General features: G+C 36.3%; 1 protein-coding gene across 1 annotated transcript; it reads right to left on the bottom strand.

Moving 5' to 3' along the window:
• Positions 1 to 44,395: 44,395 nt before the first annotated feature.
• Positions 44,396 to 57,370, bottom strand: HYAL4 (hyaluronidase 4). Its single transcript, XM_016425530.2, has 3 exons — positions 56,384 to 57,370; positions 47,936 to 48,025; positions 44,396 to 44,946 (listed from the first exon to the last, which is right to left on the bottom strand). Exons 1-3 carry the CDS (start codon positions 57,335 to 57,337, stop codon positions 44,545 to 44,547), a joined length of 1,446 nt encoding a protein of 481 aa, XP_016281016.2. The 5' UTR covers positions 57,338 to 57,370; the 3' UTR covers positions 44,396 to 44,544.
• Between the last annotated feature and the right edge of the window lie 14,719 nt (positions 57,371 to 72,089).

Below are 72,089 nucleotides of genomic sequence, written 5' to 3'. Positions count from 1 at the left end.
TACAGAGACTTGCCTATACTCCACACCCAGAACTCTATAAGGTAAGTTTTTAGTAGATAGACACAGCTGGGAAAAATAGCCTCTGGGCAAAAACCTCTCCAGAGTCCAATACGAAGATCACCCACATTCCTCACTTCTATTCCTCACCAGGAAGGGACAAGCCAATGGCCACCAACTCCCAGGGGCTAAAACACACAACCACAAAAAAAAAAGAAGAAAACTTTGACCCTTGATAATTTTTATGCAGAAAAAATACGGACTAAAGAGGAGACAGAAGAAGATGACAAACAAGTAAACACCCAAAACTTCCCCCCCCCAAAAAAAATGAAGATTAGCCACAAGTCCTTAAAGACTTCAAGTCTGAGATTACTAGGAAGGTGGAAGAGATTTGGCAAGAAAAGTGGACAATAGTTCAAAAAGAAAATAACAGTTTAAAAGACAGGATTTCCCACTTGGACACTAAAGCCCAGAAATCAAAAGAAATAGGAAGCAACTTTAAGACCAGAAATGACCTTCTGGAAGCCATGAAAAACAGGATAGATCAAACCAAAAAAGAAAATCAAAAGATATTAGCTGAAAACCAGTCATTAAAAACTAGAATTGGGCAAGTAGAAACCAATGATCTCACAAGACAGCAAGAATTAATCAAACAAAGTCAAAAGAATGACAGATTAGAGGTCAACATAAAATATCTCATTGAGAAGGTGTTGACCTGGAAAATAGATCTCAGAGAGAAAATATGAGAATCACAGGCCTACCTAAAAACCTGGAAACAAACAGAAACCTTGACATCATACTATAAGAAATTATCCAAGAAAACTGCCCTGATGTTCTTCAACAAGAGGGCAAAATAGACATTGAAAGAATTAATAGATCATCTGTTACACTGAATCCTCAAAAGGCAACCCCCAGGAACGTAATTGCCAAATTCAAGAGCTTCCAAGCTAAGGAGAAAATATTACAAGAAGCCAAAAGGAGACAATTCAGATATCAAGGAGCACCAATCAGGATTACACAGGATCTGGCAGCCTCCACACTAAAAGACCACAAGGCTTAGAATATGATATTCAGGAAGGCAAGAGAATTGGGCCTTCAACCAAGGATCATCTACTCATCAAAATTGGCTACTGTAACAGTTTGAAAAGTGGTTGCCTTAAACTAGGACCACGAAAATATGGTTTCAAATCAAAATTATAGTGGTTGCCATGGGAAAATTTCCAAATATTAAATATACCCAAGTCAGCTGGGTTTTATAGAGATTTTAATTAATACAAATAAGGAATTAATGAAAGAGAGAGAGTAAGAGGAAACAATGAGAAAGGAGATAGGCCAGCCTAAGCCAGCCTAGGCCCACCTAGGCTTAAGCCTTAAGAGAGAGAGATCAGTCATTCCTTAATCCACTCACCACAAGATTTGTCCCAAGCAAGATTCTAGTGTTCAGAGAGACCCACCAGTTCAGCTTCTCAGCTCAACTAAGTTCAACCACTGAGCCCTTCAATTCAGCTTTGGCAAACTCCACCCCTCAGAAGACTTTCTGACCTCCTTTTAAAGAGAATTTTCTCCTATGTCACCTCCCCTAAGTTTTCACATCTACCAATCACAGTAGATGTTTTCCAAAGGACTGACCATTCTTAATTCACATCTTCTTTAGTTCTCAACTTCTCTGGGTAGATGAAAACTTCTGATTAAGTTCACACCTCTTTGCCCCTTGCAAGTTTGCAAGTTGCTTGACCTTTTAGTGACTAATTTGACCTTCATAGGTACATAGCACCCTTTTGTATTAGATCAAAAAATAGACCTAGCTTAAGGGCTTTTGCCTCACTATAAGTATGGGTTAAGTACTTTTTCATTGTTCAGTAAGGAGTTTACAATGTTGTCTTCCCCTAAAGTATGCCTAAGTATGGGTGGAGTAATGTAAAGTTCTCAATACATTCCTGATCAAGCACCTCCATTGTTTAAAATGGGGAATGGTCTTAACCAAATGTTCTAAGGTAGAGTTTGAGAATTTTTAACATTCACAAGACTGAGAAGTTTTAAGATTCACACTATATACCTCCAGAGGAAAGTGCGGGCATTCAACAAAATAGAAGACTTCCAAATACTTGTAAAGAAAAGACCAGAACTAAACAAAAAATTTGATATCAAAACATAAAACCAAGAGAAACATGAAAAGGTAAATAAGAAAGAGAGGGATCTTATTTTTTTTCCTTTAATGGCCTCAATAAGGCTAACTTGTTTATATCCCCTACATAGAAAAATGTTATTTGTAAGTCTCAAAAATTGTATTCACTATCATATTAATTAGAATAATTATTCATATATAGAGATAGGGATACAAAGTGGTTTAAAATCATATGCAAAAAAAAAAAAGAAAGAAAGAAAAAGGGGTAGGAGAATAGAAGATGGCACCAAGAGAAACTTGAAGAAATAAGAAAAGTAGGATAATCTATGCTACACAAAAAGGCCCATGGAAGGGAGAGGAGAAGAATACTAGTTTAAGGAGAAGAGAGTGCTAAAAGATAATATTCAAACCATACTTTCAGAGGAATCAATTCCAAGAGGGAAGAGCATCTAGATCAATTGGAGTAATGAATTCTATATTACCATATAGGGAAGTTAAGGGGGAAAACTAAAGGGGGGGCAGGGAATTAAAAAAGGGAGGGAAAGAGAGGGGAAAGGGAATTTAATAGACTATAAAAAAATAAAAGTGGAATAAAAAGGGAGGGGTCACAAAGAGAGGGTGGGGAGAGAAGCAATACTAGGGAGGGAGAGTGTGTGTGATAGCTTAAAAAGGCCCCAAAGGAAAATAAGAAGGGAATAAGAAGGGATGGGGGAGAAAGGAAAGCAAAATAAGGGTGGAGATTAGGGCAACTGATTAAAAACAGAACATTGGTGTAGAAGGAAATAATGAAAGAAGAAATGGCAGGACAAAGATAAAATTAAAATTATGGGGAATACACAGATGGTAATCATGACATTGAATGTAAATGGGATGAACTCACCCATAAAACAGAAGAAAATAGCAGAGTGAATTAGAAACTAAAATCCTACCATATGTTGTCTATAAGAAACACACATGAGGCAGGTAGAAACACACAGGGTAATGGTCAAAGGCTAGAGCAAAATGTATTGGGCCTCAACTGAGAAAAAAAAGGCAGGATTTTCAATAATGATATCTGACAAATCCAAAGTAAAAATAGATCTAGTTAAAAGAGATAGAGACAGTAATTACATCTTGATAAAAATGAGTATAGATAATGAAGAAATATCAGTAATCAACATGTACGCACCAAATGGTATAGCATCCAAATTTCTAAAGGAGAAACTAGTGGAGCTGAAGGAGAAAATAGATAGTAAAACTATATTAGTGGGAGACCTGAACCTTCCTCTATCAGAACTAGATAAACCAAACCAAAAAATAAATAAGAAAGAAGTAAGAGAAGTGAATGAAATCTTGGAAAAATAAGAGTTAGTAGATATGTGGAGAAAAATAAATTTAGGGACAAAAAAGGAATATACCTTCCATTCAGCAGCACATGGTACATTCACAAAAATTGGCCATGTACTAGGGCATAAAAACATTGCAACAAGTGAAAAACAGCAGAAGTAATAAATGTAACCTTTTCAGATCATAATGCAATATAATTAATAATTAGTAAGAGTACATGGAGAGCCAAAAAAATTTAAATGTAAATTAAATAATATGATTCTCCAAAATGGGTTAAAGAAAAAAATAATAGAAACAATAATTTCATTGAAAAAAATGACAATGATGAGACATCCTCTCAAAATCTATGGGATGCAGCTAAAGCAGTACTCAGGGGCAAATTTATATCCTTGAGTTCATATATTAACAAATTAGGAAGGGCAGAGATCATGAATTGGGCATACAAATCAAAAAACTTGAAAGGGAACAAATTAAAAATCCCCAAATGAAAACTAAATTAGAGATCCTAAAAATTAAATGAGAAATTAATAAAATTGAAAATCAAAGAACTATTGAATTAATAAATAAGACTATAAGCTGGTATTTGGGGAAAAAAACAAATAAAATAGATTAAGTACTGGTCAATCTAATAAAAAAAAGGAAAGAAGAAAACCAAATTAACAGTATCAAAGCTGAAAAGGGAGACCTCACCTCTAATGAAGAGGAAATTAAGGAAATCATTAAAAACTACTTTACCCAATTATATGGCAATCTAGATGTATGGATAAATATTTATAAAAATATAAATTGTCTAGATTAACAGAAGAAGAAATAGAATACTTAAATAATCCCATATCAGAACAAGAAATTCAACAAACCATCAAAGAACTCCCTAAGAAAAAATCCTCAGGACCTGATGGATTGACAAGTGAATTCTATCAAACATTCAAACAATTAATCTCAATGCTATACAAACTTTTCAACATAATAAGCAAGGAAGGAGTTCTACCAAATTCCTTTTATGACTCAAATATGGGACTGATTCCAAAGCCAGGCATGTCAAAAACAGAGAAAGAAAACTATAGGACAATCTCCTTAATGAAGATAAATACAAAAATCTTAAATATAATACTAGCAAAATGACTCGAGCAAGTTATCACAAGGGTAATTCATTATAATCAGGTGGGATTTATACTAGAAATGCAAGGATGGTTCAGTATTAGGAAAACCATCCACATAATTGGCCATATCAACAAGCAAACCAACAAAAATCACATGATTATCTCAGAAGATGCAGAAAAATCCTTTATTATTTCCTCATCATTCCTCATCAACACTCATTCCTGTAGAAAACACTAGAAAGTATAGGAATAGAAGGGCCTTTCCTGACAATAATAAACAGTATATATCTAAAACCATCAGCAAGTATTATCTGCAATGGGGACAAGTTAGAAGCATTCCCAATAAGATCTGGAGTGAAACAAGGATGCTCATTATCACCTCTATTATTTAACATTGTACCAGATAACAATCAGAGAGAGGAGACCAAGCTATCACTCTTTGCAGATGATATGATGGTCTACTTAAAGAATCCTAGAGAATCTATTAAAAAAACTAGTGGAAATAATAAAAAAAACTTTAGAAAAATTGCAGGTTACAAAATAAACTCACATAAATCATCAGCATTTCTATATATTTTCAACACATCTCAGCAGCAAGAGTTATAAAGAGAAATTCCATTTAAAATCACCCTAGACAATATATAATTCTTAGGAATCTATCTGCCAAGACAAACACGGGAACTATTTGAACACAACTACAAAACACTTTCTACACAATTAAAACTAGATCTAAATAATTGGAAAAACATTAATTGCTCATAGGTAAGACGAGTTAACATAATAAAAATGAAATTCCTATCCAAACTAATTTGCTTATTTAATGCCATATCCATTAAACTACCAAAAAATTAATAATTTATTTATTTGAATTGCACCAGTAGAGGGCATGCTTACATCTTTGAGATTATGGAATCACTGAAAGATAATGGATATTAATTAGGCAATTTGAAAATTTCCCCCACAAAATACTTCTTTATTCAAATCAGTTCTTTTCTCAAATAGGTACAGTCTATCATTAAACATAGGGCATTTTTTGAGACATTTGAATAACTGTCTCATTCTGATCTCCTTTATACCTTTTTTTCCTCTTTTCAAGAACAAACTGATAGTTTCTACTCTCAATCTCGATCCTGCATATTCTTGAACAAGTTACAAAGAATTTCCCAGAAGATTCAACCCAGCAATCTCTTCTTGCAAGCCATGTGAACAGTTCTCATGGCAAAATGCCCTATTCAATTCCTTCCTCAATTTGCTTTACATCATATATATTTTTGTATTTATTAGATCTCACCAGTAGAATGTAATATTGAGAAGAGAGGAGAGAATGTTTTATTTGCTTATTCATACTATTGGCATCTAGTACAGCATATAGTAGATACATAACAGGTAGTTTATGAGTTGAATGTTATTAGGGGAGAGAAAAAATCCAACATTATCTTATTTTGTCATTTTGTATTTTTTTTTACTTTGTGCAAGATGAATTTTTTAAAGTTATCTTTTAAGGTTATAGCCTACAATATATTGACAGAGTCTGAAAGAATAGAGGGAGTAACAACACCTATTAAACCATAAGTCCTGGAAGTATTGAATTATGTAGTTATTGATTTTTAAAGTTTATAAGATGTTGAAGTTATTGAGCTGCTAAGATCAAGGAGTCTTTCTTTTATTTACTTTATATGCTGCAAAGTCTCATTAACAACTGTAGATTGGGGTGGGGGTGGGGGAAGAGACTGGTTCTAAATCCAGAATACCTGGGTAAAATTATGGTCCTACCATCAGATCCACAACTCCTTCATCTGCAAATGGATATAATAATACCTGCCTTGCTTACCCTGTAGGGTTGTTATGATCAAAAGAGATAACTTTTTGTAAGTCATTGGTAAACTTCATATATACATGTAAGTATATATGTATTATTTATATATGTAGTTTTACATAAACATCCCATTAGGTCTGTCATCCCACTATTTTTTGCTTACTCATTTTCTTTATTAAATCTCAATATGTATTCTAAAGTTATCAAAGGAATTAAGTTATGTTTTCTCAAAAATAAAAAATCAAATTTTCTCTCAATAATTTATCAATTAGCTCAGAGCCTCCACCTAATTTATTAAATAAAATGGAGAAACTCCTTTTCCAATAAACTTACTCTTTCATTTATTTTTTCAAACTCAGAGGAGTAAATAGATATCAATAACACTGGCTACAGAGGAATGAATAGATGTTGACATTATTAGCTATAGTGGCAACGAGGTGATTCAGTGGATAGAGAGCCAGATCTAGAGATGGGAGTTTCTGGATTCAAATCTGGCCTCAAATATTTCCGACTGTGTGACCATGGACAAGTCATTTTTTCAATTACCTAGCCCTAACTGGTCTTCTGCCTTGGAACTGGTACATAGAATCACTTCTAAGACAGAAGGTTTTATTTTTAACTTATTAATAGCTATAAAATTTATCAAACAGCAAGTATCATCTGCAATGGGAACAAGTTAGAAGCCTTCCCAATAAGATCAGGAGTGAAGCAAGGATATCCATTACCACCTCTATTATTTAATATTTTACTAGAAATGCTAGTGATATCAATTAGAGAATAAAAAGAAATTAAAGAGATTAAAGTAGGCAATGAGGAAACTAAACTGTCACTCTTTGTACATGATATAATGGTATACTTAAAGAATCCTAAAAAAATCAACTAAAAGGCTAATAAAAGGAAATAATCAGCAACTTTAGCAAAGTTGCAGGGTATAAGATAAACCCACACAAATCATCAGCATTTCTATATATTTCCAACAAAATTTAGCAGCAAGAGTTAGAAAGAAGAACTCCATTTAAAATCACCCTTGACAACATAAAATATTTAGGAATCTATCTACCAGGACATACATAGGAATTATATGATCGCAACTATAAAAACACTTTACACGCAGCTAAAATTAGATCTAAACAATTAGAAAAACATTAATTGCTCCTGAGTAGGACAAACTAATATAATGAAAATGACAATCCTACCCAAATTAATCTACTTATTGAGTGCCATACCTATCAAACTACCAGATTTTTTATAGAATTAGAAAAAAAATTATAACAAAGTTGATCTGGAAGAACAAAAGATCAAGAATATCAAGGAAAATAATGAAAAAAAAATGTGAAGGATGGGGCCCTAGCCATACCAGATTTTAAACTGTCCTATAAAGCAGTGGTCATCAAAACAATATGGTACTAGCTAAGAGACAGAAGGGTGGCTCAATGGAATAGACTATGGGCAAATGACCTCAGCAAGCTAGTGTTCAATAAACCCAAAGACCCCAGCTTTTGGAACAAGAACTCACTATTTGACAAAAACTGCTGGGAAAAATTGGAAAACAATATGGGAAAAATAAGGCTTAGAGCAACATGTTACACTCTATACCAAGATAAATTCAAAATGGATAAATGACTTAAGTATAAAGAGTAAAATAATAAGTAAATTAGGTGAACTTAGAATAGTATATCTGTCACATCTGTGGGAAAGGAAGGAATTTAAGACCAAGCAAGAGAGAGAGAGAACATAACAAAATGTAAAATAAATGACTTTGATTATATCAAATTAAAAAGGTTTTGAACAAAGTCAACACAACCAAAACTAGAAGTTAAGCAACAAACTGGGGGGGAAATTATAATAAAATTTATTAAAACAATACAGACATACTTAAATGTTTTGATGATGTATTGCAATGAGAAAGATCACAACTAGAACCAGCTAAAACCACTTACTACAATTATTGACTTTTCCACAAATCAAAGGCCAATAATTCCAGCTTCTTGGAGTATTGAAGTCTGTTCTCAAGGCTTCTCTTCATTTTTTCACAAAATAAGTCTTAAATTCATTTCTCTCAGGAAATGACTTTTTAGAATACTCTCACTCAGGAAAGAATTTCCTAGCCCTTTCCTTCAATACCTTATATGGTCTCTCTAATCATGATGCATCTCCAGATAACAGGTACATTACCATTCTATTATCCCCAAGTTTCCATTCTCTATTTTCTAAAACCTTACATTCCATCTTAGAAGTAATACTATGTATTGGTTCCAACAGTGGTAAGGGCTAGACAATGGAGGTTAAGTGACTTGACCAGGGCCACACAACTAGGAAACCAATCCTCTCTCAAAGATACACTAAGAGTATCTATAATATATATAGGAAGGGGCTATTAAAGTATGTATACATATATACCTAGATGCTTTGAGTGGCACTATTATAACAATCTCCCAATATACTTATTGGATTAAAATTTGCTAAACTAGAAACAGTAGAAAATCAATAATATAGCAAAGTGTATATTCTTATCCTTTCTTCTCATTAGGCATAAGATTACTAGTAATATTGATAAAATATTAAAGCTATTCGAATGTCCTTGTTTTATACATGAGGAAATGAAGGCTTCTAAAAGTGAGGTTTCTCAGCCAAGCTCCTCGAACACTTCTACACCCCAATCATCAGAAGGATGATTCAAGACACCAAAATCATCCAAGACACCAAAATTGGCATCTATACAACTATGATAACTTTTCTTAAACGTTTTTTAAAAGTTTTTATCAAGAAAGAAGTTTTCTTCATCTTCTTTTTCTTATAACATTACTTACTCTCTCTTCCCATTGGCATCTGCCAGTCTTCCACAAAAACACAATAGAAAAATAGTCAAACCATACATTTTTAAGATTCCAAGGCTTCAGAGAATAATGGTTTCCTTTGTCATAGAAGCTATAGAAATTGATATTACAACAGATTTAGCTCAGTCACTAGAATCGACATCTATAAATTAATAATTGCTGCTCATGGTAATGAATTCCACTAAATCATAGGAGTTAGAAAGACACATTAGAGAGCTCCTGTGCTGAAATATTCTCATTTTACGTTGTTATTTAGGCATTTTCAGTCATGTCTGACATTTTGTAAAGCTTTTTGGGGTTTTCTTGGCAAAGATACTGAGGTGGTTTGCTATTTCCTTCTCTAGCTCATTTTATGGATGAAAAAAATTGAGTCAACAAAGTGGCTCATTTTAAAGACTGAGAAATGCCATTCCCAATAAATTATCTTCTCTGTTGACTAAATTGCACAGTTCAGATTTTAATTCAATCATCTGACTCCAGATAAATTTTTTCCTGTTATATCACTGGAATAGTCTCAGAGGTCATGTAGTCCAGTGTCTCCATACAGAGAAAGAAACTGAGACCCAGAGAAGTGAAGGAATTTATGTAAAGTTACACAGATAATAAGTAACCAAGTTGTGATAAGAACTCAGGTCCTCTGACTCTAAGAGTAGCATTTTTCTCACTATTCCATGTCACCTCATACCTGTCTTTCAGCGTCCTAGAATGTCTTCTGAAACATCCAAGGAAGATTTAATTATGTTCAATATGATTTGTGGTGCTAAGTATATTTTATTAAAGTTTATCTAATCATTCAAAATATAAAAGTCATGCATAATACTATGGCTTCAAGAATAAATCCAAATTTCTAAACTTCCAGGTAGATTTGTCCTAGGGGAAGGTGATCCATGCAGCAATCTGAGGTGTTTTTGTTTTGTTTTGTTTTGTTTTGTTTTCAGAACCTTCATGGACATGATTGGCTGTGGAAATATGAATTAGCCCCTAAGTGAAGAGTTTTGTGTTTGGGAAAACTCTACTAAGATTTCAAATCTCTATCTTAATTAACTTTCACCTGTCACTAACTAAAAAGGAAAAGGGGGGGTTCTCTTTCAAAGATGCTTCCCCCACTTTCTCTTTTTCTTTAGAGGTACTCTTTCCAGCCATTATCTTTGCTATAGTTCAGACACAGTCCAGTCATTTGCAGGGAGGGAATAAAAGATTTAGAGTTGAAGAAACTTCAAAGGTTATCTATTCAAGGTGTTCTTTGTCTTTCTGTCTACATCATGGATCTCTTCAGCAGTCTGGTGAAACTTTGGAACCTCTTCTCAGGATAATATTTTGAAATGCATAAAATAAAATGCGTAGGATTACAGAATATTTCAATTATGTTGAAATACCATTATCAAAATAATTTTTTATACATGTCAATGAATTCTAGGCTAAGATCTAACTCTCTAATTTTATAGATGATGACAACTGGAGTCAGAGAAAAAGGAATTGCCCAGTCACAATCAGGACAGATTTCCCTCTTCCAAATGTTGCCCAAAATTGCCCCTGTTCCTATAGTGTCCTCCTACAGTATCCTAGGCATGTTTACACAAAATAGATTTTTTTTTACCTTAAATGACTGAGAGTATGATGCATTGTGCAGGGAAATATTTTATTGTGTTGTTAGGAAAACTTTATTAATATTATTTAAACCTCTTGTTGCGTCTTGATGTGTCTAGAAACTGGCAGACCTCAGACACATTCCCTGGGAAGTCTGATGACTGGCTGCAGGGGATAGAAACCACCCAGGTCCAAGTTCTCCACAATGCTTGTGTTTTGGGTATCTTAAATTTAAATATGTTTATGCTTACATCTCAAACAATCTTAATTTGAATGTTTCTGTTTTCTGATATATATCTCAATGGATCTTGCCTGGAAACTGCCTTCACTACAACATAGCTTTTTTTGTTTTTGTATGTGGCTGGTGTGCTAGTCTTCTTCTCTGAAGTTCTGTATAACGTAAATTTTGCAGAGAATGAGGAGAGAGTCTTCTGGCTTTCCTCCTCTACCAAATGAACAAATAAATTCTTACTGAAATAATTTCAGATTTGGGGGTTGGTTCTCATGACCTACAATTGACAACTCTTTCAAGAGATAATAACAATAGCAATAGCTGACATTTCTATAGAATGTTTTGAGGTTTGTAAAACATTTTACATTATATTATATCATTTGATCCTCATGAACTATGAGAGAGAAGTGAAGGTGGCCAAAAGGTCAAAACTAAAGGGCATATTGGACATTTATTGCCTAGGGATGGCAGTTAACAATGGTAAAGCAGACAATCTCTTTGGTAATGTCAAATTTTTGACCCATATCACTTTAGCTATTAGATATAGGGCTCCTTGAACCGACCAACATATGGTGAAAACTCCTCAAGGTGGCATCTAGTTTCCTTGGTGTGGGATATTGGATATCACAGTCTACTAAAATCAGGGATAAAGATGGCAAACATCAAAAGGGGAACTTGAATTTCTATGAAAAATGCTTTTTTATTCATTCTGGTTGAGGTACAAGTTAGATTAGATGACTTCTTAAGTCTCTTCTAACTCTGACATTCTTTCCTTTGTTATTTTGCTCCCTTACAAGATTGAATAGGCTGTGATCAGTTTAAAACCACATGGCATATACTGCAATACAAACACTAATATATCTATTTTCCATCTCCAAAATAAGGAAAACGTAAGATAGGAACTCCCTGGGTTTTTCCAGTGCCTCGCCTGAAATTAACAAAAGTGACAGCTAGTCTGTCGTGGCTCTCTTTATGTTATTTGTAAGGGCTGCATACCTTATCATATTGAACTTTCCTTAAATATCTGGGAAAAATTTTTGGCCCAAAAGTTTCCAGAATTCTCAAATGTTTTTTAAGTCCTTCATTTATGGAATCAGATAACTTTAAAGATGAAAGGGACCATGGACATACTTTTATTTAATCATTATACTTTAAAGCTGAGGAAACTGAGACTTAGAGAAGGAAGAGGATTCTTCAGGTTAACAAAGCTAATATGAGACAGAAGCTAGTATCTCTGCCCCACTCCATCCATTCCAGTACACATTGAGTGAGCACCTAATATGTGATAGGCACTTTGCTAATCACTAGGGATACAATTAGTAAAGACAGTCTATGCCTTCAAAGAATAGATAAGAGGAGTGTAATGATGGGGATTAGAAGGGATACAGATGATGAAGAGAAAGGAGGAATGGGATTGAGAGGGTGAAGAGATTGTTCTTCCCCTCCCTTCATTCTGGGGGGAGATAGCCAAGTCTTGCCTCCTTGAAAGAGGGAGTATGTTTCCTCAGAGAATGTTTTCTGGGAGATGGAGGACAGGAGACCAGAGAGGGAAGCCTTAGTGAGTTGACAAGATGCCCCCTTTCTGAGGAACCTTGAGTGACAAGGTGATTTTCTTATGCCTCTGCTTCCCTCAGGGTCATCAACTGTCTGTCCTCTTCAGGATCTTAGGGCTACTCCACTGCCAAGGAGAGCTGTCTATTCCTTGGGTCTGGCAGTCTTAAATCATTGGGATCCAGAAGTCAACCCCCCTTTTGAGGAGAGAGGTGACCCTCCCCAAAACTTCACTCCCCCTTACTATTATTAGAAACTGGCCCAGATCTAAATCTTGAGTAACAGATGATTTATTTGAGGTCAAGCAAGGAAAGGGTGATAAAGGTTTCAAGTAGGAGAGTGATAAATAAGGAAACCCTGCAATTACCCCCCTCTGGCAGTTGGCCCTCCAAAGTCCAGGGGTTCAAGGCTTCTCAGCCTTGATCCCTCTTCTTGCCACTGCCTGTCGGTCCCTACTCCTAAGCTAACTAACTTAGAGATAGGAGTCCAGGGACAGGTAAGGGAGAGAGAGATAGAGAGGGAGATCCTTGGAAGGGATTTGTGAAGGGCTCTCTTCAAAGTCCCAGTTCACAAAATCCACTGATGACTTTAGATTGCTGTTATTGAGAGTTGAGTGAGAGGTATCCAGGGGTTCAGAAAGAGACAGTTGATCTCCAGAGAGACAAGCTTCTCAAACCATTGTGTCACCTCCCTGCCCTCTTGTCTTCATTTTAAGATCAAATAACTAAATATGTTCCTATAAGACTGCTAGAATTTGAAAGAGATTAAGAATAGAACTTCACTGACTCTTCTGCCCTCTGGTGGTGTACTCCAATTCACAAACTAGCTAATGTTAGAGAGTACCCTACTTACTATTCTTATGTTTATAGAAAATAAATCTAAAAATAAATAACTGCTTTTATCTTAAGTGTAAGTGGAAATGGAACAAACCCATCAGATCATCTCTCAGTCTTTAATTATAAAAAATTAGAAAGATTAATTAATCTTTAATGCAACTTCATTCCCACATATCTGCCTATTTTATGCTTTGCTCAATATTGACAGAGTATCACGGAAGTTATCTTCATTTTTATGTCTCCAGGAATCTTGTATGATCTTAACATCTACATGGAGGAAAACCATTTAGGTTGAATTTTATCTACTGATTCAATTTTTTTTGGTATTATCAATAAATTATAAACACAGTGAAAAAACCTGCATTCTCTGTACCTGTATATATATATCTATCACCCCCTATCTGTATAGCTAGAAATAGCTACAAAAATATTTTGTGCAAAATATTTATCCAACCATACTTTTAATGCATTTGTAGCTCCTTCTCATAAACCTTTTTTTTTTAGTGATGAGAGCATATGTATAGAGTCAGAAGTTAATGAAGTTCTCTCATTTGCCTTTTCCTGTAGTCTTCCCTCTTGAAAATTAGGCCCTCGATGCCTGCAAAAATTATGTTGCCTCCTGAACAAACCTCATTTATATATTTGGTCTGTTCAACTGTGTTTATTTTCATGGTTTATTGCCATTTATCTACATGTTCATGCAGTTTGTCAGAGACATGAATTGCTAGAATCTAAAGATGTCTAACAGAAATGTTGAAAGATCTCTTCCATTGTTCATCATTTTATTCCTGCTTCATCTTTACATGACCTCAACATCATCTGGATTAATTACCTCTCATCTCAAACAAATCCTTTCTTTAGTTCTTTAAGAAAAACTTCTTGAGAACCATCCTTCCATGGGGCAGCAACATCAGTTACTACATTGTCATTCATTTCAAGTTCTGATTTGTAATGAAAGAAATAACATTTTTGGTTAAGGATGATGAATCATCAAAAAATTATAATACTTATTGCTTCATGTGTACTTAATATAATGTTATACTAATTGATTATTTCCTATCATTTCTAATGATATCCTCTTCACAAATAAACTGTAATTTCTTTGAGAATTTAGGGAAAAGGTATTTTACATCCTCTGTATCTCACAAGTTCTAGTTTGGCATGCCACACACAATGAATGATCAGGAAATGATTGCTAGTCCATTAACTTACCCTTAGATCTGATTAGGAAGCAATCTGTTCTGAAACAGCATGACAAATTCCCATGGCACTTGGGAAGATGAGGAAACTCTTTAGGCAGAAAATTCCTGAGATCAGAGGTCAGGAAAATATGACTTATCTAATGATGATTCATTAGGGGAGTGAATTAGTGGGGTATGATAGAAAAAAAGCTCTGGCTCTGGAGTCATAGAACTTAGATTTAATCAATCAATCAAAAAGCACTCATGTTCTAAGCATTGTGTTAAGTATTTAGGATACCAAGAAAAAATGTGGAACTGTGCTTCCCTTAAGGAGTTCACCGGCTAATAGTTGAGAGAACCTCAGCATTGTTCCAGGTTAGGAGCTCAGGATATAAAAATGTAAAATGTAAACCTCTCAAATGTAAAAAAAATGTAAATAATACTATGTTCTACCACACACCATAACTTTTGAAAATTGTGATTGATTGCTCAACACAAAAAAAACAAGTGAAACAATGCACTGCACCCATTCAAAAGTTATAATTTCTACTTAAGAAAGATTAGTATCTCACACACTCTGCTGCCTTTCCAAGGCAGATGTAGCTGCAGTGACTGTTCCTGCTAAGAAAAGTACAAGTACAAAAGTACACCATCGCTATGGAAGTCTGGATGGTAGAGACAAAAAGATGATGTTCCCAAAGAGAGGGTCTAGCCCATAATTCCTTAACACTCTGAAACCTTTAACAAAAGTTAACTGCTTATAATAAACTTATGTATATTTGTTTATGGTAGTAAATTATAAATTAAATTAATAACATAGTATTTATGCATTGATGACTTGCTAAATTCTTTTGTTTTCTTTATATATGTGCATCATCTGTGATTTTCCATAGTGTGCTGCAAGTCTCCAAAAATTTCCATTTTATTATCAATGGCCAACCCCTGAACAACCAAAACTATGAATGTGAAACCTATGAATGTTAAGAGATAACTGTATATAGATATATGTGTGTGAATATGTATGGCCATATGTATTTATGAGTAAATACATGTGAAAAAGTTAAATTAGTCTCTAGTAATAAATATTATATTTTAAAAGGTTTATTAAGGATTATTAGAATTAAAGATATAAAATAATAAAGAAATCAAGGATATAAAATAAAACCGTGTTTTTGCCCATGGCTGATTAGCCCAATCAGAACCCCCATGCTTAGCTTACTTGCTACATCATTTTTCGTATGATCATCTTCATGAGTGGGTATATGTAGTATGTTGTAGTATAAATTATTAGATATGTTATTATTATGAATTTGATATTCTCTTATCTTTTGATATTTGAATAATTTTCACAAGGTAATTTATTGTTTGCTCTCTTTGATGTTCATGTTAAGATGTTGACTTTTTGAGGTTTCTTGGAGATAGCATTTTGATATGTTTTGTTTGATCACAGAGTTATGTTTTCATGTTAAATAACTTTGTTACTTTCTTTGTTCTTAAAATTGTTGGCAGAAACTTTGTATAGACTATGTAGAGAATTTTCTTTGGAGATAATTTTTAAAATATCTGTCTTCCTTTTCTATCTGTATTACTGTCTATGTTCCTATCTGTAGCTATTTCATTTGCTTTAGCAGTGCTTTTCTGTTTTATTTTAACATGTGCAATGTTATCTTGTCTGTTCTTTCTATTTTGTCTTTCATAGCTTTCCTTTCATAGCTGTCCTTCTTAGGTTTCCATTCATAGCTTTCCATTTATATGGACTGTTGTTGATTATTGCTAGGGCTATTGCTGTTTTTGATTATGACTAGGGGTATTTGTTTCAGATGTCATATTTATGTATCTCCACTGATGTTAATGTTATGGGTATGATGCAATTTTATGTGTGAACATGACCACATTGTTATTTCTTGTGAGATGTCTGAAACTATGAGGTAATATCTTCATGGTATACCCTCCCTCTCTTCCTTCCCCTGGTAGAGATTTGTTTTTTGGATGAAGATTGAGAGATATGGGCAACCTGTTTCAGTTCTCATCTATAACTTGATGTAAAAGTCTTTGATGGGGCAGCTGGGTAGCTCAGTTGATTGAGAGCCAGGCCTAGAGATGGGAGGTCCTAGGTTCAAATCTGGCCTCAGCTACTTCCTAGCTGTGTGACCCTGGGCAAGTCACTTGACCCCCATTGCCTAGCCCTTACCACTCTTCTGCCTTGGAGCCAATACACAGTATTGACTCCAAGACAGAAGGTAAGGGTTTAAAAAAAATGTCTTTGATAACAAAGTCATCCAATGTGGGTAAATGCTCCAATAGCATCCTAGGTGTTTCCCATCTTCCATTACTGTAGTTTTTGTATTTGTCATAGTTATGAAGTTGGAGTTTGCTACTAAAAGCTTAGGGGTTTTTTTGTTCTGATTAAATTCCTTAGTTGTTCTTTTGCCAGAATATTTTTTCACTTTTTTTTTATATACCTAATACTAGTCTTTATTCTCACAAGGTTTTGTGTTGTATGTTACCCTATGGAACTCAAACTAATGTTGGTTTCGCTTTTTCTCCACAGATGGTATTTGTCATGTTTTTGAAGTTAGAGAATAGATGTGAAATTGTATATCTATCTCCCCTCCAGTTTGTTTTTTAATGTTTCTTCTCATTCATAATCACTCTCTGTATCAGCCATGTAATTCAATTTCTGTACCAATTCTTCATAACTGTCAACTCCTAACCTAGCAAATATTTTCTTTTTTTTTTTTAAATATATTTTATTTGATCATTTCCAAGCATTATTCGTTAAAGACATAGATCATTTTCTTTTCCTCCCCCCCCACCCCCCATAGCCGACGCGTAAGTCCACTGGGCATTAGATGTTTTCTTGATTTGAACCCATTGCTTTGTTGATAGTATTTGCATTAGAGTGTTCATTTAGAGTCTCTCCTCTGTCATGTCCCCTCAACCTCTGTATTCAGGCAGTTGCTTTTTCTCGGTGTTTCCACTCCCATAGTTTATCCTTTGCTTATGAATGGTGTTTTTTTCTCCTGGGTCCCTGCAAGTTGTTCAGGGACATTACACCACCACCAATGGAGAAGTCCATTACGTTCGATGATACCACAGTGTATTAGTCTCTGTGTACAATGTTCTCCTGGTTCTGCTCCTCTCGCTCTGCATCACTTCCTGGAGGTTGTTCCAGTCTCCATGGAACTTCTCCACTTTATTATTCCTTTTAGCACAATAGTACTCCATCACCAACATATACCACAGTTTGTTCAGCCATTCCCCAATTGATGGGCATCCCCTCATTTTCCAGTTTTGGGCCACCACAAAGAGCGCAGCTATGAATATTTTTGTACAAGTCTTTGTGTCCATTATCTCTTTGGGGTACAGACCCAGCAGTGCTATGGCTGGGTCAAAGGGTAGATATTCTTTTAGCACCCTTTGGGCATAGTTCCAAATTGCCCTCCAGAATGGTTGGATCAGTTCACAGCTCCACCAGCAATGAATTAATGTCCCTATTTTGCCACATCCCCTCCAGCATTCATTACTTTCCTTTGCTGTTATGTTAGCCAATCTGCTAGGTGTGAGGTGATACCTCAGAGTTGTTTTGATTTGCATCTCTCTGATTATAAGAGATGTAGAACACTTCTTCATGTGCTTGTTAATAGTTTTGATTTCTTTATCTGAGAACTGCCTGTTCATGTCCCTTGCCCATTTATCAATTGGAGAATGGCTTGATTTTTTGTACAATTGATTTAGTTCTTTATAAATATGAGTAATTAAACCTTTGTCAGAGGTTTCTATGAAGATTTTTTCCCAATTTGTTGTTTCCCTTCTGATTTTAGTTATATTGGTTTTGTTTGTACAAAAGCTTTTTAGTTTGATGTAGTCAAAATTATTTATTTTACATTTTGTGATTCTTTCTATATCTTGCTTGGTTTTAAAGCCTTTCCCCTCCCAAAGGTCTGACGTGTATACTATTCTGTGTTTACCCAATTTACTTATGGTTTCCTTCTTTATGTTTAAGTCACTCACCCATTTTGAATTTATCTTGGTGTAGGGTGTGAGGTGTTGATCTATTCCTAGTCTCTCCCACACTGTCTTCCAATTTTCCCAGCAGTTTTTATCGAATACTGGATTTTTGTCCCAAAAGCTGGGATCTTTGGGTTTATCGTATACTGTCTTGCTGAGGTCGCTTTCCCCCAGTCTATTCCACTGATCTTCCTTTCTGTTTCTTAGCCAGTACCAAATTGTTTTGATGACTGCTGCTTTGTAATATAGTTTTAGGTCAGGGACTGCAAGGCCCCCATCATATGTGTTTTTTTTTCATTATTTCCCTGGATATCCTTGATCTTTTGTTCTTCCAAATGAACTTTGTTATGGTTTTTTCTAAATCAGTGAAGAAGTATTTTGGTAGTTCAATGGGTATGGCACTAAATAGATAAATAAGTTTGGGTAGGATGGTCATTTTTATTATATTGGCTCGTCCTATCCATGAGCAGTTAATGTTTTTCCATTTGTTCAAGTCTAGTTTTAGTTGTGTGGCGAGTGTTTTGTAGTTGTGTTCATATAGTTCCTGTGTTTGTCTTGGGAGGTAGATTCCTAGGTATTTTATTTTGTCTAAGGTGATTTTGAATGGGATTTCTCTTTCTAGTTATTGCTGCTGAGCTGTGTTGGAGATATATAGAAAAGCTGATGATTTATGTGGGTTTATTTTGTATCCTGCAACTTTGCTAAAGTTGTTGATTATTTCAATTAGCTTTTTGGTTGAATCTCTAGGATTCTTTAAGTAGACCATCATGTCATCCGCAAAGAGTGATAACTTGGTCTCCTCCTTGCCTATTTTGATGCCTTCAATTCCTTTATCTTCTCTAATTGCTACTGCTAGTGTTTCTAGTACAATGTCAAATAGTAGAGGTGATAATGGGCATCCTTGTTTCACTCCTGATCTTATTGGGAATGCATCTAGTTCAAATATTTTCTTTATTGATAAAGAACTTCTATGCCCTAGGATCTCATCATCATCATCATCATCATATTCATAACATTTTGATTGTTCTGGGTCTAGGTATTCAATTTGCTCATTTGTGTCCCACACATCCTGATCTCTGTTAACTTCCTCATAAAGCTTGTAAAATTCATAGGGTTCTTGTTCTTGATCACTGTTTTGGTTCATTATTATTACACCATCTAGTATTTCTTCTGGATCTGATTCTGATTCTGGGTCACTGAATTTTGTAATCTTTATGTTATTCATTGGATTTTGTTCAGTGCCATGTAAACTTGTGTCAGATGTTGTTAACTCAGGTTTTCTGTGTTGATCTAACCCTATGTCCCTAGCTTTTATCTTTCTCAAATCTATTTCTAGTTGTTCTTCATTAATAAGTTCTAGATTTGTGTTATGAAGTGATAAACTTGATGTTATGGGGTCAACTGCTTCTTGCAGATATGCAATGCTGTTACTAAAATTAATAAGTTCTACCCTATCATCAGCCTGAAGTTTTTGTTCACCTTCACACTCTTGACTGTGTAGAGATAGAAACCTTTCCCTCTATTACATTATTTTCTGGGAATGTGTTCAGTACAGCTGCATTTTCTCCTGTATCACTAGGATGTGTGTATTTATTATTCCACACTATACTCCATACATATGGTTCTGGCTTTTGTATAGATATTGAATTTATTGTTATTGAATCACTGTGCACTGCTTTGCTACGTTCTGCCAGTTGTATGGTTGAACTAGTTAAATCTTCTTGATTTAAATAATTTCTTATGAGATCTTCATCAAAGTTTGATTATATTATATCCTCTGCTTCATTGGAAAATGAATTTAAATCATAGCTATGGTTAATCTCATATAGTTTTACTTGGCCAGACCTCTCCCCTCCATTTGGAATGTTGGTTTCATGCTTGTGACTTGAATCCTTGACTGTTCTATCAGTTGCTAAGTTTTGCATTCTAGTTATCTTTTCAAATTTAACTGCTATTCCATCTCTATTACTTTGAATATGATTATTATTTTCAAATGTAATTTCAGCTTCATTTTAATGAAATTTTGTAGTTTCTAAATTAGTCATTGTAGGATGAAAACTTTTAGCTTCCGGATTCAAACTAAATGTTTTTTCTAAGGAGATCTGTGCCATATAGCTATTTGAAGAATTAACTTTTTCTTGTGGGTTTTTATGTACATCTGTGAGTGTTTTTAAATCATTTACAGCTCCATTAATCTCATTTGAAACAATAACCATTTGCTTTGATTTTCTGCTACAGTCATTTTGCTGCAGGGAATTGAAATATTGTTTCTCTGTGTTTTCCACCAGCTATTGCTTACATTTATGTAAATTCTGACTTTTTCTTGTACAAAATTCAGTCCCTATGCCCAATCTGCACTGAAAAAAAAATGTTTTCTAAGTATGTTTTAACTTGTTTTCTACTTTTATCATGATGAATACAGTTTCTCTCTAAGTCTCCTATCTCAGTTTGTATTTGAGTAATGATGTTTTTAACTTCATCAAGTTCTTTAACTTGTCTCTGCCTTTCATTTGATTTATACCTCTCAGTACTCACAAATTCAATTTTCCGCATCACCTGTTCATTGACCCTTTTCTGTTTTATCTTTAATTATATTCCAGCCTGCCTTTTACTATTTTGGACTTCTTTATCTCCATTCACCAAACTAAATACACCATAATTCTGAATTCATAATTCTCTCCTAACCATGTCTGCATATTTGAGCTTAGTCTCTACATTTATAACTTCCTGCGTTTCCTGAAGGTTTGCTGCTTGATGACTTGATCTTAATGAGCAGTGTCTACAGCATGTAGATTTCTGCTGTAACAGTTAAAATTAGTTTCTCTGCTAAAAGTATTATATTTTAGAGGTTTATTAAAGATTATTAGAATTAAGAAATAAAGAAATACAAAATAAGAAAAGCACGTGCAACCTACTCACTACATTTTGCCTGCCTGGTAGAGAGACTCATGAGTCTAGAAGCAGAAGCAGGGAGAGGGGTGAAGTAGGTGGAGAGTCAGTTTAAATACAAATTGTGTTCTGATACTCAGGTGAGGACTCAGGGTGATATTATAGGGAATTCTGGGAACTACCAAGGACTTCTGGGAATTGAAGTCTGGGGTTCAAATCTCCATTTTACATTTCCCCTGTTTTATCATTATTGGGAAGTTTCCCCAAAAAGGATCATGAAAACATAATCAACTTAAACATTACAATAATTTGAGGATAAGAGGAAAAAACAAAACCAATAATTGCTAGACACATTGACAAAAAGCCAGTTAGGGGGCAGTCCCCTTTGGCATAAAAGTATAGATACAAATAAATGTTCAATCAACCACACCCTGTAAAGATTAAAATTTAGGGGAGGCTGAGGAGACTGAGGCAAGTAGAAATTAGTTTCTCTCTGCAAGGAGTATCATATTTTTAGAGGTTTATTAAAGGTTAAAGATTAAAGAAAATACAGAATAAGAAAAAACACATGCTTAGGCCAGAGGCCTAGACAAGATAACCTCACATCATGGAAGAGATGCGTCTGCTCCAAAACGGAAGTCCAAAAGAGCCCACAAAAGCTTTTGCAATCAGGTTAAATACCTTCTCCATCTCGGCCCAGGTGAGATTATAAAGCATTCTGGGGAAGTGGAGCAAAGGCTTGTGGGGATTGAAGTCCTGGATTCCAGTCCATTTTTACATTTCCCCCATTTGATCGTTGTTGGGGGTGAAGTTTCCCCAAAAAGGATCATGAGAACATAATCAACTTAAACATTACAGTAATTCGAGGATGAGAGAAAAACAAATAATTGCTGGACGCATTGACAGAAAGCCAGTTAGGGGGCAGTCCCCTTTGGTATGAAAGTATACATACAAATAAATGTTCAATCAACCACACCCAAAGTTCAATTTTTGTGCAGCTTGTGGTCTGGAGGCTTCTTCATGGTGGCTTCTCTAACAGTTCAGTTCTGGATTCAGAGAGGTAGCATCTTTACCTGAAATTCTTCTCAAAAATAATTTAAACTTTGTAATTTAAAATAATAATATTTTTTACATTCCCTCCATTAAGAGGGTGATTGACAAATACAGAATCACTTAGGGATGCATGGCTGAGGTATGAGGTATATGAATCAATTGGCAAGAGAAATAAAAAAAAATCAGAAAAATCCAAAGAAAAGAAAAAATTTCTGGATGAAAATATAGACTATTAAAGCCTTATGTGTAAAAATTCCAAGTAAAAGAAAAATAAATCTATAACAGGTCTTTCAATCAGGGCCCAATCAAAATGGTCTAAGCAATGATGCATTTACCCAGTCAGTAGCCAAGACTGCAGAAAGTTGCCACACTATGACAGGCAGAAAAGAAAGGGACCAGATTATAGAAGCCAAGTAGGAGCCAAGTTTGGGGACACTCGTCTGTGAGTATCTTCAGAGTGAGTGTGGACACAAGGAAGGCCTAAATCTTAACATAAGTCAAGTGTCACAACCCCAAGTCTCACACTAAGTCAAAAACCTTTATATTGGCCTAGAAGTGCATCAATCCATCCTAAATTGGCTTTTCTTTGGCTCTGTGCAATGGCTCTTTTGTGTATATCTTGTCCTGGAATCAGACAGAATCATTAAGCAAAGTCCCATAATTTTTTAAATAATTAGTGGCATCGTTTTTATAGTCACAAACTTTTTAGGGCATGCATTAGCAAATGTATCTTAAACTTGTAGTACTGAAAAATCAAAAGGTTAAAGAAAACCTTAAGGCTGGTGACATGTGCTTCAAATATAAAAAGGAGAGAAAAAATAATTTTAAAAAACCTGAAAAAGTATATTGCACATGCAAGAAAAATATAATAATAAAAGAGCTTTAAAAAATTCAAAAATATAGCTTATAATAATCGACACTCTGTCAGCTAAGAAAATATAAAATGCAAGGCTTTCTCACCAAAAATGTGATCCATTTCCTCTTAATATCTGGCCATGCTCACTGTGAGTAGAAGGCAAATGAATTGAACAGTAGTACAAATATGTAGGTATCAATACCCCCAAAATTCTCAATAGCCCAATTAATTACAATAGCAAACAAACACACTTTCATATTTCACATAAGTTGCTGTATGGCATTTTTAAAGTCTATGAATTGATGGATATTTGTCACAGGTTTTTACAAACATAGCAGTCTTTCAACCTTGGCAATAAACATATTTTTAAACAAAGTAAAACTCATCTTGGGTTAAGAACATAATCAAGAAATCTATATATCATTCAGGTGGAAGTAGTGAGCTGAAGAGTATAAATGAGAGATGCTCCTTTTTTGGAGGCTTTTTAGGGGTACAAATGCCCTGAGATTAACTTCCCAACTTCCATTCACATGTGGGAAGGTTGGGGTTTATAAAATATATTTCACTTCAGCTAGAATTGGCCTTACCTCGTGGTAGGGGCAGGCAAAAATGACCAGAGATTGTTAAAAAAAATTACAAAAATCATATTTAAAAAACTCTTAAAATCATTGAGATATTTAGCATATTAAATTTTCCAAGGTTGTTATAGCAATTGTAACCAGTTCTGACGTCCATCTATCCTCGGCAAAATAGAAAAAAACTGTTTTTCATATATGGGCTTATTCAATAATATTTGTTCAGCACAGTTATAGGGGGGAAACAACAGAATTTTAAAACTCAGTACATTAAATGAACAGTTTAGCAGAATAATATTGAATCCAGTAATATATGAACTTAAAATCACAAAGTTATATCTTAAACAAAACAATCAGGAAAAATGCAATAGAATACAGAGATATTTTTATAAACCATTGGAGTCTGAAATTCCTTAGAATATAGCCTTTAGTCTCTTCAAAGTTCCTTGGGGTTTTTTTGTTTGTTTGTTTATTTTTAATTATCCATTTAAATGTCTTATCAGAAGGCAGAGTGGTAAGGGCTAAGCAATGGGGGTTAAGGGCCCCACAGCTGGGGAGTATCTGAGGCCAGATTTTAACCCAGGACCCCATGTCTTTAGGTCTGGCTCTCAGTTTGCTGAGCCACCCATTTGCCCCTTCAAAGTTAAAGTTGCACACAGGTGAAATCAATAAAATCACCAGAACAGTCAAAAGGTATCCTTTTAAATAGCCCATTGCTTTTTAGGTTCCTGCTTGAAAAATCTGTTTCATCTCCTCTCCCTTTTTTCTCTCTCCCCTGCTACCATCCGCCCATGTGGCCAATAGTTACCAGCTGGTCCTGTGCAATCTGCTCCAAGGATATGGATGATGAGCCGACTGGGGTGGGTCAGGCAGGGCCGGGAGATTGGGCACCAGGTGAGAGGCCAGGAGCAAGAGCCAGAGCCAGAGTGGGCCGCCAGAGTGGGCAGGGCCAGAAGCCAGAGTACCAGGTGAGGAAGATCAGGGCTGCAAGCAGGAACTCACGAAAGCAGGGCTGGGAGCAGAGCGGACAGCCCGGGTGGGCAGGTGAGCTGCAATCTGCGAACAGGTCTGGATCGGGGGCTGAATGCCCACAGGCAGAAGTGGCTGAGCCGGGTGGGGGAGTTATCTAAGGGCTGGAACGAGCAGCAGCTTTGTGAGGGTAAAAAATAAAAACCTTGACCAGAGAAACGTAGCTTAAAAAAATTTTAGGCACTAGATATTAAAAGCTGAACTAAAGATCAGAAAAGAAATCAGAAGATTGAGATATTTCGTTTTCCCAAAGTGGTTATGCCAAATGTAAAGATTAAAATTTAGGGGAGGCTGGGGAGACTGAGGCAAGTAGAAATTAGTTTCTCTCTGCAAGGAGTATTATATTTTTAGAGGTTTATTAAAGGTTAAAGACTAAAGAAAATACAGAATAAGAAAAAACACGTGCTTAGGCCAGAGGCCTAGACAAGACCTCACCTACATTATGGAAAGATCTACGTCTGCTCCAAAATGGAAGTCCAAAAGAACCCGCAAAAGCTTTTGCAATCAGGTTAAATACCTTCTCCATCTCGGCCCAGGTGAGATTACAAAGCATTCTGGGGAAGTAGAGCAAAGGCTTGTGGGGATTGAAGTCCTGGATTCCAGTCCATTTTTACAACCCAAAGTTCATTCTTGATCTTCTTGTGCAGCTTATGGTCTGGAAGCATCTTCATGATGTCTTCTCCAAACAGTTCAGTTTCTGGATTCAGAGAGGTATCATGTTTCTTAACCTAGAATTCTTCTCAAAAGGAATTTAAACTGCAATTTAAAATAATAATATTTTTACATTCCCCCATGAAGAGGGTGATTGAAAAAACACAGGGATCATTTAGGGATGCATGGCTAAGTTATAAGGTATATGAATCTATTGGCAAGAGGAATTAAAAAGACATCAGAAAAATCCAAATAAAAAAGAAAATTACTGTATGAAAATATAGACTATCAAAATCTTATGTGTAAAAATTCTAAGTAAAGGAAAAATAAATCTATAACAGGTCCTTGAATCAGGGCCCAATTAAAATGATCTAAGCAAGTAAGCATTTACCCAGTCAGTAGCCGGGACTACCGGAAGTTTGCCACACTATGAAAGACAGAAAAGAGACTAGATTATAGAAGCCAAATAGGAGCCAAGTTAGGGATACTCATCTATAAGTATTTTCAGAGTGAATGTGGATACAAGGAAGGCCTACATCTTAACCTATGTTAAGCATCGCTACCTTGAGTATTCATACATATCCTGTGTGCTCTTTGTGACACTAATCAGGTTTAGCTTTGTGTTTCATTGGCCCTGTGCAATGGCTCTTTTGTATATCTTGTCCTGGAATCAGACAGAATCATTAAGCAAAGTCCCATAATTTTTTTAAACAATTAGTGGCATCATTTCTACAGTTTCAAGCTTTTGGGGCATGCATTGACATTATAGCAAATGTATTTTAAACATATTACTGCTAAATCAAAAAGTGAAAGAAAATCTTAATACTAGTGACATGTGCTTCAAATTTTAAAAGGGGAGAAAAAATAAAAACTGAAATAGTATATTGCACATGCAAGAAAAATATAATAAAAGAGTTTTAAAAATTCAAAAATATAGCTTATAATCATTGACACACTGTGTCAGGTAAGGAAATATTCTATACAAGGCTTGTATTCTATACAAAGCTTTCTCACCAAAAATGAGATCCATTTCCTCTTCATATCTGGCCATGATCCACTGTGAGCAAAAGCAAATGAATTTTACAAGGTAACAGTTTTTTGTTATAAAGAATAGTAGTATAAATATGTAGGTGTCAATATCCCCAAAATTCTCAAATAGTCCAGTTAATTACAATAACGAACAAACCCACTATCATATTCCACATAAGTTGCTGTATGGCATTTTTAAAAGCCTATGGACTGATGGATATTTGTCACAATTTTTGCAAATGTAGCAATTCTTTCAACCTTGGTAAACATATTTTTAAACAAAGTAAAACTTATTTTGGGTCTAGAACATCATCAAGAAATATAGATATCATTCTGGTGGAAGTAAAGTAGTGAGCTGAAGAATTATAAATGAGAGATGCTCCCTTTTTGGTGGGGGAGGTTTCTAGGTGTACAATGCCCTGAGATTAACTTCCCAGCTTCCATTCACATTTTTATAAATGCGGGAGTTGGGATTATAATTGTATTTCACTTCAGCTACTAAAATGGGCCTTGCCTCATGTTACGGGCAGGCAAAATGACCAGAGATTGTTAAGGGAAAGTCTAAAATCGTGTCTAAAGAACCCTTAAAATCAATTTGAGATATTTAGCGCATTAAATTTTCCAAAGGTTGTTATACCAATTTTCTGATGGAGTCCATCTATCCTCTATGTGACAATTTACAAAGTCAAAAATAGAAAAGTTGTTTTTATATGGGCCTTCTCAATAATGTTTGTTCAGTATAGTTATAGGGGAAAAGCAACAGAATATAACAGCAGTTAAAACCCAGTACATTAAAATGATTCAGTGTAACAAAATAGTATTGAATGCAGTAATTTTTGAACTTAAAATCACGAAGTTAAACCTTAAACAAAACAATCAGCAAATGTAATAGAATACAGAGATTTTTATAAAACATTGGAGTCTGAAATGCCTTAAAAATATAACCTTCAGTCTCTTTAAAGTTCCTTGGGTTTTTATCCATTTAGATGCCTATTGTCAGAAGGCAGAAGATTGGTGAGCAATGGCGATTAAATGACCTGCCCAGGGCCACACCACCAGGAAGTGTCTGAGGCCAGATTTTAACACAGGACCTCCCATCTCTAGGCCTGGCTCTCAATCCACTGAGCCACTGAGTTGCGCCCCCCCCCCCCCACATAGTAAGGGTGGATTTTAGGAATCTCAAATTTGGCTAAAGAGTTGCAGGGAGCTGAATTTTTCCCCTGACTCCCAGATGAGCTAAGTGAAAGAACCAAAACAGTCAAAAGATATCCTTTTAAAGAAGTTATGCTTATAAGTTCAAAAGTCTCTTCCTTCTCCTCTTTCTCCCCCTCTGCTATCCCCTGCCCCTTGCCACATGGAGGCTAATCATAGCCTAAGGAGAATCACCCTCATTTTTTACCAGCCAGTGGAAGTGATTCCTGGGCCTGGGGTGATGAGCGATCTGTTCTGAGGTCAGAGTTGCTATTGGGTCTGGCAGGTCGGGACCAGGTGAGTGAGAGCACAGGTTCGGATTGCTGGAGTGGAGAAACAGGCAACAAGAGCCAGGCCAGGCCAGGCAGGAAGGGCAGGCTGGGACCAGGTGAGAACAATCTGGGTCCGGATTGTAGGCAGTAGCCGGGCAGGCAGGTGGGTGGGGCTGGGACCAGGTGAGCGGCAATAGCCAGGAGCAGGAGCCAGAGCCGGGGTCAGAGCCGGGATGAGTCAAGAGGCTTGCTAAAAAGCCTTGGAGAAACATGGCTTTAAAAAAATCTAGGCAGTAGCTATTAAAAGCTGAACTTAGACCAATGTAACTAAAATCAGAAGGGTAGCAACAAATTGGGAAACAATCTTCATAAAAACCTCTGACAAAGGTTTAATTACTCAAATTTACAAAGAGCTAAATCAATTGTAGAAAAAATCAAGCCATTCTCCAATTGATAAATGGGCAAGGGACATGAACAGGCAGTTCTCAGCCAAAGAAATCAAAACTATTCATAAGCACATGAAAAAGTGTTCTACATCTCTTATAATCAGAGAGATACAAATCAAAACAACTCTGAGGTATCACCTCACACCTAGCAAATTGGCTAACATAACAGCTATGGAAAGTAATGAATGCTGGAGGGGATATGGCAAAGTAGGGACACTAATTCATTGCTGGTGGAGTTGTGAATTGATCCAACCATTCTGGAGGACAATTTGGAACTATGCCCAAAGGGAGATAAAAGACTGCCTGCCCTTTGATCCAGCCATAGCACTGCTGGGCTTGTACCCCAAAGAGATAATAAGGAAAAAGATTTGTACAAGAATATTCATAGCTGCACTCTTTGTGGTGGCCAAAAATTGGAAAACGAGGGGATGCCCTTCAACTGGGGAATGGCTGAACAAATTGTGGTATATGTTGGTGATGGAATACTATTGTGCTAAAAGGAATAATAAAGTGGAGGAATTCCATGGAGACTGGAACAACCTCCAGGAAGTGATGCAGAGCGAAAGGAGCAGAACCAGGAAAACATTGTACACAGAGACTGATACATTGTGGTACAATCGAGTAATGGATTTCTCCATTAGTGTCAATGCAGTGTCCCTGAACAATCTGCAGGGATCTAAAAAACACTATCCACAAGCAGAAGATAAACTGTGGGAGTAAAACACCGATGAAAAGCAACTGCTTGACCTGAGGGGTGGAGGGGATATGACTGAGGAGAGACTCTGAATGAACACTCTAATGCAAATACCAACAACATGGAAATGGGTTTGAATCAAGAACACATGTAATACCCAGTGGAATCGTGCGTGGGCTATGGGAGAGGTGGTGGGAGGGTGGGGAGGGAAAAAAAGAAAATTATCTTTGTTTCCAATGAATAATGTTTGGAAATGACCAAATAAAAATTAAAAAAAAAAAAACTGGACTTAGTAACAGTAGAGAAAAGATTTAGAAGATTGAGGGTATTTCATCACAAACGACATGGTTAACCAAAACTGTAACAGTTAAAATTAGTTTTCCTGATAAAAGTATTATATTTTTAGAGGTTTATTAAAGATTATTAGAATTAAGAAATAAAGAAATACAAAAATAAGTAAAGCACGTGCAAACTACTCACTACATTTTGCCTGCCTGGTTGAGAGACTCGTGAGCCTAGACGCAGAAGAAGGGAGAGGGGCGAAGTAGGCAGAGAGTCAGTTTAAATACAAATTGTGTTCTGACACTCAGGTGAGGACTCAGGGTGATATTGTAGGGAATTCTGGGAATTACCAAGGACTTCTGGAAATTGAAGTCTGGGGTTCAAATCTCCATTTTACACTGCTTATTATATTTTCCTTGTGTGTTCTTATTATTATTAACCTCATACTTTTTCTTGAGAAAACAGTCTTTGATAGGTGTCTAGTTTTATGGCAGAAAAAGCATTTCCTGGTCTTTCTCTGTACTTTTCTTTGTTGATAAACAGTTTTGTTAATGTTTTCACAGTGTTCAAATTTTTTATTTCTTCAATTTCTTTGTCCTTTAGATTTTGCTTTGATTCATGCAATTTCTGCTTTAATTCAGATAACTGTCTATTCTGATATGTGTGACTGTCAAATATGTGTGATGCAGAGTCTCTTCGTTCTCTAAAATTCACTGTATCATATTTTGGAAAGTAGTGTTTAAAGAAATTCCTAAGGTGTGGTATGCAACCTTTCAGAAATTGCCTTCTAATGTGAGCCATGGATTTGTCCAAATCTTTTTCTATGCCCATGATAGCCTCTGCTGTCTCAGAAAGATGGTCAATAAACATAGCTGGATGTTCTCCCTTGTCTTGTACCATCTTATCAAATTTACCCCAAGCATTTGGCTTGGAGCAACACATCTTAATAGCTTAGAGCAAGTCCTCTCTGCATTTCCTCAGATTGGACATAATAATAGGATTAGAGAAATGAAAATCTCTCTTTGCTCCTCAGTTGACCAGCTTGTCAGGGTGCTTTCTGATCTTGTTCTGTCAATAAATTGGTGATGTTCATGGGGGCTAAACAGTTCTACCAAAAGGAACTCAACATCTTCAAAACTGGGATCAAAAATACGGAAAGCCCTTTTTAAATCTTTATGAGATCTATATGGCTCGTATATAAACTTTGGAAATCTTTTCTTTATAGAATCCAATTCCTGAGTTGTGAATTGCTTATGGACTTTGGAGTGCAACACACAAGCTGTATCAGAGATTTTGGTAATGTCTTTTAGTGAAAGAATTTTTTTAGCTTCTTTGTTTGCATTAGTGTCCTTGTCCTTATCATTTCCATTTGCACCCGACTTTTCTTGGTCTTCTTTTCTTTATCATTTGGTACCTTATATGCCTGTCCATTTCCTTTATCCTTCATCTGATCTAGCCCTTTTGCCTTTAAAAACTCCTCAAACATGTTCTTCACCAGTATTTCCAAATTGGTATCAACTACCATGATCTGCTGTTGTCTTTGGGACCACAAATTTATAAAAGTTCTTCAGGTAAGTTAGAGTTTATATTGCAGCCATTACAATAATGTAAACCTGTGTCAGTACTTGCCATAGTATAGTGTCTTTCTGAAATGGCACATTTAGTATGAAAGCTGTGGTATTTGTAATAAATCCCATGGAATCTAAAATTATAGTTGTCATGGTACTATACAGGATATTGTATATCCAATATCCTGCAATCACTGACAACACTACCATCCCACAGGTTACTTGCTTAAGCATCTTGTCTTCTTTTTTACTTTCTCTATATTAAATATGAGTACAGTCTGTTCAGGGATTATGAATACAGTCTGCTCAGGGTGCCAAATTGTAATGGGAGATTATTTAATTGAGAATTGATAATTCAAGATCAGATTTGTCAATCTCCTCCCTTCCTCCCACTTCCTCCCTTAAACTCCCCTGGTTACCTCCCTCTTCCCTTCTTGTCCCTCCTCCCTTCCTCCCTCCTACTTCCCATTGATTCTTCTGTTGATCTCTCTAGTTCAACTCAGAGTGAATATTATGGTATATCAAATAAATCACTCTTTTCTCTTCCTAAGATTAAGTAAGAGGTTTATTAGGAGAAAGGGGAAGATAAGAAGATGGAGGGAAAGAGGGTTTGGGGTTTCCCTAATATTAAAATAATTCCTAGGTTGGAGGATGGTGGAATATAGTTCAGATTGGGAAAATTGGTTAACAGGTCTTAAAATTCAGTCACTGTAATATAGGAAAGAGAAATCAGAGAGCTGGACTCTTGTCCTTCTTCCTTTCTGTCTCCAGGCAAAAAGAGACACCTTCTTCCTTTCTATCTCAAAGGCAAAGAGACCCAGTTTTCAGTTTGTCTCCTCCTTTCTCTATAGTCTTTCCTGGTCACCATTCCAATTAGAATGTTCTCCTTGAGTGACAGCTCAGCAGTCTCTGCTTCTCCAGTCTTTTGCTGCAAACATTTTTCCTTTCTCTTCTCCAGAATATTATAGTACTACTGATGGATTATATATTATCAATAAATCTGATAAGAGAGTAGACAATATTTATTTATAAAATGCTTTAAGATTTGAAAAACACTCTATATATATTGGCTCATTTGATAGTTCTAACACTGTGAAGTCAGTACTATTATTATCTCCATTTTATAGATGAGACAAAGTTAAGAAACTTGTCCAGGGACACACAACTGGTAAGTGTCTGAGATGGGATCTGAACCCATTTCTGTCTGACTCTAAAGCCCAGCATTCCATCCATTATGCCACTCAAACTGCCTAGATTTAAGGATAATTTCTTTTTCTAGAGACCTAGAACTGGACTAATTTAGTGACAAATATACTTTGACTATTTAGTTCAAATATGGTATTTTCTGTAGTGCCCTTTTATCTCAAAATAGAAAAGTATAATATAAGCTCTTTTCCTGACTATAGTTAACTATCTATGTCATACATGGTAATTCACTACACAACTCTTTGGATTTGAGTTTCCTCATCTGTAAAATGGGGATGATAAAACTACCTTATCTGCTTCACAGGATGGTTGTGAGGGCAGTGAGGTAACAGAAAAGTGTTTCAAAAGTACATACACAGTATTTTTACACTGAAAATTTGTTAACCCAACATGGTAGAATCTGAATGCAGAAAGGGCCAAATATGGTGGTCATCCATTGATTCATATCCATACTCCCCAAAGAAATCTCCTCTACAACATACTCAATAATTTTTCATCCAGTCTTTGTATGAAAGCTTCCAAGGTAAGGACACCAAGATCACTCATCCCATTTTTTAAAAACTTGAACTGTTAGGGAAGCTGTTTCTTATGTTAGGACTAACTCTGCCTCTTTGCAATTCCAACTCACTGTTAAAAGATTTTCTCTTTGAAATTAAATCAAATAAATCAAATCTCTCTTTCCCATGAGCTACCATGTTTCCCCTGTTCCTTTCTCCAAGTCAACATCTCCAATTCCTTTGATAAAATCCTCATGGCATGAACTTAGCCAAATCCCAGTAACTCTCTTCTGGACATTTTCCATCTTATCCATGTCCTTGCTAAAATATGGTACCCTAAATTGAGCAAAATATTCTACATATAGTCTTACCAGGACTACCTTTCCTAATTCATAAACTTGCTTTCCCTTAAGGAAGTTTCAGATTACATTAATTTTTTGGGGCTACATTACATTATTGACTTATTAAGTTTATCGCCTACCTAAACATCAAGATCTTTTTCAGATAAATACATTTCTTTTCTTATTTTGTTTTATGAATTACATTTCTAACCATACTTCCCAATCTTATTCAATGAGACTATGTTAAAGTCTGCTGAAAGTGATTTTATTTGGGGAAGAACATAACTGACAACATTTTGTCCTATGTTTGATTTTCCTTTTTCTTTCTGAATGGTGTGTTTTTGACAGTGCTGAATGTCTTCTCTGATACTTCCCCTCCCTCAAGATTATAAAAGATGAGGTATAAATAGATATGCTAAAAAGAACAGTCTTTCCTTCATAGAATCCTTTTTGTTTTATTATCTTTTTCAGCCTAGGCCCTTTATGTGTTCTTAGAGTTTTGTAAAAAGCTAATACTCTCTCTAGCTCAAGTAGTTCAAAAGGAGAGAATGCACATATGTCTATCATCTGCAGAAATATGAGGTAAGTCTTTAAGGCTGCAATTCACCAAATAATTTAAATACTTTTTTAGTCATAAAAAAGAAACACATTGAGAGCTTGTGTTGTCTGTATCAATTTTGAAAATTCACTAGACCCTGTTCACATTCAGGTCTTCCTGCCCTTTTATGAGACTGAGTAGTCCTCAAGGATCATCACTCCCTCCCAGACCCTTTTGCCTTTTACAGGAATTTGAACTACTGTAGCTGCAACTCTGGAACTGACCCAAATCAGCACCAACCAGTTGGGACCTGCCTTAGCATTCCTGATTCTCTGTATCCCAACCTTTAACGGAAGACCCACCTCCAAACCCCACCCAAAACAAAACAAACAACAACAAAAAATTCCCTTGTCCAGTTTCTGCTCTGGTTTGTTGTCCAAAGTCTGGGCTATCATCTTGCACCTGAATTCTAGCAATGAGTTCTTCTTAGTCCCAAGATATAAGGAGGGGAGGTTGCTGCCAGTCCCATCACTTAATTTCCAGTCAATCATTTTGTATTCATGTACCATGCTCTGTACTTTATAGTTTTCTGCTATTATAGGCCCCTTTCCTGGAAGAGGCATTGAGCAGATTTAATGCTCTGGAATTAACCTGTCCCTGAGTCTAAGTGCCCAATAAAAATGCCTGGCTTACTTCTAAATCTGACCTACCTTAGTTTACACTATCAGCCAATGTGCAGCTAGAAAGATATACAGAATACCATAGTAAATTGTTTGCACAAAATATTCATCCAGGATATCCTTAATATATCTGTACATGTGTCATTTGTAAAACTATGAAATGCATACATATTATATATATATATATATATATTACACTCTTGAATAAACTGTAGCTTACCTAGCTATATTTTTTACTGCCTTATTTGAGCAGTGACTAGTCAGGACCCTGAAAATTGTCACAACAGCCTGATAAAACAAACAAGTCCTAGACTTCCTTAGGCTAGTAAGGCTAAGTAATTTGGGTTGCTGAACTAGAAAGGAAAAGAGAGGCTTTTACCAAACATAATTTGGCAACAGTCACTCTGAGATCAAATCTGAAGCCTAACAGTTGAATCCACCTACCAGATCATTGTTGTTATTATGGAAATATAAAAGGAGGGGGGAAAACTCTGACTAGAACAGGAAGTAGACTACCTGTGCCTATAAATTTAAATCCGTGACCAAAGAAAGGACAATACCTGAAGCACAGTACATGAAGTTCAAATTCAATGTTGACCCATTTGAAAATCAAAGAAAGATGTTCCAGGAAGAAAACACTGAGAATCTTTTCATTCTGTACTTGTTCCAAAGGAGTTACTTTTGCACCCTAGGTTCAAGTTCTTTGAAAGAATAGGTGTGGGGAAAGGAGTAGAAGCAGAATCAGCCATATGCAGAGAAATTGATAGAAGGGATTTCTTGTGAAGGTGGGAAAATAGAAAAAAAGTTCTGAATTTTCTATTTACAATAGAAAAACAGCAGCAAATGGGTCTTTGGGACTTCCACCAGATTAAACATAGGCATTCTACTGAGCCCTTTGCTAGGATTTTGAATGCAGGAGTCCCCAAGGTTGATGACTAATTGGAATGAGTTATACTCTGAAAGGAAATCCTGGTGAGGAGGTCATTAGATATGCTAAATGAATTCTCTTTGAAAGTTTGTAATAAGAGATGCTTCAACCCAAGGACCTGTTCCCCAAGTGAGATGGTCAAATAGAGCAGGTTTGAGGTGACCTTTGAAGCTATGGTTAAGGGAAAGAATCTTGTAAATCTAGTCCTTCTTCCACCCACAGCTATAAATCATAGAGATGCTATTAGATACAAATGGGAGGACAAGGGTTTTGCTTAAAGGAACCTATTCACCTCAAGGGGTACAGCATTCCTCAAAATTAGCATTGATATGAGGGGACTGGTACAGACAGCCAAGAAAAAGAAGAGGAAATGTGAAAACAGGAAACCTTAAAAAGGACATTCTAGTTTTGAGGCAGTAAACTGAGTGCTTCCATGAGCACTTGACAGGGTAGGTGAGAGAAAAGAACTAAATAAGGGCATGTTGAAAATGTCTAGATAGAACTGTATAGAGTGAATTAGATGTCCTTAAAGAATCTGTCCCATGATCTTTTTTTTTTAATAAAAAGATTTAGATTTTTCCTGCTTCCTATTCTTTACCAAAAAACTGAAGGGTACAGCAAGGTGGCTCAAAACCAGGCCAGTGACAGGAGGTTTGGGGTTCAAATGTGACCTCTGAAACTCCTGGCCGCAAGGCCCTGGGCAAGTCACATAACCTCCAACTGGTTTAGAACCAATACACAATATTGATTCTAAGATAGAAGTTTTTGAGGGTTTTTTAAAAAATTAAAATAGATTGTGTTATCTTTCATTTTGTCATCATCCAAATCAGTACATAAAAAAATGTGATTATTTGCTATGAAGCCACACTTTGACAAAAGAATAGGAATAAGTCTTCCCTCACATCTCTTCTTTGGGGCCAAGCTTATTCATTATAATTTCTCAAAGCAGAGTTTTATTATTTTGTAATTGTTCTTTTCATTTACATTGTTGTAGTAGTTGTGTATGTCATTTTTTCTCCTTGCTAACTTCACTTTTCTTAAGTTGATCGAAGTCCTTCCAAGATTCTTGGTCTTCATCATGTCCATTGTTTCTTATAGCACCAACTATACTATTACATTCATGTACCACAGTTCATTTTTCCATTCTATAGTTGATAAGCATCTTCTTTGTTTTGTAAACCTCAAATTTCCTTAGACTTATAAATGTTGGAAATTTCACCATTGGGATATTTCATACTTGGAAAATTTCTTACTGATAGTCTATTGGAATGGGAACCCCATTGGCATGGGAGGGTCTTTCTCTTCCCTTCTTAAGATTACTTTAGGACAGAAACCCTTTGCTGAACAATGGAAAGGACTTTGACCTATGCTTAAGCATAGAACAGGAATTTCTTTGAGTCTTGATTGATTTTAGAATTGATACAATGGAGATACTTGGAATAAATCTCCACCCTATTCAGTCCTAATAGGATTGAGTAAGGGCTGCAGCCTAGATCAAAATTTAATTATTCCAATCTCTACCCTACTCAAGTTAACAGGATTTAGAAAGGGCTGTAGCAAAGGAGTAAAGATTTAATCATTTGAAAATATGACCTTCAACAGACATGTGCAAAAGCCAGAAACCTCTGGGCGGTCCTGGGTTAAGCTAGAGCCTCCATTGACAGGTAAATTGATGAACAGTGATTGGTAGATGTGAGGACTGAGGGGAGGCAACTTGGAGGGTTTCCTTAAAGATAGGGGGTCTGAAGACTCAGGGAGGGTGGTGGAGGTTTTGGTCGGTGTGGTTCCTGGGCTCTGAGAAGGCTTGCTCTGAAGGAAGCTGAAGGTGGGGGCCTCTGAGACTGTTTCTCCATTTTGGACACGTGAGTAATAGGGACTGATCTCTTTTCTTTGCCCCAGCTATCTAAGGGCTTGGGCCTTTTGGCCCAGCCTAAACAGAAGGGGTATTTAAGCCCTATTCCCTTCTCTCCCTTTTTCTCTCTCTCTATCTCTAATTCCTTTCTTACTCCTATTGTAATTAAACTCCAAAAAAGGCTGACGGCTGACTTGAGTTTTTCATTTAGGAATTACATAGCTGATTCCTTGGCGACCTTAAATTAATATATATCAGTCTTTTAAAGTGATTCCCTTGTCACAGTTTCCCATCCTTTGCTACTACAAAAAAAAGTGCTGCTGTAAATATTGTTTGTGTATCTAGAGTCTTTGTGTTAAATATTTCACTTAATAGTGGAATCTCTATGTCACAGGTATAGACAATTTTAATCATTTTGTTTGCAAAATTCCCAACTACTTTCTAATGGACAGATTAATTGACAGTTCCATCATCAATGCATTAGTGCACCTGTCTTTGCATACCCCCTACAACATCTTTTCTTAGCTTTTGAATTTTTCTTATTAGTGGCTAGAAACATTTCACACAATTGTTAATAGTTTACAATTCTTTTGTGAATTGTTTCTTGATATCTTTTGTCATTTCTCTACTGTGGAATGGTTTTTGATCTTATCTCTTTCCATTAGGAATCTATATGTCTTGAAAATGAAACCTTAACAGTGATATTTGATACAAAGACTTTTTCTCACCCAGCCATTTTTCCTTTTGTCTTAGAGGGTTTGTCCTGTTTGTGTAAAAACTTTTCATTTTCATATAACCAAAATTATCTATTTTGTAACTTGTAATTTTCTCTACTTGTCTAGATAAGAATTGATCCCCTGACCAAAGCTCTGAAAGATATATGAACTACTTTTATTTTAATTTTTATGGTATAATCTTTAATATTCAGGTCATATGTCCATGTTGAATTTACTATGGAATATGGTATAAGAAATTGTTCTATACTTAATTTCTACCAGAACACTTTTATTCTTATCAAATAAGGAGTTTTTTCCTTTGGTAATTTATGGAGGAAGGAGGGAGTATCAAATATTGGATTATTGAATTCAATTTCTGGTTCTTTCTTCTCTAATCTATTAGTTTAACTTTTCTATTTTTAACTAGAACCAAACAGTTGTGATGATTGATATTTTGTAACATAGTTTGAAGTCTAAAAATGCTATTCCCCTTTAATTACTACATTTATTACACTATATCCTTAATATCCCAATTTTTTTGTTATTATTTTATTTAGCATACTTTGGCATTGCTTTAAATGTACTTTTAATGATCTTTTTTTTTTCACTCTCTGTAGCAGTCCACCCCTAGCTATGGGCAAGGGAAACAGTTAGTATGTACAGAGTGGCTTAGAAGAGAGCATGCTCAGTATTGAGCATGGCTGGGAAAGCCTCTGACCCTTGACCCCAGCTTCCCCCAGGTTAGGCGGGAAAACAGGTTTCTTTGTGTTCACCTGGCTAAGAGAAACCACACCTATACCTTGTCGTTAACCAATGATAATCATCCCTATGTATTGTGCATATTTGCATATCAAAGAGATTAAATACCGGGCCACAGCAAGCTCTGCCTTCTCTTTCTCTTGGATCTCAGCTCTCACTGATGCCTATCCTTGCTGAGGCCAAGCTCCATCTTTGATTCCTTTCCTTATCTACTTCTCCCACCTGGGACCTGGCTTTTTGGCCAGGCACTTTCTTCTCTCTATCATGTTTCCTACCTGTGTGGTATTAAATTTGGATCTTTGGACGGGTATAAGCCTTCTGAGTAGTCCACTGATCGGAGTTTTTGCTGTGGCTCCTTGATAATTAATAAGGCCTAGATTTCTGACTCATTCCTGCCACCTCATATCTCTAACTTGGCTCTGCCATCCCAATCGCGGCATCCAGAACTTCTATCCTTCTTCTATCTTCCTACCTTGAGGCTTCTCCCCGGTTCGGGAAGCTTCACTCTCATTACCAAATTTTTTGTTTCCTTCTATGAAGCAAACTATCCATGGGTAAGAAAAAAAATTTTAATTTATTTTGTTAATTTAGAATATTTTTCCATGGTTACATGATTCATGATTCCCCCCCTTTTTCCCTCCTCCCTCCCAGTGCTGACAAGCAATTCCACTGAGTTATATATGTATCATTGTTCAAAACTTATTTCCATGTTATTCATATTTGCAGTAGAGTGTTCTTTTAAAATCAAACCCTAATCATATCCCTATCAAACTACATAATCAATCATATGTTTTTCGTCTGCATTTCTACTCCCACAGTTCTTTCTCTGGATGTGGATAGTGTTCTTTCTCCTAAGTTCCTCTGTATTGTCCTGGGCCATTGCATTGAGGCTAGTAGAGAAGCCCATTATATTCGATTATACCACAGTGTGTCTATCTTTGTGTACAACGTTCTACTGGTTCTGCTCCTTTCACTCTGCATCAATTCCTGGATGTCATTCTAGTTCACATGGATTTCCTCCAGTTCATTATTTCTTTGAGCACAATAGTATTCCATCATCATCAGACCACAATTTGTTCAGCCATTCCCCAATCGATGGACACCCCCTCATTTTCCAGTTTTTTGCCACCACAAAGAGTGTGGCTACAAATAATTTTGTACAAGTCTTTTTCCTTGTTATCTCTTTAGGGTGAAAATCCAGCAGTGATATGACTGGGTAACAAAATTTTTAAAACAGAGAAAAAAAAAAGAAAAAAATCAGCAAAACTAACCAATACATTTATGGTGTTTGACCAGTATTTGCAATAGTCCTCCATTTCACAAAGAGAAGAGAGAGGTACATTTTCTGAACCCCACTTATGGTCCATGCTTGGACATTATAATTACACAGTATTTTGTTTCAGTCTTTTCCTTGCCATTTATATTGTTGTAGTGATTGTATATGTTGCTTTCCTGGTTCTGCCTATTTCAGTCTTAATCACTTCATATAAGTTATCCTTTGATTCTCTGAATTTAATATATTCATGTTTTTATAATAATATGCCATTTCATTCATTTACCATATTTTTTAGACATTACCCAATGCCTACTTTATTTCTAGTTCTTTGTTAAAATAAAAAGTGCTGCCGTGAATATTTTTGTGTATTTTTGAGTCCTTTCTCTTTGTCTTTAACCTCCCTGAGTTACATGCCTAGCAAGCAGTAGAATCTCTGGGTCAAACAGAGATGGATATCTTAGTTATTTTTTAGGGTGATTCAAAACTTCAAGAAATATTAGTATATTTCTACTTCCACATTATTTTCATCTTTTGTTATCTTTGCCAGTTTCATGGGTGTTAGGTAGAACTTCACAATTGTTTTGATTTATATTTCTCTTGCTGAACTAATGCTTTGGAATAGCCTCCCTTGTGGTTATTAATAGCTTGCAAGTCTTCTTTTGAGAACTATTTATTCATATCCTTTGACCACCTATCCAATAGGAATTACTTTGGGGATATAACTTTTATATATTATGAACATCAATTTAGAGTTTATTATAGTATATGGCAGTGATGGCAAACTTATGGCATGGGTGCCAAAGATGGCATGCAGAGGGCTCTCTATGAGTACTCAGCCACCCTCCCCCATTTCCTCCTCCACCCTCAGAGTTCATTACTAGAAAAGCAGAGGGACTTGGAATCTCCTCCCCCTCTCTACCATGCCTGATGACATTTTCACATTTCCCATCCTTCTGCCCAGCAGCCCATGGGAGCTCACAGATAGCAGAGCTGGAGGCAACAGAGCTTGGGCCTCTCCCCTCCCCCTCTCTACACTTGCTGAGGATATTCATCACTTCACCCACCCCTCTGCCCAGCAGCCCAATGAGAGCACTTTCTCCCTCCCTTGTGTGGGGTAAGGTGGGGCAGGGAATGCCTGGCACTCGTGGCGGGGAGGGGGATGGCACACAGTTGGGTCAGTGGGATGGGACCTGGCACTCTATCTCTGAAAGGTTCTCCATCACTGGTATATGGTATAAAATGTCGGTCTAAATCTATTTTCTGCCAGAGTACTTTTTAATTCTTGTCAAGGAGGGAGTTATTCCTTGAGTAGTTTGTATTCTTAGGTTTACAAAATATTGAGATCCTGGCTTTGATTATTTCTGGGTTATGTATCTCTAGTTTGTTTGTTCTATTCTTCTATATAAATTTTCTTTTTCATCTAGTACAAAAATAGTTTTTATGATTACTGCTTTATAATATGGTTTGACAGTGATGCTATGCTCTCTTTATTTCTATTATTTATTTCTCTTGAGAATCTAGACCTTTTACTTCTCCAAATAAATTTTATTTCATATTTTCTGGTGTGAATTCCTCTTATTTCTCTTATTTTTATTGCTATACTATGTTAAATAATAATGGTAAGTATAACAGAGGCAATAAAATGGCACCATATATGGAATAAATACCTTCCCCAAAAGTTGACTTCCAACTTGTATTCTGCTTATTGAAACACAAAACTACCAATATGAAACTGAAAATGTGTACATGTTGATAGTAATAGAAGGGAAGTAGTAAGAAATAAACCAGCTTCTGTGATGGAAGTATTGGCACAATTCTTTCCTTCTATTTAAAAAAAAATAGTAGGAAGTTACCCTCACTCTTATTTCAGAAAATTCAATTAATTGTAGCTGTTCAACCATTAGTATTGGGAATATTGAATTGGTAGCTCTCCCTTGTTGCATCTTAAATAATTCAACAGGTAAAGTTGGGAACATATAAGAAAGTTTGGTAATATGAAGCCCTTTACCAGAGAGAGAAGAAGGGGGGACATGAAAAAAAAATAGCCAGAGTAAATAATGAACCCTTGGGTGTAGCCACCAAAGAGTCATATCTCCTGAGAAGTATTTCATTATCTTGCTTCAGTGAAGTGGTTGGACTTAATGACTTACCCTACTTTTTGCATTTGTAAAGAGCACTTAGTTGAGTATAAAAAACTGTCTAAAAATATGTGTTCCTGGTTCTTCTTGTCATCTGACATTTTATTACTTCTACCCCCAATTTTGCTGCTCATGTTTCCCCCTGGAAATAGAGTGCCTTGACTGATCCATTCCAAAGGAATGAGAACAGAGCCACCAATGAGTGAGTGGAAGGGTGGTCCAGGCATCCTATTCATGAATTTGGTTTTGTTTATTTGTGTTGTAAGTCAGAAAGATGGCCTCCCTACTTGGACTTACTTAATAACATTCTGTTAATTCCTGGCTCAAAAACTATTTACACCTGCTAGCATCTTCCCAAAATGAGTAGGTATACTTCTTCCAGTCCTTAGTGAATAGGGTATGAGGTAAGAAGAAAATCATGTTTAGTCCTAGACCTTAGAAATTAAGTCCAACTGTTAAATTTTATAGAAAAGGAAATCGAGATTGAGAAAAAGAAAATGCTTTGCCTAAAGTCAAAGCATAAGTCCAAATGATTCCCTTTTCTACATAAATGTGACCTAATTCTCCTGCTAGTCAACCACATAAAGCATAAAGGAAAAAAGACCAACTGACTATACTGGAATTGTTTGTACCTCCCCAAAAAGGTGACAGCAAAAGAAGGAAATGACAAGAATGAACTGTACTCCCCCACAACTACCTGATAAGATCTGAAAATGTGCCTAATACACTACAAGGAAGAGGGGTGAAACATTGGATGTGGCTGGAGGAGATGCCAGGGCTTTCCACTCATTCCTACTCACTTTGAGGGAATTACAGATGAAGTTTAATTCTGTAGCCAAGGAGTCCATGAAGCAAAAGTAAGGATAAAGTAGTATTGGGGAAGGAGGTAGATGTGTTTGATTCTTCTCAATTGCCTAGAGAATGGTCCAAAATGATCAATGAGTTTTTATATTCATTTGTAATGTACTTGGACCAACCATGTGGTTCAGTGGATAGATCACAGAGGACTTGGAATTAGGAAGACTCATCTTCAGTAAGTGTCTTTAATAGTGTCTTCTAACACTTCCTAGCTGTATGACCCTGAGCAAATCACAACTATTTACCTCAGTTTCCTCATCTATAAAAATGAGCTAGACTGGTCAGCTGGATGGCTCAGTAGATTGAGAGCCAGACCCAGAGACAGGAGGTCCTGGGTTTAAATCTGACCTCAGTCTTTTTCTAGCTGTGTGGCCCTAGGCAAGTCACTTAGCCCCCACTGCCTAGCCTTTGCCACCCTTCTGCCTTAGAACCAATACATAATATTGATTCTAAGATGAAAGGTAAGGGTTTAAAAAAAAAAAGAAAGAAAAAATGAGCTAGAGAAGGAAATGGCAAACCACTCCAGTATCTCGGCCAAGAAAGCCCCAAATGAAGTTACAAGTTAGATACAACTGAACAACAACATAGGTAATAAATATATATATATAGATATGGATTTAAAGGAAAGAGTATGGGCAGCTATGAAACAGTGGATTTTATTTTAAAGGACCTGGCTTCAAATAATGTAACTTCTCTCCCAGTGTCACTTTCCCTGTCTATAAATGATGGTATGTGACTTCAAAGATCTCTTCCAGATCTAAAACTATCCAGCTTGTGGAACCATGACAAAAGCATGCCATTCCTCTGGGGTTTGGTATTTTCAACTGTAAATTGCAGGAATTGAACAAAGTATCCTCTTTTCCAACTCAAAATCCTTATAACATGAAAAAAAAAGACTATTAAGAGAACTGTGGCAGTGCTTTTACTCCTATTTCAGAATCTAGAGATGATCAAGTCCAAATGAAGCCATCTGTTTCTTTTCCTCCACTACATAACATATAGTGAAAAGCATTGACCTTAGAGTTAATAGAGAAATAAGGTCCTGTTACTACTTATAACATTTATCAATATCATTATTTAAATGCTGTAAGCCTCAGTTTCCTCATCTATAAAATGAGATTAATAATATACTGTTGAGAGATAAAGTGACTTGCCCAAGATCACACAAATCCGTATGTATGATTGCAAAACTTGAGCCATGAACAAGGTAACCCTGGACAAATCACATAATCCTTCCTTGCCCCCCAAACAACCCTTTAAAACTATAAATTATTTAGGAAGTCCCCATCTTCTTTGGTAAATGGAGATTACTCATTGGTAGTTCCCTATACCAGGAAAATCTTAGTTTTGGCCCAATGATTCTAAGATTTACCTCTTATAATTATTGTAAGAATTAAATGATATAGTAGATGATGTGCTTTGGCAACACACACACACACACACACACACACACACACACACACACACACACATTTTAAAAGCCATGTAAATGTCAGCTTTTATTACACCTGCTGTCATCTCAACAGATATGAATAGAGGAGGAAATGATCATAATTTTCATCTCTTATCTAACTGGCTGCTCTAGAGACCAATTACACCTTTTCTTCTAAACTCACTTATCTTAGCACTGGAGGTTCAGATAATAAACTAATACTAGAAGACACTGTCCTATTCTTGACCCAGAGGAAGGAGAAACCCCAGAGTGGTGGCCAGATGTCTTCATTTCCCTGCAATCCTTTCCTCCATATCCCTGATAACAATGACAAGAAAATCTCTCTGCCATCACTTTCAAGTCTGAATCAGAGGGTTCTCCTTTCACAGCAAAGTCTCCATCATCAGAGACCTCTATCTGGCAGTTGTCGGGGTTCAGGTGGAGATAATCTGCCGCCTTCCAGATTTTTCTTACACATCTTCCATTATTCCTACAGAGACGTCTGCTGCATACTTCAGCTGCTTTGGTCACATTAACGATGTAGCTCCCTAGATCAGAAGTAACAAACTGTTTCACCTTTGTACAGTTGCCCTAGAAGTAGAGAACACAAAAGTTCCATTATTCCTCCAAATAGTAACATGGTTACTGCCTCTATCCCAGCACTGAGAATATTTGATTGGATTGCAAAGCCTGCTCTGGTTTTAATTAGTGGACATTTAGACCCCTCAAACACAGTGATCCCTATTGCCCACACATGACCCAATGGCACGAAGGTCTCAAACTTGAATAGGAGAAACATACAATAGGAATGGATCTGGAGTGACCAATGAATGGCCAACCATGACTATAGTGCCAGACTCTGCAGAAATTCTATTGGCCCCTGTGTTAAGTCTTATCTGACTCATTCAAAGCCTCCTGTTTCCTTCTTTTAACTTAGTATAAAAATTCAGAGCCCTTAGGATTTGTGGGCCACCCCCTGGTTCAGCTATTATCATCTGCATCACAATGATAACTGACATAGTTCCCAGGACCTGGCTTGTGTCAGGCATCTCATAGATGGTTAATAAAAGCTGGTTGATTAATTAATTGATATGGCACTTTAAAGTTTACATATTGAACAACAAACTCCAGGAATTGATGCAGAGCAAAAGGAGCAGAACCAGAAGAACATTATACACAGAGACAGATACACTGTGGCACAATCAAATGTACTGGCAGCAATGCAATGATCCAGGACAATTCTGAGGAACTTATGAGAAAAAATGGAATCCACATCCAGAGAAAGAACTGTGGGAGTAGAAACACAGAAGAAAAACAACTGCTTGATCACATGGGTCGATGGGGATATGATTGGGGATGTAGACTCTAAATGATCATCCTAATGCAAATATTAATAATATGGAAATAGATCTTGATCAAAGACATATGTAAAACCCATTGGAAAATGTTTTAAATCAATTATTTAAATAAAAATTTTCAATTCTAAAATAAATAAATAGATGTTTACATATTAAATAGGTCTTGATCAATGACCCTGAAAACCCAATGGAATTGCATGTTGGCTAAAGGAGGAGCATGGGAGGAGGGGAGGGGAACAACATGAATCATGTAACCATGGAGCATTCTTCTTAATTAATCAATTAAATAAAATTAAACAAAATTAAGTTTACATATTCTTACTCTGACATTTTGGAGTAGTTATGAAGTATAGTCTGATTTCATCAAATCAAATGAAGATGGGGACTCAGGAATGGTTGTAAGACAGAGAGACATATGCCTTATCACCTTCTTATATAAGTGAGCATGTATACAAGGTTTTTACACTAACAACCTTATTAATCATTAAATTAGAGTAACTTAGTGGGAGGTTTTATCTGTGTTTGTTTAAATTGTTATGTCTCCTTAACATGGTGTTTGAGCATGGAACTGTTTCCAGAAGAGACATCAGACACTTGTCCTTTTAGCTGCAACCCAAAATTATTATTGCTTACCACTTCCCCTATCAGCATTCCTTTGACTAATTTTTGTTAGTATCGCTGATGCAGCATTTTTCCATCACCTTGGACAATACTAACCTTTCCCTATTGCCAGGACACAAATTTACTGAATCTCACGATCTTCTTTTTCCTGCTCCCCAATCTAATGGGAAGAAAGGCTGAATAATTTGAAATTATGTCACTGCTGAGTTCTTATCCCCACCCAAGACTGCTTTTCATTGTGTTGGTGCCACTCACACTTTAGCATACTTGTCAGACTTATTGCCATACATAATCTGTCTGGAGACTTTCCAAGATTCTAGATAGAATAAGTGCTCAGGTGGAAACCTCCCTAGGCTATTCCCTTCTAGGTTATGTCCAAACAGAGCAAAGAGATGACCATAAAACTCTTAAGATTGGTCAGGCTCCTTTTTTATGTGAAGTTATAAAGGGGCTACAAGGTCTGTCTCCCTGACAAATTAAAAAAAATAGATTAAAAGAAAACAGATAAAGATTTTTCAGCAGACTCATATGAGCTGAAATCATGGACATGATTTCCTCCACTTGTCATGACCTGAAAATCATCTTGCCTTGAGTTTTCTGGTGCCAGCCCTGATTCTATCATTCCCCTGACTTTAACTCTCTTCTTTGGAGGTATCATTCCAGGCCCTAATAGGAGATGAGGATTAGTGGATTACCCTAGCTTTGGAGGAGGTATATTTGGGAAGTGGTAAAGGATGAGGTATGCCCTGCTTAATCTTCCTGTGATGCTTCTCCCTCATATGTAGCACTGCCTTGGGTATCTCCAGATAAACTACTTGACCTTCTCTTAAAGGCACCAAAGAAAAAGCTTCTAGCTTTAGCATTGACTGGTTTTTTTCCCTAATTCTTCTAATAATCCCCTGCAGTCCAGGAATGTCTCTCCAAAATTTTTTTTTAATCTAAAACTCTGTACCAGGACACTCATTTGGATTTCAAGAAGAAGTATGGTCTTCCTGGTTCTTTTATATGGATGGAGGGATGTTTGGTAGCATGTTAACAGAACTAGTTCCATGAAGCCATCTAATTGAAAGTCCAAAAAAAAAAGCCAACTTTTCCAGTGAAAACCATGGTAACATCATTTGATCATAACATCTTGTAGGCTTGGAAGAAATGCACAAGTCATTTTTAAAACTGCTATTTTTAAAATTAATGTTTCCATAGACAAAGCATGCTAAATATGAAAAGAAAGTAGAATCTTCTCCCTTGAATTTTCAAAAGCCAAAAATCACTGGGTCTATCTTTACTACTGTACTATGGGAACCATAGGAACTTGGAAGAAAGTAGGCCACTTAGAAAAGAGAAGACAGTGGGCAGCTGGGTAGCTCAGTGGATTGAGAGCCAGGCCTAGAGATGGGAGGTCCTAGGTTCAAATCTGGCCTCAGACACTTCCCAGCTGTGTGACCCTGGGCAAGTCACTTGACCCCCATTGCCTAGCCCTTACCACTCTTCTATTGGCTCCAAGACAGAAGGTAAGGGTTTATTAAAAAAAAGAAAGAAAGAAAAGAAAAGAGAAGACAAATACATTTCCTTTTATAAAATATTCTACTAAGGCACTGACTTACCTCAGAGGAAGTTAAATTCATGTCTCCCCAAATAACAATGCCTGCAGCTCCCAAGGCAGCACTTTCTCCTATGGTACTAATTAGATCTTGCTATAATGAAAAAGAGACATCATTGTCAATCTAACTATAAAACATCCCACCACATTTTTTTTTAATTGCTTTTGACTTAGCAGGGAAACATCTGAATTAATATACTTTTTTTTAAAAATAATCTATTCCTTGCCATTCTAGAGCAGAACAAATTCTGCTCTAAAATAAACTTTATAGAATAAATGAACAAACTTTATAGAATATAAATAAAATTTCTAGAATATAAAGGTTATGGGATCTTGTAAACAAAGAAAGCAGTTATTTCTAAAGGTTTGAATTAAAACAAAATTGCATGTATTTTTAATAACATAAACTTAAGTAAATACAGTTTACTCCATCAAACTCAATGGAATGGTCTGTACTGTGTTGTCATCTTGAATCACCATTTCCTCCCCAACCCACCCCCACAAAAATAAATAAATTCAACAATCTAGTTGAGCACATGGCTCACAAAATAGAATCCAGATGTTCTCTTTCTCCAAATTCCATAGTGAGCCCTTTCATTTCTGTTTTCCAATTTCATTTTTCAATATTCCATCTAGTAACTCACTTTCTACAATGATTTTGATCATTGTAAGTTATTTGCGATCCAAATTCAAGGCAAAGGATCACGCTATTAAAAGAAAAAGAAAAAGCCAGGCTCAAATTTGTTCAGGCCTCCAGAGCTCCTTTAGAGAGCCCCAGAAATTATTAGTGTTTAATTTCAAAGAAAATGCTTTGATGGTTTTCAATTTTTAAGTCAGCACCTTCATTCTAAGTAGCTCTGCTTATCCACAGATATAATGTGAAAGATAAGGGAAAGAAATGTCAGAGAAGGAAATTTGTGTTTCCAAAATCCTAAGGGAAAGATGGCAGTTTAGAGGCAGTAACTCAGGAATAAAAAGGTAAGCATAAAAGAGTAATCATTCCTGTGTGGGAAGATGGTACTTGTAACTCCAAAGAACTCATTCCTTTTTAGAGTAGTTAAAAGGAGTTTGCAAAAACAGAAGGCAAGGATATGAGTTGATCATGTAGACGTGATATCCAAAAAAATGAAGGGGTGAAAAAAAGAGGAATATTCTGAGAGAAAGGAAAAGAGAGAAGTAAAATGGAGGAAAATATTTCACATAAAAGAGGTATGCAAGGAAGACCTTTTACAGTAACCAGGGAAATGTGGAGGTGGCAGGCAGTGCTTGAATCTCTTATTGGAATTGGTTCAAAGTTGAAAGCACAATTGTTTATAGACATGCAACTTTCCCAACAGAGTAATAGGAGAAAGAGCTGAGAGAAGGGGAGGGACAGAAAGGAAGGGGAGAATGACAACAGAGAGGGAAAATAAAGGAAGGCAGTGGTTAAAAGTAAAATAGATTTTTAAAAGAAACTCTTTCCTTCCATCTTAAAATTGATACTAAATATTGGTTCCAAAGTTCCAAGAATGGCAAGGGCTACACATCTGGGATTAAATGACTTGCCCAGGGTAGCATGGCTAGAAAGTATCTGAGACCAGATTTAAACACAGGACCTCCCATGTCCAGGTCTGGCTCTGTATCCACTGAATCACCTACTTGCCTTACAAAACAGACTTTTGACTAGGAACAGGATAAAATGAGAGAGAGAAAAAGAAACAGAAGAAAATGAGATGGATAGAAATATACCATTTGTAATCATAACTGTGAATGTGAATGGAATGAGCTCACCTATAAAATAGAAGCAGATAGCAGAATGGAACAAAAAAACAGAATGTAACAACATATAATTTACAAGAGACACACTTAAAACAGAAAGATGCAGAGATAAAATATTACATGCAGAGATAAAATTCTGCCAGAGCAGAATGTAATAATATGCTTCAGCTAAAGTAAAAATGACAGGGCTAGCAATCATGATCTCAGACAAAGCAAAAATAGGCTTAATTTAAAAAATAATCAGGGAAACTACATTTTACTTAAAAACACTATAAACAATGAAGTACTATTAAAAATTTTCACAGCAAGTTTCCTGATAAAGGCCTCATTTTTCAAATCTAAAAGGGACTGAGTAAAATTTATTAAAATAAGAGCCATTGCTCAAATGATATATGGTCAAAGGATATGAACAAGCAGTTTTTTTCAAAAGAAGAATCAATGCTACTTAGAGGCATATTTTAAAAAGCTCTAAATGACTACTGATTAGAGAAATGTAAATTAAAACAGCTCTGAGGTATTCCACTTCACACCTATCAGAAATGATAACTGCTGGAGGAAATGAGAGAAAATTGCTATACTAGAGTACTTTTGGTAGAGAGTAAAGTGGTCCAACTACTCTGGAGAACAATTTTAAACCATGCCCAAAGGACTATAAAACTGTGCATTCCCTTTGCTACTATTTGAACTCTATCCCAATGAGATCAAAGAAAAGGAAAAGGATCTGTATGTACAAAAATAGGGCAGCTTTTTTTTTTTTTGGTAGTAACAAAGATTTGGAAATCAAAGAGATGTTCATCACTTGGGGAATGGCTATAAAAAATGTGGCATAAAGAATATTTACTCTTGTGCTATAAGAAATGCTAAGTGAGGGTGGGAAGACTTTTTGAACTGACACAAAGTTAAATGGGAACTAGTAAATCACTGTGCACAGTAACAGCAATATTACTATGATGATCAATTTTGAAAGACTTGGCTATTCTAATCAATGCAATGATCCAAAACAATTCCAAATGACCCATGATAAAAAAAAATGCTATCCAGTTTCAGAAAGAGAACTGATAACTATGAATACAAATTGAAGCATAATTTTCTTTATTTTTCTTTCTTTTTTGCAATATGGCTAATATGAAAATATGTTTTGCATAATTTCACATGTATAATTGATTTCATATTGCTTGCATTCTCAGTGAGTGGGAGGGAGAGAATTTGGAGCTCAAAACTTTAAAAAATGTTTAAAATAAATAATAAATTTTAATTTTAAAAATGCCTAAGGCAAAGTCTCTGAGTGAAGAAAATTCCCACTCAAAAAGTTTCCAATGATAATAAAATCACAACTCTTTCATATAATTCTTTTTCTAGAAGAAAAACATAGAGTGGAGGGATTTGAATAGTCAGTAGTAAGTAGAGGCTTAAAGCTGGGGCATGAATCAAAATAAAGGTAGAAGTGGGAAATGAGACCATAGCTAATAATGGAGGGTCAAGAAGTCATGCTAAAAATAAAGAAATAATTTAGGGAAGGGAAAAGTAGAAATAAAAAAAACACTGTGAAGATCTTAGAAATAGATGATGATCAAGTATAAATTATAGTCATGCCATTGAATGCCATGGAAATGAATAACTTTGGAATTGAAGAAGTTGAGAAACTGTGAGGCTAAAATTCTATTAAAGTCAGAAACATAGATTTTAAAAGGCAATATTATGGTACCAAATTCATTCCTCCTCACTGAAGGTTTTCAAACAGAGACTTTGTCAGAATATTTTAGAGGAGATTCGTTTTTCAGAAAAGGGAGGGGCCCCTTTCTAAATCTAAGATTCTAAAGGAGTTCTCTGATGCTAAAGTCCCTGAAGAAATGATAGAATAATCATAAAGACATATTATGGGCAAGTAAGTGGTGCAGTGGAAAGTGCCAGCTTAGAGTCAGGAAGATTCATCTTTCTGAGTTCATGTCCAACCTCTGACACTTACTTAGCTGTGTAACCCTGAGCAAGACATTTAACCCTGTCTGCCTCAGTTTCCTCATCTATAAAGTGAGCTAGAGAAAGAAATGGCAAACTACTCTAGTATCTTTGTAAGAAAACCTGAAAAGGGGTCAAGAAGTATTGAACATAACTGAACAACAATGACGAAAACTATGTATAACCCACAAATTTCAACAAAATGTTGTTAAGCAATGGGAAAAAAGAAAGGGAAATATAAATATGTTTTCCTCTGCTCCTGTTCCTGTGTAAGGAAGGGTATGGTATGAGGCAAGTCTTCCATTGTTAGCTTTTCTGAGAAATATTGTATTGACTGTGTGGCATTTTACCACATTTTACCAAAAGTCACCAAGTATCCACAAAAGAGCATCTTGAAAGTTAACTAGGCCCTAGTTGTCCAGAATCAGTATATTCATTCATTATCACCCACTGGCTAGCCTATAAGACAGCCCACTATTTCATAATTCTCTGATTCCAGTTACAATGGATATTATTTTAATAACCAATGTGCAAAACTAGAACACGTTTAATTCTTAGCTCTTGGTGTGGCACATTAAGGAACAATAATTAGACAGAGAGAGAGATCCCTTCAGTTAAACAAATACATCTCTCTTTGAGTAGTTTGACTATCCACATTCACTCAAATAGACTTCACTTAGGTTATCAGTTTTAACCCAGATCCATACTCATTCCAGAAACAATTGTGTGCCTTATATTTTTTAAGATTAACATGGATTTTGTTTTCACTAGGTTAGGCACTTAACCTTCCAGGACTCTGGTCAACTTTCTAAGACTATAAGTTGCAGAAAAGGTGCCCACCTGCATTGGTAGAGGGTATTAGTTTATCAAAGAACTCTCAGGTCCAGTGCCTAACCCTGCCCTTATATAGGAGACATTTTTGATAAATTTGTAAAGGTGCTATTAGGTTAATCTTCTAATTAATGGGCTATGTACTTGCTATTAGTTCATTATTGCTTTCATTTTTCCCTAATAATCCATGTAGATAGCAATTACCATTAAACATTTCTCAAGCAAAATTGTGTAAATTTTCATGGAGTTCGGTTACTTAATGACCAGGGTCTAAAAATCCAGAATTTGACTCTTGACAGACTTGGAAATGTGGATTATTTACTAGTTGATATAAGTTGAGAATTTCTCCTCTCCTAACAGGCTGGTTATCCATGCCTCATGACCAAAAAATTCTACCTTTGAATAGCATTCCTTCAGTTAAAAGCAATGATTGTTAAAAATTATAATTCCTGGCTAAGGGTAAATCAGCAAATCAGAAATCATTTATAAAGGGCTTGCACTATACTTTGGAAAGACCAAAACTGAGGTCCTGGCCCTTAAAGAGTTAACATTCTATTCTATAGGAGATTCTATCCTATTAAACTACACATATATATGTAAGACACATTAAATAGGAAAGAAATACAATATAACTATATTTGGGCAGAAGTACTATTATCCCTAGAGTTGACATTATGGGGCAAAGAATTGGAAATATAAATTATCAGTCATTTATATCTTGGCAAGAATGTGTTTAATATATATTTCCTTGTCTGAGTTTTGAAAGAGGGTAATAAAAGGGAGGAGAAAAATTGTTCTGGAACAATAAGTATAGGGGAGGAGGGTACCCAAGGCATACTTATTATCTTTCAAACTGTCTTTCATGACCTCCCTCCTAAGTAATGATTTGAAGCCTTGCATTGTTTGAACCAAGGGAAAAGGAAATCAACTACAATTAGTTCTAGCAATCTTGAGTTAATCCTCTGAAATGAATGTTTTGTACTTTTAGAGTTTATTACTAAATCCCAGGGAGATAAATTTATTATCGCTTGGGAAAAGATTATTCTCAAGCTACAAACAGAATAGGAAATCTAGCTTTGTATAGTTGGAGATGTAAGTCATGAATATTTTGAAACATTCAGATAGGATTCTATTTTGTTCTTTTGAGCTTGCAGAGAACATGGAGTTGACAACTCCCAATTATTTCAAATACTGTTACACCTTTCACTGGTTTCAAATGACTCCTTTGTCAATCTGCGGTGAATTCTTTGATTTTCTTGGGAATTTTTTGGTCTAAATATTGACATTCAAAAGTCATTCTTCATTAGTTATTTAACTAACATTGTAAAATACCAAACATTTATCTTCCCTTTCAGAAACAAAGGTAATAAATAGGCATGACATTTCTTACTACACATGAGCCAATTTTAAGTCATAGACTGAGAACTGGAAGGAACCTTCAAGTTAATCTAGTCCAAATCTCTCATGCTACAAATGAGAAAATCAAGGCCCTCTTTTAAATTTAGACCAATAAATTTCCAGAAAAAAACAAAAACAAAAAACAAGGAATTCTTTGCAAATTGACAGAGGACTCAGTTGAAACCAGTGAAAGAAATGAATAAGTGACTTTTCCAAAGTCACAAGGTAGTAAGTGAAGGATTTTGGATTTGAACCCAAGCTTTCTGACTCAAAAGTCAGGGTACTTGCCTCTGTGCCCTTCAGGAGAATCTGCTCATGTGATATGTACATACTAAGTTCAAAGATGTATATACTTGGACTGGTTGATATTGAGCCTCAGATTCAGAAATATGCACTTTGGGAAGTCTATTTTTTGTATTTGAATGCAATACTTATAGTCAAACTTCACAACAATGGAGAATGAGGAAATGTTCAATTTAATATTCCTCATAAACTCTGGTGCCTACTAAACCGTTCAATGGCCACATCATAAATATAAAGAGACAGATAAACCAAGTGGCCCACACATAGTATATTTATCTATTGTTCCTCAAAACTGAAGCTTGAGTAGGATATGCTTTCTCCAGATGTTTCTATTTAGGGGTGGGAGTGAGGAGAGAGCAGCTGGTTGAAAAATAATCTAAACCAACTACAAGTTGCATTGATATTTTCTTTGAGGAACTGTGTGCAAGCCTGCATATGTGTGTGTGTGTGTGTGTGTGATATAATGAGTACACAGTGAGACAAAAAGATAGAGAGATTAATTGGTAAATGAACTTTAGGCTTGTAAAACTCTCTAAAAACTTTTCCTTGCTGAATTCCAGAGGTGGTATTTCTATTGCCAGCAGTGTATCCAACAAACTTTTAGGTCTATACAGGTTCAAGGACAATATGGATAACTGAACCAAAACTTCATTTTAGGAGTTATAATTTCTTCCTTCCCTGCAGTTTAAGATTCATCTTCTGCTTTATCCACCACAATATGTGAGATGATAGAGATACTCTGAGAGACCCCAGTGAGAGAAGGAACATCCTTTATTACTTTCTAGTCTATCCTTCATTTTTTTTTTACAAGTGGTCCTCAATCACTTGACACACATTTATTAAGTATCTTCTATGTATCAGACAATGGACTGAGCACTGGAGATACTGAAGAAGAGGTGGAAAAAAAAACCCTTATACTTTGCCTCAAATAGTTGTGTAATAGTAGAGTGATGTCCTTAGAGTTAAACAGGTTTGAGTTCAAATACTGTTTCAGACACTGTTGGCTGTATAATCCTGAAGAAGTCATTAGCCTCTTTCAGGATTAGTTTTCTTATCTATAAAACAAGTAAAATAATAGCACCTACCTCAAAGGATTGGTTATCAAGATCAAATGAGATAAAATATGGAAAGTGCTTTGCAAATTGGAAAGCACTGTATAAATGCTATCTGTTGATAATACCCAAGGAGCTTATATTCTATTTATATGCTGCCTTCTCTTTCTAACAACCCCTAAATGTGCCAGATGGGTAAGGGAGCCTTCCTGCTCTCTTCTATTTTCTGAGTAGCTGGCAAAATAATATTCCTGAAGTGCAAATCTGACCTTGTCCTTCCCCTTAGAAGTTTGAGTGGTTCTGTGTTGCTTCTAAAATAAAATACAAACTCCCTTTTCATGTAGAGCCTCCACAATCTATTTCCAGACCGCCTTTCCAGGGTAATTTCATATCATTCATCATGCCACTCTATATTCCAGTCCAACTAGCCTACATGCTTGTTACTCCTACTCTAGAGCATAATATTTCTCACTCTGTGCTTTTGCATGGGTGTCTCCCTTACCTGGAATCTCTCCCTCCTTATCTCTGCCTCTTGGAAAACCCAATTTCATTAAAACCTTAGCTTAATTATTACCTTCTAGATGAGTCTATCCCTGATTTCCCCATTTGTCAATGTTCTCCTCCACCCCAAATCATTATATATATATATTTTTTTTTTCTCATGTACTTTAAATTTACTTATCTCTGTACTTGTTCGTCACCTTCCCCACCAGGGGAATATAAGTTCTTTAACAGTTTCATTTTCATAGAACCTAGAACATATTCATGAATTTAACAAATATGTTGGATTGAATCCAGAATGAATGAATATTTTGTTGACAGAATAATCCCAATGTCTTTTGGGGCCATTTTATATCCTTCCACTATTTGCTTTCTGGTGACATGTGTTGTGATAAATGCCTTAAAATGAGGTCACAGAAAAGAAGGGGTTCAAAATGTTCATATTATCCTCAAACTGTATGATCAGCCAAGAGTTCATTCCATCTCTTCATTTCACCTACAGTGACTCAGGGATTCTTCAAAGGGAACACTTGCCAATAGGAGGTTTGATGGAAAAGGAGGAGAGAGATCTTCCCCTGAAACCAGAAAATTGATCCAAATCATAGAACTTAGAAATCATCCAGCCTCAAGGTCATCATTTTATAAATCCTTACCTTGGAAAGAAAATATAATGGCTCATCTCTGTATCCCAGCCTTGTATAGACAAATACAGGCAGAGCATAATCATGAGATGTCATGGTAGAAATCCGCATTGATTCATTTACCCTAAACTGAGAGAAGCGTAAAATGTTTCCACTGTTCCCAAAAGATTTCTTGACTCCAATGGAAGGATATAAAGCAGCACTGCTGTTCCAAAGCCAGGAAAGCTCATTGTTCCTCAAAACTTCATCTTCTGGACATGAACCAGTGTAATTTTGGTCATAAATGTTGTAATTGTGACAATCAGGATATAAATAGTAACCCCAAAGACCCCTGGGGCGACTTCGAATTCCCAACTGGATGGTTTCCTTCATGAAAGCCTTTGCACTTTCCTCAAAAGAAATTTTGGCTAAATATTCAATTTCACTAGCTGACATGTTCACTTTTACTTCAGAAATTAGCTTTCTTGACTTCTGCCTGTATACATCTTTTGTGTTCCAATTCCGTGCCCATTGAGGTCTCCAATATTCCCAGTCTATGACAGCAAGTCCACTGAAATCCTCAGCTGGAATATAATAATTGATGTCTTGGCCAGCTTTTTCCAGATGGGCTTGCAAACTAAAGTTCTGGGGAAGGCCCCCATTAATAGGAACTCCTTGTGATGTATACCAGGGATAATATCCCAATCTATTGACATAAAATATGGTAACATTTTGCCCTCTTGCCTTGGCCAATGGACTGCCAATGATGTGAAACATTTTTAAATTCAGCATTATATTATACTTTGTTGAACACTGATCTGTTGGAGCATTCCAAGCAGCTATAAAAGGTTTCCTTTGATAAATTGGAAGTTGTGCAGGTTTTAAAGAAGCAATAGGTTTCAAAATAAATGACACAAGTAACCACGATGTGAGATATGATGGTTGTACAATATGTAGTATTAATCTTCTCTCAGATAGTGTTTTCATGATAAGGAAAAGTGTGATATCTTCTAATTTAATGCAGCCTGAAAGACATAAATTGACAGGTGACTTAATATAGGTGACATCTTTGAGAAGACATGCTGAAAGAGTAAGTGCTTACATCGTCATAATATCTGTTTATGAAGTACCTTTTATTCAAAGTCTACAAAGAACATTCTGTAGAAATCTAGGTGCAAACACCAACTCCACTTTATAAACAAAGCAGCATAGTCTAAGGGAAAATATTCAAGGCTCTGGTAGTTTAGCAAATATTTTTGTCTGGATGAAGGCAATGTGAGAAACAGGGGAAGGAAGAAGAGATGCTTAACAAGGAAAAGAAAAAATTCAGAGCAAGGAATATTATAGCAATTTCTAATGTTTTTGCAGGGCTGTGGTAACGAAGAAGGATTGGATTTATTCCTCTTTCCTCCAGAGGACCTAAGTAAGAGCAATAAATGGAAGCTGAATATAAGCAGAGATAGGTTTAAAGTAGAGAAAATCTTCATTAACAATTAGATCTGTGCCAAAATGAAAATAGAGAAGTATCCTGGGGGAAATCTGATCATCAGGGATCTTCCAGTGAAGGCTAAATATTGGAGATGCCTAGGAAAGATGCAGGTTGGATTAGATAGTTTATAAGGTCCCTTCCATTTCAGATTTTATGTGTTATTAGTCAATACCTATCCTTAACTGCCCTTTATCCTTTTGATCCTTCTCTTCCTTGATTTTGTTCTATTTTCTGTATGAAATTTATTGTCAAAGGGTAACTAACATTTATCAAACTTTTTTCTGAGTTTTTCCATAGTGATATGCCTAAGGCTGTGTCTCTCCTCGCCCCTAACATTAAAGAGGAAGGGCACTTAATTAGTTAGTTGCTGCATGGGCTGGTTCATTGAGGCTGGTATCTTTCCACTACCTGATATTTGAGAAGTTGAGTTTGGGAACGTTCCCACTACTGCAAGGAAATGTGAGTTCTTTAAGGCAGTATGTAATGATGACTCATTACCACTAGGTGTCATCAACACAACCTCAAAGCACTTCCTAGACTTCTAGGAATACTAGGACTTTAGAATTGGAAGAGACAAGCCTGTAAGATCATAAATTTAGAGATGGAAGGGACCTTTAGCTTCATCTAATCCAATTCCCTCACTTTACATTTGAGGCCCAAAGAGGTGACCTATACATGGTCACCCAGGTATTGTTATTCAGTCATTTCAGTAATATCAAACTCTTCCTGACTTCATTTGGAGTTTTCTTGGCAAAAATACTGAAGTGGTTTGGCATTTCCTTCTCCAGATCATTTTACAGATGAGGAAACTGAGGCAAACAGGGTTAAGTGACTTGCCCAGGGTCATATAGCTACTAAGTGGCTGAGACTAGATTTTAACTCAAAAGATGAGTCTTCCTGACTCCGGACCCAGTGTTTTATGCACTATGGCATCACCTAACAGCCCTAAAGGTCACAATTGTCTTTTGTAAAAGAGTCAAGATTTGAATCCATGTTCTCGAATTCTAAGTTCCTCTTTAGAGCACTTTAGGGATCCATCCTTTCCTATGAAGACCTTCTACACGTATTGTTGGGCATTTATAGATATGTTATAAAGCTAGGTAATTTATTCATTCATTTGACATTTTTGAGCACCTCCTATATGTAAAGGGTGGGGATAGACCTTAGGAGAATTTTTAAAAGTCACTTTCATTCCTATTTATATCAAAAACTCAAATTACATTAAAAGTATAAATTATTGTTTAAAGAAAACAATGTTTTCCACAAAAAAAAATGACCTTCTGAGTCGTAGCGGAGGGAAATGTCCTTTTTAGAACTGCCACTTGTCTCTGATTATCAGTTACAGTGCACTGCAGAGTAAGACTTATAATTAAATATAAGCTGCTTTAAGCTCCCAAAGAATGCTTTTATCACATCTCCAGTTCTGTCCATGTTGAAGAATCTCATGTACCACAATTTACCATACACATATTTTTCTAAAGTCTAGAACTAAAGAAAAGTTTTTTAATCAATCAATAATCATTTATTAAGCATTATTGTCTATAAATCATGGTTCAAGGCACTGGGAGAAATATAAAGTTTAGATAAAGCTGTGGTCCCCTACCTAAAAGAGCTTACAGTCTAACAAAGAATGGTAAGGCAACAAAACATAGATAGTCTTAATATACAATACTAAATAAGGTTCTTATTTCAAGAAACAAGTTTATCAATGAATATTAAGTGGTTCCTAGGTGCCAAGCTATATGAAATGAAGAGAAAATAAATACAAATAATAAAATAATCCCTACTCCTAGGCTGCTTAAATTCTATTAGGAGAGACAAGGGCACCTAGAAATACATAGAAATCAAATATAAAGAGAATAAAACAAATACATGTTAGTGCTGTTGAGTCATGAATGCCTCCATTTGGGATGTTCTTGGCAGAGATACTGAAGTAGTTTACCATTTCCTTATCCAGTTAATTTTATAGATGAGGATGAACAAGGTTAAGTGACTTGCTCAAGGTCACACAGTTAGGACATGCCTGAGACTAGATTTGAACTCAGGTAGATGAGTCTTCCTGCCTCCAGGTCTGGTACCACCTAACTGCCCTAAACAAATAAACACAAAGTAATTAAATAAGTAGTCTGGAAGAGAGGGCACTAGCTTTTGGATAAATCAAGGGAGACTTTAATTCGGATGTGAGAATGGGACTAAAGCTGTTTCTTGAAAGAGGAGATGAGGCAGAAATAAGGAGGGAATGAATTCCATGAATAAGGAATGGTCAGTGTAAAGGCCTGGATACAGGACAAGTTTGGCTACATCCTGAACTCTGTGTATATAGAGGGGGAAGGGAGGGTATAATGTATAAGGTGAGAAAGAGAGATGGGGCCAAGTTGCAAAGGAATTTAAAAGCCAAACAGAGGAATTTCTATTTTATCCCAAAAGCAGGGAGCCATTGAAATTGATTGAGTAGTGTAGTGACATAGATACTGGATAAAGGATAATTCCTTTGGCTGCACCTTAGAGGGAAGAGACTTAAAGCAGGGAGAACAATTAATTAGAAGGCTATTTCAATAATCGAAATAAAAGGTAAAAAAGGCTTAAGTTTAGGTAATGGTTGTAGGAGGAGGGAGAAGAGATTGGATGCTAGAGAGGCTGTGAGGTTGAAACAGCCAGCTGTGACAACTGATTAGAAATGAGTCATGGAGGAAAGTGAGAAGTCAAGAATGATACCCAGGTGATGAACCTGGGAGATTGGAAGGATAGTGCAGCTTTCACCAGAAATAGGGAAGTTTGAAAGATGGAAGAGCCTGCAAGCAAGGAGATATTGAGCTCTGGGTTGAACATGGTAAGTAAAGATGCCTCTGGAGGCAATTGATGAGACAACTTGGTGGCTCAGCAGATAGTCAGGAGGACCTGGGTTCAAATCTGAACTCTGACAATTCCTAGTTATGTAACCTGAGGCAAGTCACATAGCCCTTACCGCTCATATGTCTTAGAGCTGATAATTAGTATCAGTTCTAAGACAGAAGGTATGGGTTTAAAAAACATAGCAGCTGGTGATGTGGATTTGAAGTTTAAAGGAGAGGGAGAGGGAGCCAGTAATCAACTCAGTACATCTGATTTCTCATCCTCATTACTCAGTTTTGCCTTCCTGCATTGTTTTTCCCTATTAGATTGAAAGGGCAACTAGGTGGTACAATAGATAGAGTGTTGGCTTTGGAATCAGGAAGACTCATCACAGTTTCTAGTTAAGAAAGTGGATCACTTGTGGGGAATGGTTAGATCCAGTTTATAACCATTTGTTTATATTGTGAGTTAAATGGAGTAAAGGAAAAAGTCACAAGATTTCTGACAACTGAAGAATTGGAAGATTATGAAGTCTGATGCATCCTCAGTGTGAAGGTTAAAGTTCCTCAGGGTAAGGGAAGGATTTCAGTAGGAGAGAAAGATAGGTGCTGAACTACTTGAGAAAAGAGGGAGAATGAGCTATGGGATTAGATGAGCCACCATAGTGTGGATTGAGGGGAAATTTTTAATTCTATAGACTTCAAGAGACAAGAGATTGCTGAGTAATGGTCGTACAAGGAGGAGTGTCTTCAAGTGACAGTGAGGAGCAAAGACTATTACAACTCTTCCTCCAACAACTCTGTATGAGCATTCCAGGGGGGGCACCCTGGAAAAGAATAGTAGGGATTAGAATGAGACATGGGTGGGATAGGGGTGAGGAGGAGGAGGATCATAAAAGAAAAGAAAGTGAAGAACAGTGCGAGTCCTCTAAATGACTGGTTATTGATTAATAAATATGATTACTACTGTTTTCTAGATGATAAAACTAAGGCTGGAATCTCATCTGGAAAATAAAGGATTATAATATTATCTACCCTACATGTTTGTTGTGAGGAATGCTATTGTTTCATGGAACCATAGATGAGAGCTAGGTGGCACGTGGGCACCAAAGGAGGAAAATAGCCCTGAGAAGGGCTCAGCAAGCTCTTATACCAGTTTCTAGTTTTCCCTGAACAATCCAAACCTCTTTCCATATGATATGTAATTGTGTGTATTATATATTAATTATATTTTCACATATTACAGTTGAATTTTATTTTATAACTACTCAAACCTTTAAGTTTTGTTACTCTGGCATCCACAAATAACAAAATTAGATGAACCAATGTTTGAATATTGTTTTGGGGCATACTTCTTTTAGTAATATGAATAAAAGATGTCAATATTCAAAGTCTAGAACTCTTTCAATTCTTATTTGACTTGGGAGTTGTGTTCCCTTATTTTTTTTTTAAACCAGATCTGTGATTGTTTGGGATAGCAACCTCCCAGTGAAGAAATTCCCTCTACTTATGAAGGTCAGAACCTCCACTGTAATTTCTTGTCTTAGAAAGTTTCCTGAGGCACCAAGAGTTTAAGAGACTTCGACAAGGTCTCAAAACCAATATGCACCAAAAACAGGTTTTGAATTCAAGTCTTTCTGAACCTTAAGCCAACTCTCTAAGTCAATATACCAACCTATCAAACTCACAATCTTCATATAGGGTAAATTACTAAGATGCAAATAACTTGTCCACCTAACCTAAACCCCACACAGGTTTTATGAACAGTATCTGGTGGCCAAGAATCTAAGGTGACATTCAGCAGAGGTAAAATTATATTTCTAAAATACCATTGGAAAAAAATTCTTCCTCATTCATAAATCAATGAATTCAATATCACTAAGTCAATAGTGAATGGTCTTTTTGCTGCTAGGTAAATGGCAAATAAGTGCATCAACATTCATCAGAATCAGAAGCAAAATGGAGCCAAGAAATTTAGCATTACCCTATTTATTCTGCAGCACTATTTCATTCTCAGTGACTTTACTTCATCCTCATCAGGCAATTTCCAAACTGCCCTCCAAGAAAAGACTGTAACCAGCAAATAAAGGGCATCCATTGTCTTTCTCTGATGGATGCTGCTTTCATAGCATAATCTTTGCTCAATGTTACTCTGGTAGGAAAAAACTGGTTCTTTTCCAGGTGTCCTATGCTTCTTTCATTTCATTTTTCATACTAATCACAAAACTATTTTATTCAAGAAAAGAATCACTATGAGAGGGAACTTTCTGGCCTCTGTACTTGCACTCATTCAGTTCTTATGCCTGTAATGCCCCCTTTTACCCACGGTTATTCCCCCCTGATGGTCACTCATCTACATTCTTCAAGACCCAAATTCCATTAAGTATTTCCCATCCCTCAGGCGTCACTTATGTTTTCCCTTTCTCAGCACTTTCATAGAATATGCTTTGTATCTTTGTGTACCATTGTTGTTCAGTCATTTTTCAATCATGTCTGTCTCTCCATGATCTCATTTGGGATTTTCTTGGCAAAGATAATGCAGTGGTTTGCCATTTCCTTCTCCAGCTCATTTGACAATTGAGGAACTGAGGAAAACAAGACTAGTAACTTATTCAGGGTCACACAGTTGGTAAGAGTCTGATTTTAACTGAGGAAGATGAGTATTCCTGGCCCCAGACCTGTACTCTTATCTACTGCGCTACCTAGCTGCCCCCTCATTTACTACTACTGACCTATTTTGTATTTTAGTTTTTTGATTATGGATTTTCTCCTTTTGTATGTGCAGACTCCCTAAGGGATGAAAGCCTGTTTTATTTCTCTTCCTATCTCACTAAGCAAATAAGTTTTCTAAATATAGTATAAATATATATATATGGTATACATAATACATATAGATTAATAAATATATTTTACTAACAAATGCTTATTAATATATTAAATGAAGTAGGGTATTGATAGATGAAGTGGTGCCTGATCAACTGACATCCCCTTCCCAACTTCCTAATTAGACTGAGAAAATAAGGAGCAGATTATCAAGGCATTGATGTGTTACAGATGTCCCTGGAGAATCTTTATGATTTTTGAGTCTTGTGTAATTGTGTCATGAAAGCCTATTGTTCAGATAAAACTGGAAAACTTGTTTAATAAATGTAGAGTGAAGTGAGCAGAACCAGTAAAAACAATTTTTACAGTAATACTAACACTAAAGAAAAACCACTTTGAAAGAGTTAAGAATTCTGGTTAATACGATCACCAGTCATGACTCCCTGAGGACCTCTAGTAAAATATGCTACCCGCAGAAGGGTGAGGGACTCAAGACATTTGAGACTTGGAGTTGAGTCCCACAGATAAAAATTGTAAAATCTTGTGATTTCACACTCTAACTATTCTAATCTCAGAATTTAAATTGAATTGAGGTTGACCAAATCACTAGAAAGGGAAAAGAAGTTGTAGTGAACTGCTGTAACCCCCCCTGAGACCTGAAGTTGTGAGCATAATCAGAGTTTAAATAGATAGGACATAAAGGAGGGGGAAGGAGAGAGAGGAAAACAAAGTAGAAAATGTAAACACACATGCTATAAGCCATATAGACCATTTTGACAATAGTCCAAGCAACCCTGTAAAGCATCCAGAATTTTAGAATAAAAGCAATTGAAGGGAGAAGGGCTGTATCTCTCACCCTTACCTCAGGCTGACTTTCGTGATTATGACCTATAATGAGCCTCAGACTAGAGGAACAACAAACTGCATACATAGTATAAGGATGATATTAGAAATCGGGTCTTGTTATATTAGTTTAGACATAAGAAGTAGAGAAGCTGGCTTGGAAAGAATGGGAGTTTCAAGCATAGCTGAGACGGGGTCAATTTCAAATGTTGACAGTTGTAAAGATTTTGCTCTGGTAGTTGATCTCTGGCAGTTGGCAGTCACCCACAAAGACTCTTGTTCTGAGGGTTTTGAGGAGGTAATATCTTTGCTTCTCTCTCTCTCTCCCTCCCTCTCTCTCTCTCTCTCTCTCTCTCTCTCTCTCTCTCTCTCTCTCTCTCTCTCTCTCTCTCTCTCTCTCTCTCTCTTCTCTCTCTCTCTCTCTCTCTCTCTCTCTCTCTCTCTCTCTCTCTCTCTCTCTCTCTCTCTCTCTCTCTCACTGTCTAAGGGAAAGACCTGAAGTAGTTGTGTTTTCTTTTTCAAACTTGGGAAACACTATTGACTATCTATTACTGTCTTTATAGATTGTTTAACTCTGAGAAGACCAAAGAAAGACTTGGTCTTTGGTTTAGACTCTGAATCTGCTAAGGCTCAGAGTTCTAACTTGATTCTTGTTGAGACTCAACCAGCAAGCCTTTGTTATTTTTATAACTTGGAGGTGAATAAAAATTAAAAGGATAATATTGTTAGTTTTATTTAGAATAGTAAAAATTTGGGCTAGTCAGTTCAGGAAGGATTAGTGTAGCCTGTGAAAAACAGGAGAAGCAGTTCCTTGCAGAACCAGGGAGTTTTATTTGGATGGAGTTAGAATCCCTTGGTGTTCGAAATACTTTTATCCTTATATATTTCAATAAATATTTTATTTTTTATAACCGGAGCCCTTTGTGCCTGGTCCTGAAGAGAAGTTCATTTATGAGCTTCACTTCACTGATATAAACTGAGGATACTTTGTGATTGCAACCAGCAGAATATCTGACATCAGTTTATGATCAATAATCAAACCCATTGCTTTATTAATTTGTGTAGTCTCACTTTTATTTTAGGCAGTCCATCCACTGAAGACAACTGTTATGTGTTTGATATTTAATCATGTATCTTTGCCCCATTACAAGCTCAGTAAATAAATTATATGGGTGCATATATATATGTGTGTGTATATATATACATGTATATACATATATGTGTGTATGTATATCTATATATACAAATGTTTGTATATAAAACATATATGTATATATTATATATCTACCACTGAATACATATACAGAAGGAGCTAGATGGTACATTAGTTAGATCTTAGAACTTAAGAGTCAAAAAGACATGAATTTGAATTCTGCCTCAGAAACTTACTGGCTATGTGACCCTAGGCAAGTCACTTAATTTCTGCTTGCCTTAGTTTTCTCATCTATAACATAGTGATAATAATTGCAACTATCTCACTTGGCTAACGTGAGGGTCAAATGAGTTAACATATAAAGCACTTTGCAAAGCTTTAAGTGCTTTATAAATATTAACTGTTATCACTGGCATATGTATGTTTATATATTATATGTATATACTTGTGTATATGTTGAACATGCACATATGTGTATACATATATGTTGAACTGAGTCATTTTCATCACCTTTCTCATGCCTGAAGTTAGGAAGGAAGTGACTTATTAGAGGAGGACAATGACAAGGAAGACTAGGAGGAGGAGGAGGAGGAGGAGAAGCAGAAGAAGCAGAAGAAGAAGAAGAAGAAGAAGAAGAAGAAGAAGAAGAAGAAGAAGAAGAAGAAGAAGAAGAAGAAGAAGAAGAAGAAGAAGAAGAAGAAGAAGAAGAAGAAGAAGCAGAAGCAGAAGCAGAAGAAGAAGAAGAAGAAGCAGAAGCAGAAGAAGAAGAAGAAGAAGAAGAAGAAGAAGAAGAAAATTTACACTTAGTCGTTCATTTAGAAGGTATTGATGACATCATAGGGTAGCTAGCTGTTTGTTTGTTTTTTTGTTTGTTTGTTTGTTTTTATTAAAGGATCAGCCAAACTCCAAGGGATTTTAAAATATAAGCTAGCATTTTCCAAGAGAAAAAAAAACTTTCAAGAGGTATGAACAGGATTTTTTTTTCCAAAAGAAGAACTCCAAGTAATCAATAGTTCTATTATTAAAGAAATGCAAATTAATGCAATTCTAGATTCCACTTCATATTGATCAAAATGACAAAGATGACAAAAACGGAAAATTACAGTTGTTGAAGGAACATGGTGAAATTGGTCACACTGATGAATTAATTGGTAAAAGTATAAATTGATCCAGCCATCTAAAAATGAATTTGGGACTAGGCTCTAAAAGTAAAAATTAACATTACATGCAGATACAGATGTAATATTTGAAGAATGTCTTGTGAATGTTCACCTCTAGAGAATGAACTGAGAAGTGGAAACACAAAAGACATAATCTATTTTTCTGGATGGTGACTTCTATGCTGTGGAGAGGGGGAAAAAGAACTGATTTTTTTTTAAGTCAAATGGAAACTATGATTATCCTTTGCCCCATTGAAATCACTACAAGATCCATACCACAAAGAGATCAAAGAAACAAGAAAAATGCTCACATGTACAAAACTATTTATAATTTCTCTTTTCTGGTGACCAAGAACTAGAAACAGAATTTGTCCCCATCAGTTGAATATATTAGCAAATATATGTATATATAAAGTAATATAGCATAAATATGTAGCTGTGTCACGAGTCTATTTTTCAGATAAAGACTTGAATAAACTAATGTAGAGTGAAATGAACAGAACCAGTAAAACAATTTTAATAGTAATTACATTGTAAAGAAAAACAACTTTGGAAGACATAATAATTCTGATCAATGCAAAGACCAGCCATGCCTTCTAATAAAATATGCTACTCACAGAAAGGTGATGTACTCAAGACACGAGACATATTTTCAGACATATGTGATTTGTTTTTGTGGACTATGATTATATCGTGTAAGTATTGTATTTTTGTTTTTATTATGAATGGAACTGGGGAAGTGTAGATCTAGGAATTGTGGTTTGGGGGGGGGGGTGGTTTAAATAGGGTCACTGAAGCATTTTTCTTTTTTTTCACTGAGACATTTTTAGAATGCATGGAAGATAGCAGAAGAAAATCCAAAAGGAAAGGATATATAGTTATGTAAGACATACTGAAAATAACATACTGGATTTATTAAATTTTTTTAGGAAACTATCTATAATAGTGTAACATACCTCTTGAGATTCATAGGCTCAAATTACACACCAACTGGCAAGTTGGGTCCCCAGAGGGGTAGCTATTATATAACTTAGGATTTTAGGAGTAATTTTGTAGTGAATATCCACCCAAATGTTGGCTCACAATCCCCCACCAATGTGCTTCCTCTTGGACAGACAGTAGATTCAACTCTTTAACAAGTTTGTTTATTCCAGGGGCATATCAGGGCCACATTTTGCCACAAATACACCCAAAGTCTGAGAGTAAAGAGTGGACAGGAACTTAAAATGTAATTATAATGAGACATAGAAGTAGGAAACCCATTACCAAGGCAATTTACAACTCTGGTACTGCAGGACCTCAATGTCCTTTCTCTTTAGAGAGAATGGTCATGAAGTTCACTACAAGTTGCTTGATTGTTTAGTTGAGCTGGCCTTTTATATGTAGGACATGGCTTCTCTGACAGTCCAGTGGCCCAATTGGGCTTTCTCATATTAAAGTGTAGTGTCTTAACTAGAAAGACCAATATAATCAAGGAGGTTACTTAGTGGCTGTGCTGGCTTCTCATCAAGTTCTACAGCTGCTGAACTAAAGTGGACTGATTGTTCAGTCAGAAACAGTTGACCTGTTTCTCTAAAGGCACCACGCTCTCAAGGAACAGGTCAACCCAATGGTCTCCTGGACTTGCTCTTCAGTGGGGAGCTTTTCCCACCTTCATTCAATAGCTGAACTGAGGGATTTGGGGTTGAGATCTTTCAACTAGAGCAACAACCCTTAGCTTTTTGGATGAACTCTTTTTAGTAAATAAGTTCTATTCCCCTACTTCCCCCCACCCCCAATAAACAATTCATGTTGCCACAGGATTGTTGTTTAGTTGTTTTTCAGTCATGTCCTCAGTTGGGATTTTCTTGGCAAAGATATTGAAGTAGTTTGTCATTTCCTTCTCCAGCTCATTTTACAAATGGGGAAACTGAGGCAGAGTTAAGTTACTTGCCCAAGGTCACACAGCTAGGAAGTGTCTAAGGCCAGATATGGATTAAACTAGGTTGAAGATAACAAGTCTCAAACCTGTCAGTTAGTTTGAAGGTTTATCCATCCCAAATATGTGAAGGTGGAATAGGCAGATAAGAATAATTTGTTTCAAAGGCTATGAAAATAGAATAAGCAGGCACTGTGGAACACTTAGAGTAGGATTAGACATTGAAGATGTCAAGATCATCGACTGTTTCCCAGTCCATCATCTGAACTTTTGACTTGTCACTGGACTTTGATGACTCCAGAAAAGAGAGTGAGGCTGAGGTACAACTCTGCCTCACTTAAATCCAACTCATGTACAAGTTAAAACATCACCCTGCAATGTTAGTGGTCCCCTTGGAAAACAAAGGACAAAAAACAACCTCCACCACCTAGCTGTTTGGAGCATCCAGTTTCAATTAAGTCATTTTTACCTTTCCAATGGTTTGGGGTAACATAAAGTAGGTGAGATGTGGATTCCGTCTGTGCCTTGGGGACACATTCACAGTCTTTCTGGTTATTTGTTAAGCATTAAAGAAACACTTTCCTCTTCACATTCTTTGGCCTCCTTTTGCACCACTTACTACAAGTTATTGCCAAAAAGGGCCCCTTGGGCAGCCATTGAGAGACACTTCCTTATTCTCTCCATATTCAGGACCTCTGGCTCTGATTCTTATCTGGATTAGGGTGAGGGATTTTCTTTTACTTCTGGGTTTCAGGTGCTGGCACTATGCCCCACCACACAGTCCTTGCTTCACCTCTGCAGTTTCCTGAGCCTCGGGATAAACACATCTTTGTTGGACTTTCAATTCCCCTTTCTAGGATAAGGAATGTCTTTTTTGTATCAAAAGACTTTCCCTTTTACCTCCCTTCTACCCTCTTCAGATCTTCATTTTTGTTGAAGTCTTATTAATGCAGTTACCACCTCTGACTACTTGAACAGAGTGCTGCCAGAACTAGATTAAAATGGAATTGGGAAATGTTCATCAAAAATGAAAATAATAATAACAATACAATATGGATAATGTTAATTTGTCTCTTCTCTCTAGGTTTTCAAGACACCACTCTTTCCTGGTTTCCCTCCCACCTCTCTAATAACCCTTTCTTCTTATGTCTCCTTTGTTGGATTCTACTCCAGATCATGCCCCCTAATGGTAGGTGTTCCTCGGTGTGCTTTCCTGGACCCTCTTCTCTTGACTCTCTCCTCTTTTGCCTGTACTACTTTGCTTGGTGATTTCATCAGCTCCCAGGGATTTAATTATCTCATTACTGATGATTCCCATATCGATTTTTCCTGCCCCAATCTCTTTGCTGACCTTCAGTCTGCCATCTCCTACTTATTTTTAGACATCTCAAACTGGATGTCTGTTAGACATCTTAAACTGAATTTGTTCACAATAGAACTCATTGGTTTTTCCCTCGTACACCCTCCCTACCTCCTTTCTCTATTCCTGTAGAGAGCAGCACCATCTTTTCAAGACTCAGGCTCACAGCCTAGGAGTCAGTCTAGACTCCTCACTAGTTCTTACTTAGCCCCACATTCAAGCAGCTGCCAAGCTCTGTCAATCCCACCCTTGTAACATCTCTCAAATAGGTCCCCTTCTCTTCTCTGGCACTGTCACTACTCTGGTACAAGCTGCCATTCCTTGATTACTTTAACAGCTTTAACAGGTGGATCTGCCTGCCTCATATCTCCCCATTTCAATCTAGTCTCCATTTAGGTACTAAAGTGGTTTTCCAAAAATTTCAACCATTTCACTCTTCCCTCACACCCTCCACTCAATAAATTTCAGTGGCTCCCTAGTGTAACCCCTCCCCCCCATCAATAAAGTCCAGTGGCTTCCAATTGCCTCCAAAGCATATACAAAATGGTTTGGCATTCAAAGTCCTTTTCTAAGCTAGCTCTATCCTACCTTCTGGGTTTCTTTTATTTTACTCCCTAATATATAATCTTCCATTGAGTGAAACTGGCTTCCTGACTACTCTGAGAATAAAACCCTCCATATTTCTGCTCTCTGGCTACCCCTATGCCTCCACTCTAATTAATTACATTCTTGGCTTCCTTTAAGTGCTAACTAAAAGCTTATCTTCTACCTGAAGACTTTCCTCATCCCTTTTAATTCCAGGGGCTTCTTTCTAGTAATTATTTTCTATTTATCCTGTATTTAGTTTGCTTGGTGTATATTTGTTTGCATATTGCCTCTCCTATTAGTTTGTAAGCTCCCTGAGGGCAGGCACTGACTTTTTGCCAACTTTGGTAACCACAGAGCTTAACAGAGTACCTGAAACTTAACTGGCAATGAATGTTTATTGATTATTTTACTAAGTCAATATGGACTGCAATGATTTTTTTTTTTAGTTTGACATCATTGCACTAGAACATCACCCTCTCCTTGCAGTTAAGATATTACTGCACCCAGGGGAATGGCATTAAGACACAATGAAAATGATGGGGAGCTGCAGTACCAGAGGTATGTATTGCCTTGGCCATGTAACTCTATTAGTCAACAGTCAGCTAGTATTGAAGAGTTTCCTACAAGTGTTTTCTATGTTTATGCCTACCCTTCCCACTGATGTTTTGTGAGCCTGTAGGAACACAGACTCCAAGTTTAAGAGGATGTACTTCCCGATCAATCACTTTCCCATTTTAGAAAGCAGAGAATATTGTATAGGTATTTATTTTACTGCCCATTTCCAAAAGTACCTTTGCTTTGAGCCAACTACAAATGGTTGAATATTAAAGGCAAAGGTATGGGTGGTACTCAAGAACTACAGTCTTGGGAATACAAATCCGCAAAGAACCTCGAGCCTAAAGAAGTCATCCCTGAGAGTACCCAATCTGTGAGCATGAATGGTGAAAGAGAAGTGGCATAGAGGAGAGCGTTGCATAAATAAAAGTTGGGCAAGGAAATAAGTCTCTAGAAAATGCTTTAGAGATCACCTAGTCCAACTCTAATTTTTTTCATGTGATAGGGATAAAATTCATTTCCAGGGGAGGTGGAGAGGTTGGTGGCAGAGAAAAGCAGCTTCATTTGCCCTCCCCCACCCAGACTCTGCCAAGTGTTCTGGTATCGCAACTAAAGCCTAGCAGAGCTTTAAGAGTATCTGCATGACACTCTATGAGGGGAATTTTAAGACTCAAGAAGCAAGCATATGTTTATCCCCAGGCTCAGTAAGCCATGGAAGTGAGGTTAAGATGTGAGACATCCTATCCCTGAAATAAGGAAGAAGTAAGAGAAAACCCCTTGCTCTAGCTCAGAGAGGAGTCAGGGCTGGATGTCTTATGGACAAAAAAATCAGTTAGACCTTTGAGAGCAGGGATTCTTTCATTCTTTTAATTTGTGTCCACAGTGCTTAGCACAGTGACTAACACGCAGTAGGTATTTTTAAATGCCTATTTATCCATTGAATCTATTCTATTTTCAAAAACAAGAAGAAAAATTTTAGTTTCCTCTTCCATAGTCCATTTGGTCTCCAACTTTGGTCA

This window comes from Monodelphis domestica, chromosome 5 (assembly GCF_027887165.1).
Source record: "Monodelphis domestica isolate mMonDom1 chromosome 5, mMonDom1.pri, whole genome shotgun sequence".
NCBI classification, from domain to species: Eukaryota; Metazoa; Chordata; class Mammalia; order Didelphimorphia; family Didelphidae; genus Monodelphis; species Monodelphis domestica.
This window is presented reverse-complemented; position numbering and strand designations above follow the sequence as displayed.

What these genes read in the sequence shown, in the direction of transcription:
- HYAL4 (XM_016425530.2), bottom strand. Translation starts at nt 57,337, where the DNA reads ATGAAAACACTATCTGAGAGAAGATTAATACTACATATTGTACAACCA. An exon ending in CATTATATTTTCTTTCCAAG is followed by an intron (nt 48,026 to 56,383) that starts GTAAGGATTTAT and finishes TTTTCATTATAG; the next exon opens with CAAGATCTAATTAGTACCAT. An exon ending in TGAATTTAACTTCCTCTGAG is followed by an intron (nt 44,947 to 47,935) that starts GTAAGTCAGTGC and finishes CTCTACTTCTAG; the next exon opens with GGCAACTGTACAAAGGTGAA.